We start from the raw sequence: 72,089 nt of genomic DNA, 5'->3' as shown, positions 1-72,089 counted from the left end.
TATGCATTTTACAAAGTCTCCCTTGATCATCTGGCTTATCCCAGTTTTCCCCCTCCCCTGCCAAGATAGGCTGTATAATCTCATAAACAAATATTCCATTTTTAAAGCAAATGGGATCAATTTGTACTTAAAACTTACTATCTTAGAGAACTTTCTATGTCTGTACATACAACCTCTTTCTTTTAAACTATTGCATGACATTCTTTAATATCCATAATAGGATGAATTGTGTCCCTGAAAATTGTTTAAGTTAAAATACTACACCCTAATACCTCAGGATGTGACTGTGTTTGGAGATAGGGCCTTTAAAGAGGTACTTAAGGTTAAATGAGGCTTATTAGGATGGGTCTTAATCCTATACGATCAGTGACCTTATTAGAGGAGATTAGGACATGGATAGAAACAGAGGAAAGACCATGTGGAGACACAGGAAGAAGACAGCCTTCTCCAAGCCAAGGAGAGAGACCTTAGAAGAAGTTAATCTTCATGCCTATAGTTCCAGCTACTTGGAAGGCTGAAGTGGAAGGATCACTAGAACCCAGCAAGTAGAAGCTGCGGTGGCCGTGAGCGTGCCACTGCACTCCAGCCTAGGCGACAGAGTGAGACTCGGACTCCAAAAAAAGAAAAAAGAAAGAAAGAACAGAAATTAATCCTGCTGATACCTTCAGCTTAGACTTCCAGTCTCCAGAACTATGAGAAAATAAATACCACTCTATGCTACTTTGTTATGGTTTCCCTAGCAAACTAATGTATATAATAAAGATACACCATAATTGATCTAACTATTGCCCTATCGATGGACATTGAGGTCGGGTTTTTTTTGCCCTTTTTTTCCCCTTTTCCCTTTTTTTTGTTTGGTCATTACAAATGCTGCAAGGAGATTTCTTGTGCATTATTATTTGTGTACATATGAAAGATTTTCTCTGTGTTCATGTGTGAGAATTTCTCTTTAGTACCAAGCAGTTAAATTGCTGGGTTAAAAGAGCATGTATCTTTACAAAAACTTTAAACTATTACTTAATGACCTGCAGCAAATGTCTATAATAATTTTATTCCTACTGTGAGAAAGTACTTACTTCTCCATATGCTCATTAATGTAAGATATTATCAATAATTTAAATTGCCAAATTTGGGGGCCAAAATTCTATCTATTCTATGTCTATCTATCTGTATCTATATCTTTTACTGAGTATATTTTCCCTAATGTTTGATGACTTGTTCTTTTACCTAGTGAGTTCAGTATTTTGTGTTGCTGTTGTCGTTTCTTTCTTTCTTTTTTTTGAGTTGGAATCTCACTCTGTCACCCAGGCTGGAGGGCAGTGGCATGTGCATGGCCACCCCAGTGTCGACTTGCTGGGCTCTGGTGGTCCTTCTGCCTCAACCTTCCAAGTAGCTGGAACTACAGGTGCATGCTACCATGCCCAGCTAACTTTTGATTTATCGCAGACAGGTCTTGCCAAGTTCTCCAGGCTGGTCTTGAACCTGTGGGCTCAGGCAATTCACTCGCCTCAGTCTCCCAAAGTGCTGGGATGACAGACTGAGCCACCAAGCCTGGCCAAGTTCTGTATTTTTTAAAGTTAAATTGTCTGCAAAATTAATCGGTGAAGAATGGGCTGTGCTGCTAAGTCCCGAACGCCACTAGTTAGACTCCCGGACATGAGGACAGATGATTCTGCAGTTCACTGCTTGGTCCAGGCAGAAGACAGGAAATGACCAGTTGGCTGGGTACTCTTGCTGTACTCTAATAATTCTGATGATGTGTGCCCAGGATCCCTCCCATTCTCCAGTCTATAACCTCTAAGTTCAAGGTGCATCGCAACACAACTTCCACTGCAGTACTCTCTTGCTTATGTTTTGTGCTGTGTTCCATCAATCCAGCACTTCGTCTCATCTTCTAGGGATTTTCCACAATTTTTGATCAATTGAAACCAAACTGTCGTATTTTCTGTCGTATTAATAATATATACTTAATGTTACTTTTAGGGAATTGCATGCAAATGGATAGGTTGCTCAATCTGCCAGTTTTCTCCAATCTCTTGTCTGTATAGTGCAGTCCTATCAGGAGTACATTTGAGACAGACAGACAGACAGATGGATATTGATTTCAAATCATCCCGGTCACATTCTACACAAGGAATATCTGCTCAAGAGCGAGAACAAGGTGGGAATGAAAACCAAGTGGCCCATGGAATGAAATTCTGGATGTGCTCATTGCAAATCTAGTGTTTTAAGATGTATATTTTTTGGTACAATATGGCCCTTGAACACAAGCCAACAGCTTCATCTGGTGCGTAACTGAAGAAACAACACTCTGTTCCAACAATGGAGGAAGAGTTATGCTGGAATTACAAAATTACCGCAGGTCACGCTTCAGTGTGGGGTGCCTTCCTACTGAATTTTCCATGGTAACTCTGACTGTAGGATATTTTACCTCTACATGTTGACTTCAAAACCCATTCCCTGCCCACAACATGAAAGGCATGACTCTATTGTATTAACATGATCATTTAAAAACTTTTTAAATAATAAGGTATGTTAGAAGACCATCTGGTTGAGATAATTGTATAAGAAAATCTTGTTTTGAGGGCAGGATATGTGGAAAATGAAATAGTAAATGATTCTGGATTATGGAAGGAGGTCAGAGAACAGAGGCAGATGGAAACTGTACTCATGAAAGAGGGAGGCAAAGTTCCTACTTAGCACCTAACGGAAGCCCCACCAAACATAAGCTGGGGTAACCCACAGCTCCGTAACTGACTTTGAAGCATGGTCTGGAAACAATATTACTTTTTAAAAAAATTTTACTTTTTGTAGACAGAGGGTCTCACTAGGTTGCCCAGGCTGGTCTGGAACTCCTGGCTTCAAGGGATCCTCTTGTCTCAGCCTTTCAAAGTGCTAGCATTTAAGGCGTAAGCCATTATGGCTGGTCCATATTACAATCTTTGGTATTTTATTTATTTAAAAATATATTCTAAACTCTAACAACAATCTTTATTCAGTCAAAGTATTGGCTATTTATCTGTGGTTTTGCTTCCAGTTTCCTGCCAACAATTTAATATTGATTTTTGCCATCTGTCAGTTAGCTGTGTTTCTCAGATTTGTTTCAATTACAAAATTACTAAAAAATATACTTATCAAAATCACTGGTTAAAATGTTAAACAGGGCAGAGCAAAGACAAGAACTGTGTGATGCTTTGCAACGGAGTACACCCCTCACCCCTGTAGTTTTTCATTCTTAGAATTTTTGGAGCTGAAAGCATTTTGGAGATGAAAGAATTTTTCAGAACATCTAATGCAACATTCATGTTGCTGAGAAACAGAGACTTGGAAATTGGGCTAATTGGTTCAAGATCATATAAATAGTTATTCACTTATTCGGACATTTATCCAAGAAGTGTGTGTGTGTATGTGTGTGTGTGTGTGTGTGTGTGTGTGTGTGTGTGTGTGTGTGTTGCTAACTTTATTATACGAGCTCTCTTTCAGTGGAAAAACCCAGATTCCCCCAACTCCAAGGCCAGGGCTCTTTTCCTCTGATTTCTTTGACAATGAATCATTAACCATCATGGTTGAATACAGATATTTACATATTCTCAAAGCCCCTATGTTATTTTCATCTTTCAACTATCTGTAAAGACATCATAAAATACTCTATAAAATACATATGATACTATAAAATACTTGGTTACTATTAAGATAAATTTGATTAGAGCATTCTTCTGCCCTAATAAGTAAATTATTTTATGAATTTAACTTGACATTGTTTGGACTTTAATGAATTTATTTGTTTACTCCAACCCCTGTCCTATTCCATCTGCCTTCTATTCACCTATTAGAAAACTGTATCCATTATAATAATCCCCAAATATACATTGTCAGCCCCTATATTTCCTCCTTGTATAAAGAGCCCTTATGTTCCCTGTCACATTATATAATAGTTACAACTCACCTCCTCCCACCCAGTCATGAGCTACTTCAGGGTAGGGACTATATTTTACTCAACTTGGCACCTTTATGACAAATGTGGACATGAAGCTTAATTATCTGAGGTTTCTGGACTCTTTATTTTTCCTTTTATAAAAATTGGACTAACATTAGCTTGTCTCTAATCTTCTGCCTCTTTTTTTTTCTTGGATTAAGTTTTCCAGGTTTTTGTTTTTGTTTTTGTTTTCCCAATTAGGAGAAAATAGAAAAATGGAAAGAGGGATATTGAGGCAACCCTATGGAATAAGAATGCGGGAAGAATCGATGTGTGAAGAAAAGTTTGTGAAACTGAGAATTGAGTTACTTCCGTCCTTTCCAGAAATGCCTTTTTCTTGAAAATCTCTTTCATATTTCAACTCTGCTGTCTATTTTCTTTTTGGTCTCTCCCTTCACGAGGGAGACTTTATTCTAAGCTGAACCCATGCCCACCGCCTGACCACCTCTAGACACTTCACTATGAGAGTGCACGTGTTCTAAGTATCAGTGCCCTCAGTATACTTAGTGGCTTTTGATAGTGTCAAAGTCATGTCAAACAAACAGAAAAGGTATACTCTCAAAGTAATCCTCTTCCTCCTTTGTTTTCTATTCTGTGAACTTGTTCTAAATACTTCCATATAACGTAGAAGCTGATGGTGCTGACCAAACATCATTGGTCCTTCTTCTAAATGCCCAGCTTCTCTTGCAGTGAGGTGGAGCTGTGAGTCTGTTCATTAGAATCTGTGAAGTGAAGGAAGTTATTTTAAGTCTTGGTACATAAAAGAATCCTATACATTTCTTAAACCCTCTCTTCTTCTATCACAGTGACTTTGAAGGTCCCTTGTTCTAGAGGGCATCACTTCAAAATAGAGGGGAAGCAACTGATCTACCTGACTTTGTCTGAAGCTGTTATTGACTTAAAGCCACTGAAATGTCAAGGTTTTGCCATTCATGTAGCAGAGCCAAGCCAGCCTGAGCTTAGTCTGACTTACACATTTAAAACTTGAAAATAGTCGATAAAAATTCATGGGTTGCAAATATGGAAGTAAAAATAAAAGATTAATTGGAAAGAACTCATTCAAAAATCTCTGCAATTTTTTTTTGAGTGAAGCTTTGTTGTTAAAATTTAAATGCTAAACAAATGCTATAGACATTCAAGATTATAATTAAAGTAATCGGAAGGAAATAAATTTCCCACACACAGATATAAATTTATCCAAGAACTAGGTTGTACCCCTTCCAGTATTCTTTCAAAACTCTTAATTATAGAGCTCAAGAAACAGGAGGTTAAACATCTGCTTCCTAAAATGAAGCCAAAAGCTTGAAACAAATGGGCTGATTCATACTAAAAGGAAAGAATGAGAGGCTAAAATTAAATATCTCCAAACAGCATCTCATATCTCTTCTAATGATCTATTCTTACAAATCTGGTACTTAATGGAGAGGGGCACAGTTAGGTGGTAGGGACACTTGCGAGGGGCCTTCATGATTTGCCTTTAGTCATTCCATTTTCTACTCCTTTCTCTCATCACAGACACAGTCTGATTGCTTCTACAACTTTTGTGGACAACCTATAGTAGTTTCAAACCTGTGCGCTTATCTGGCTCTTGTCCTTTAATAATTGCTCCAAAGGCAGCTTTTTCTCACTATGATTAAAGAGATGGGGAAGGCACCTTGTCCTTGGTCCTACTCTCCCTGACCTCCCTCCGTCTGATGTCTGGAATGTCAGTATTTATTACTTCGATAATAAGAGTTAAAGGCTTTACGACTTTTGAAAGCCATGCTGAAAATGCATATATCAATGCCCATAAGTTACACATCATAGGAGATTTCTACTCATTTTGAATGGTAGCTGAAATAGAAGACTAAACAGAAATGGAAAGCACAAGGGATGAAGTACAGAGAGGAGACAGAAAGAATAGAGAGTATGAAGATGATACCGTCAAACGCCTGCCTTTCACAGTCCTGCCCTGGGATTGGAAATGTAATGGAAATGTCCTGCCTGTCCCCAAAAGGGTCCAAAGCTGCTTCATCAATCTTTAGTCATACTTTCCTTTAGATATACCAATGGGTTTGATAATCAACATAGAATTTCAGAAATGCCCCACTTATGAAAGGGTTGCTGGTATTTAGTCAAGAACATAAATCTCCCTTTCTGGTCTTTTTCAGTTTGTGCAAGGATATACATTGACTGATACAGCTTTAATTTTAGCTCTAATATTTCATTTCATTTTTCTTTATTCTCTACATTTCAGGATAGCATATTAAAAAAGTAACTTTAAAATTTTCCATCCAAAAATACTACCAGGATTTAATCTGGCTTTTGTTTCTAGATCTTTCTTTATAGAACAACACAGTGGGTTTTAAATACTTTTTTAAAAATAGCCATATATTCTGTAGTTGCACTTTGCAAGACATTTGAAGCTTCTATATATTAAAACATAATATTTTTATGACTATGATAACTAAGAAATTGACTAAATCCTCTTCTTATAATAAATGAATATTAGAAAACAAATGTAAATAATGTTAAAACAGTATGCTAACTCATTAATAGAGATAATTGACCAAATATCTGCATCTGACTTTCAAGCAACCACTATTCCTCCCAGCTTCAAGAGGACAATATATTCATGTCGACCAAGCAAAGGAAAGCAACAAGCTATGTTCACACAATGTAGCACTTCAGGAAAAAAATAAAGGAGACACGTGAATGTTTTCCTGTTACCTTTTGCTTGGAAGCAAAAGGGCCAGAAAGTTTCCTTTGCTTACCTCCATTACCCAGGCCCAACCCCAAATGTCATACTTTACTGTTTCAATGAGAAGAAAGTCCATTTACCAGCAAGAAGGACCACGACAGGGAGAGTAGGTGGATGTTGCCACTGGCTGAAAGTTTTCGTTCTTTCCTTCCTCACCCCCAAATTCATATGTTGAAATCTAATCTCCCATGTGATAGTATTAAGATATGGCACCTTTGGGAGGTGATTGGGTCATGAGAGTGGAACACCATGAATGGGATTGGTGCCCTTATTGGAAGAGGCCAGAAGGCTTGTTAGCTCTTTTTATGCCATGAAAGGACAGAAGGAGAGTCTGCACATAGCAGAAAAAGAGTCCTGACTGTGTTGGCACCCTGCTCTTGGACCTCCAGGCTCTCGAACCATGAGAAATAAATGATCCTTGTTTAAGCCCCCAGTCTATGGCATGTTGATACAGCAATCTGAGCAGACTAAGACAGGCGCTTATCTCAAGTTCTTCTCAGATGGAGCAGGAGATTCTGTACTAGGTGCTGGGTGAGGGGACGGGTGAACCAAGAGACCCATGCCCGTGGCTGCAGCTCTGTGGGAGGAGGAATCTGAAGGTTTGCCCCCACATCCCAGTGACTCTTTCACTCTCTCCGGTGAAAGCCTCTCCCACTAAAAGAATAAAATGTCCTGGGATATGACCAAGCTTAGCTGTTCTTCTCCTGCTTAGGAAATGGTGGCAGGAGGGCTTCTTGTGTGTCCCTGGATATTCTCCACCTTTCCTTTTCTCATTTCCAAAGTTGGAAATTCTTTGTGGACACACCCAATTCAGGCAAAAAACTTTTAAAATATGATTAAATGGTTTACTGAGTGTCAAAACAAGGATTAGCGTCACTTAAAGTGTTTTTAGTGGACTGAGTACCAAGTGGTGGAATATCAAAACCAGAGGCAATATTGGTAATCTCACGAATCTTCAGAGAACCCAAGGAGGTGGTTAAACCAGTCATCTGAGCTGAGAACAATGTTTGTTTTTACTGCAGCAGAAATCCTCAGCAGAAAGGTAGAGGAAGCATCACAGAAACTTTTTTTAAAAATATAGTCCGTAAGGGAGCACGAGTTTAGAAAGAATGAGAAAGAAGTTTCCTGGAAACTGTAGAATTCAACAACATGGTGCTTTTCTTGTAGTCACACAATCACTGGTAAAACTACCTCTGAATAAAAGGTGGATATGTTGAACTTTACATCTGCATTTGTCAGGTAAACCAAAGGGGACCAGAAGGGATTGGATAGGAATTCCAGAACTAGGGCCAAATATGAATGAGACACAGATCTAGAGTATTAGAGCTACAAAGACATAGATTGCCTTGCTCAGCACCCATTTTACAGTTGAGAAGACTGAGATCCAGAGAGGTAAACTGGGTGGATCAGGTCTGAACATCGTAAGCTAGTGCCTTCTCACTATTCCTAGCAGAATACAGGTCACTGGAATTTGGGAGGACCAGAAACCAAGAGGAGACTGGAGGGATGAAAATCCATCAGGCCTCGTGGGAGTTCATCTACTTAGTTCTTTTACATAAAACATAGGATTTTGTGATCCATTCTTCACATAAAACTAAGCCCTCATCTGCCTTTTAAATTTGTGTATCAAATTTGCATATAGATTTTATTCTATCTACAGATTAGATTTAAAAAATTTTTATTTTAAAGATGTGGGGTACAATTCAGTGTTAGGTAAACAAATGGTTGTTGTACAGGTAACATTTGGGTCTCACTTTGGTTCCCACTTCACCTGGTTTGAGATCAGGTACAATTATTCCCTTCCCTGGCAGTTTCTCACTATTGCCAATCCCTTTCTTATAATATTATGATAATTGTTCAAGGTCTGTTTATGAGTAAGAACATGTGGTACTCAGTTCTTTGTTTCTGGGATAAATCACTGAGTATTATAGACTCTAAATCCATCCAGGTTGTTGCAAAGTTCATAATTTTGTCCTTCTTTATGACTGTTTAATATTCCATTCCACATTTTCTTTATGCAGTCTACTTTGATTTATTTATTCATATTTCCTTTTTTTTTTTTTTTTTAATTGGAGTCTCACTCTGTCGCCCAGACTGGAGTGCAATGGCCGCTCCCGGCCACCGTAGCCTCGACCTGCTGGGCTCTGGCAATCTTTCCACCTCAGCCTTCCAAGTGGCTGGAACTACAGGCGTGTGCTACCATGCCTGGCTAATTTTTTTTATTTATTGTAGAGACATGGTCTCGCCAAGTTGCCCGGCTGAGTCTCGAACCCATGGGCTCAGGCAATCTACTCACCTCGGCCTCCCAATGTGCTGGGATTATAGGCTGAGCCACCCAGCCCACCTCCAGTCTACTTTTAACAGGCAGCATGGTTGGTTCCATGTTTTTGCTATTGTGAATAAATAGTGCTGCAATAAACATGCATGTGTAGGAATCTTTTTGGTAGAATAATTTCAGTTCTTCTGGGTATAGTCCTAGAAGGGGAATTGCTGGGTCATATGGAAGGTCAATTTTTTTATCTTTTAGGAATTGCCACACTGTTTTCCACAGAGGTTGTACTAGTTTACACTCCTATCAGGAGTAGAAGCATTTCCTTTTCCCTGCATTCTCTCTAGCATCTGTTGTGCAGGGGTCTTGCCCCTGCTAGGTCTTGGGTTTCCTGAAGGAGGGACAAATAGGTGAAAGACGAAAATAATATACTGGACACTTGCTTGCTGAACAGATGACAATTTAATGTTAGTTTACACAGAGCTTTTATACCATTCGTAAAGGGGCAAGACAAAGAAAATTCCTTCACATACATATGCTTTAAAAGTTACCACCATCTAGTGGTCTAGAAGCGACAAACAAGCCAAGAACACTATAAACATTCAGACAATGAGTCTTATTCATAAAGCCAAAAATGATAGTTTTAGTCCAAAGTCCCGAATTACAGTCCTTGAAATGTCTCAAGATAGTTTCCAAGTGTACATTTCTCCATGTGTCAGGAGTTTTTCTTTCTGGGGCTTCTATGACCTTCAAAGCTTCCTAATCACCTTTCTTGTCCAGATGTCTTCGTTACTTTTCTCTTATCCTGCAGTGTCTATTTCTAAAGAGAACTCAAAAGAAGCTTTTAGTGATGTTTCCCAGGCTCCCAAGGTTGCTTTCTGTCTTTAGTTAATTTATCATAAAAGTATCCAATTAGTATATTATGAATTCAGTGAAAGCCCGCATATAAATGTTAACTTAGAATTTTAACTATTGAATTAAGTAAAAACCTTAACGATTAATCTTCATCCTAAATCTGTGAAAACAGTGTAATAAATCACCTACGTAACTCCTAGATAACTTATAATGAATTCATAATGAACTTACAATAAACTTGTGCTTCTAAAAAACCTTATGTCTAAACACTAAACTATATAATTCTAAATCAAATAAGGAGTGAATATACTTATATCATTTTTTACTCAAGCAATATTTAGTAACTTATAACCAAGTGAAAGAAAGCATTCTTGATGTGCTTCAGAGTTTAACCCTTGCATATGTTAGAAAAGGCCAAGCGGCTTAGTGGGAAAATGGAAAAATGAACCATGACATTCTCAGGTTAGCTGTAAGTACTTCACATAAACATGCAACTTTCTTCTTCCACGACTGCATAGAATTCTTCGGCCTTACCAAACAGCAAAGGTGGAAGACAGAAGGGCCTCAGCTTCCCGGGCTCACTTTGCGGCTGGGGGTCCTCAGCGCACCTGGACTTTGTCAATCAGGCGGGCCTCCAAGGCTGGCTCCCAACACTGTTGTTTTTTGAGTTGATGATGGCCATCCTGACAGGAGTTAGGTGGTATCTCAGTGTAGTTTTAATTGGCATTTTTTTGATGATTAGTGAGGCTGAGCATTTTTTCGTGTATATGTTGGCTGCTCATATGTCTTCTTTAGAAGTGTCTATTCATATATTTTGCTCATTTTTTAATAGGGCTGTTTGTTTTTTTCTTTTTGGCACACTTGAGTTCCTTGTAGATCCTAGAGGTTAGGCCTTTGTCAGATATACAGTTGGAAAATATTTTTTCCCATTCTGTGGACTGTCTCCCCACTCTCTTGATGGTTTCTTTTATTTGCAGAAGCTTTTCAGTTTGATGAGGTCCCACTTGTCTATCTTCTCTCTTATGGCATGGGCACTTAGAGTTTTGAGCAGGAATTGTTTGCCAGTTCTAACTTCCATAATGGTGTCTTCTGCATTTTCTAAAGTTCTTATTGTTGGAGGTTTTTCATTTAGGTCTTTATCCGTTTAGAGTTGATTTGTGTGTATGGCGATAGGTAGGGGTCTTGTTTTAATATTCTGCATGTGGCCAGTCAGTTTTCCAAGCACTAATTTACTGAATAGGTTCTCCTCTCCCCAGTGGTTGATGGTGTAGGCTTTGGTTGAGAAATTGTTTTGCTTCCAGAATCTCTATCCTGTTCCATCGGTCCATATACCTGTTCTTGTACCAATACCAGGCTGTTTTGATTATTGTAGCCAAGTTTAAAGTCTGGAAGTGTGATATGTCCCTCTCTGCTTCTTTTGCTGAGGATTATTTTGGCTCTTTATGGTCATTTATGTTTCCATATGAATTTCTGTATTGTTGTTTCCAGGTCTGAGAAGAATGTTGATGGTAATTTAATGGGTATTGCATTAAATCTGTAGATTGCCTTGGGTAAGATGAACATCTTAACAACATTAATTCATCCAATCCATGAGCATGGAATATTTTTCCATTTGTTTGTGTCATCTTTGATTTCTTTGAGCAATGTTTTATAGTTTTCGCTGTAAAGGTCTTTCATTTCTCTGATTAGGAAGATGCTGTAAAGGTATTTCTTTCTTTTTTGTGTGTGGCTACTATGAATGGGATTGTGCTTTTTATTTGCCTGTTTGTTGTTGGTATATAAGAATGTGTGACTGTCTTTTGCATGTTGATTTTATTCCCTGATCCCTTATCAGTGCAAGAAGTTTTTTGACAAATTCTCTTGGATTTTTGAGGTACTGAATCATATTGTCAGCAAAGAGGGATAGCTTGATTTCCTCTTTTCCTATTTGGATACCCTTGATTTCCTTCTCTTGTCTGTTTGTTCTATCTAGGTCTTCCCACACTATGTTAAACAGGAGGGATGAAAGTGGACAGCTTTGGCCAGGCGCAGTGACTCAAGTCTGTAACCCCAGTACTTTGGAAGGCCAAGGTGAGAGGATTTCCTGAGCCCACAGGTTCGAGAACAGTCTGGACAACTTGGCAAGAACTCATCTCTACAATAAATAAATAATTTTTTTAAAAAAAGAAAGTGGACAGCCTTGTCTTATTCCAGTTTTCAGGGGAAATGCTTCCAATTTTTGTCCATTTAGTAATATGTTGGCTATGGGTTTATCGTAAATGACTCCTATTTTGAGGTATGCTCCCTTCATGCCTAAGTGTTGAAGGATTTTTATCAAGAAGGGATGCTGGATTTTATCAAAGACTTTTTCTGTGTCTGATGATATTTAATCTAATGATTTCTATTTTTACATCTGGTGATATATTTAATTACATTTATGATTGTGCAGATGTTGAATCAGTCCTGCATCCCAGGGATGAAGCTTACTTGGTCATGATGAATGATTTTTTGAGATGTCTTGGTAGATCTGATTTTCTAGAATCTTGTTGAGTATTTTTGCATCTATGTTCATCAGGGATATTGGCCTGTAGCTCTCTTTCTTTCCTGGATCTTTACCTGATTTGGGTATCAGTGTGATGCTAGCTTCATTCAGTGATTTGGGGAGAGTTCCATCTTTCTCAACTGCTTGGAGTACTTTCAATACAATTGGTATTGGCGCCTTCTTGTATGTTTTGTAGAACTCTGCTGGAAAGCCATCTGTCCAGGGCTTTCTTTTTTTTTTTTTTTTTGTGGGTAGTTTTCTTATGATGGAGTTGATTTCCTGTGTTATTATTGGCCTATTTAATTTCTCAATTTCTTTTTGTTTCAAACTTAGGAGGCTATGTGATGTCAGAAAGTCCTCTATTTCATTTAGTCTTTCGAGTTTGTTTCCAAACAGGTGTGCGTAGTAATCTCTGATAATTTTTTGTATTTCTTCAGTGTCTGCTTTGATTCTATTTTTTGCATTTCTGATTGTGTTTATTTGGACTTTTTGCTGGTCAATATGGCTAGGGAGTCTGTCAATCTTGTTTATCCTTTCAAAGAATCAGCTTTTTGTTTGGTTGATTTTTTTTCCCTATGATATTTTTGTCTTCTATGTCCTATATTTAGGTTTTTACTTCAGTGATCTGGATTCTTCTGCTGAAGTTAGAGTTTTGGTGGTCTTGTCTTTCCAGCTCTCTTAGGTGATTTGCTAGGCTATTAACTTGTGATCTTTCCACTTTCTTGATGTATGTTCACAAATAAATGAATTTCCCTCTCAGTACTGTTTTCATGGTACACTAGTGGTTTTGGTAAGATGTATCTTTTTTTGTTTGTTTGTTTTTGTTTGGGTTTTTTTTTTTTTGAGCTTGAGATTCACTTTGTTGTCCAGGCTGGAGTGCCATGGCACGCTCATGGCCACCCTGGCATCAACCTGCTGGGCTCAGGCAATCTTTCCACTTCAGCTTCCAAGTAGCCAGAACTACAGGCACGTGCTACCACGCCAGGCTAGTTTTTGATACATTATGGAACCAAGGTCTCACCAAGTTGCCCAGGCTTGTCTCGAACTCACGGGCTCAGGCAATCCACTTGCCTCAGCCTCCCAAAGTGCTGAGATTACAGACTGAGCCACTGAGCCCGGCCTAAGATGTATCTTTATTTACATTTGTTTTCAGAAATCTTTTAATTTCTGCTTTTTCCACGTTGACCCAAGAGTTGTTCATCGTCATGCGGTTTAGTGTCCATGTCTTTGTGGGTTTTGGGGTAGCTTTGTTGGTGTTGATATTTATTTTTATTCCACTCTAGTCTGAGAAAGTGCATGGTGGTATTTTGATCTTATTGAATTTGTTTATGCTTGATTTATGTCTGAGGTTGTGGTTGATCTTGGAGTATTTTCCATGTGGTGATGTGTAGAATGTATATTCCAAGGTTGTTGGGTGGAGTGTTCTGTAGGTATCTATTAAGTTCAATTGGTCAAGCATCAAGTTTATATTCCTGATCTTCTTGTTGATTTTTTTGCCTCAGTGATCTAAGAGTCTTAGTGGGGTATTTAAGTAACCAGCTATGATAGTGTTAGAATCAATATCTTTTTATAGTTTACCTAGAAGCAGGTTTTTAAAGGTTGGTGCTCCTATGTTGGGTGCATATATGTTTAGGATGGATATTTCTTGTTGATGGATTGAACGTTTTATCATTATGTAGTGACCTTCCATATCTTTTTAGGTTTTTGATAACTTAAAGAATATTTTGTCTGATATTAAGGATCACAACTCCTACTTTCTGTTGTGTTCTGTAGCCTGAAAATTTGCTTTTCATTCTCTTACTTTGAATCTGTGAGTGTTCATTCTGGTGAGGTGAATCTTCTTGAGACAGCATTTTGTTGCATCATGTTGTTTTATCAAGTTTGCCATTCTATGTCTTTTCAGTGGTGCATTTAGTTCATTCATGTTCAGGCTAATTATTGAGATGTAAGAGTTTATCCCTGTCATGAGGTTCTTATAGGGTTTGTTTTTGTTGTTTGTTTGTTTATCTGTTTGTTAGTTTTCTTTTGATTTGGGGGTAGATACATGTGTGTACTTTCAATCTTTTTCTTGCATTCTTGGGAAGAGGGTGGTCATCCTTTTTTTTCTTTCTTCTGTGTTTAACACTTTCTTAAGCATTTCTTGTAGAACTTGTCTGGAGGTGGCATAAACTCTTAGGGACTGAATGTCTGGGAAGGATTTTAATTCTTCATCGCTGATGACATTTGGTTTAGCTGGGTAGAAAATTCTCAGTTGAAATTGTTTATCTTGAGAATTTTGAAGATTGAACCGCAGTCTCTTCTAGTCTATAGTGTGTCTGTAGATATGTCTGTTGCTACTCTAATTGGTCTTCTCTGGTAATTAGTCTGGCCTTTCTTTTTTGCTGCCCTTAGGATTTTTTCTTTTATACCTACATTGTATAAGCAGACAACTATGTGTCTAGGAGTTGGTCTTATATGATTTCTTGCTGGGGTTTTCTGAATCTCATGTTTTTGAAAGGTCACATCTCTGATGAGGTGAGGAAAGTTTTCTTGGATAGTTTCATAAAATCTTTGTCCCAGGGTGGTCTCTCTTTCTCTATATGCCTCAAGAATGCCAATTAATTGTAGGCTTGGCTTCTTGATATAATCGCACTTCTCTTTGTTCCAACTGTTAACACTTCTTTTCTTTTTTTTGAGTTGGAGTCTCACTCTGTCACCCAGACTGGAGTTGCAGTGGCACACTCTGGCTACTACAGCCTCAACCTGCTGGGCTCCAGCAACCCTTCTTCCTCAGCCTTTCAAGTAGCTGGAACTACAGGCGTGTGCTACCACGCCCGATTAATTTTAATTTAATTTTATTTTATTGTAGAGATGAGATCTCGCCAAGTTGCCCAGGCGGGTCTTGAACCCACAGTCTCAGGCAATCCACTCATCTCAGCCTCCCAAAGCGCTGGGATTACAGGTTGAGTCACCGAGCCCGGCAACACTTCTTTTCTATGTTTTTAATAGTTTGGGTTAGTTCCATATTTTGGTCCTCAAGCTCTGAGATTCTTTCTTCTGCTTGATTAATTCTGCTTTCCATGCTTCTCAGTTTGTTATTTATTTTGTTTATTGTATTCTTTAGTGCCATCATTTCAGTGATCAACTCCTTCATTCCTTCCTCTTATCTCTCCTAATTTCTATTCATTCTCTATATCAATATCTTGATCTCCAGGTTTGTGGTTTGAGACCAGTTCTTCATTGTTTGAGTTCTGAAGTCTGTATTCTCGGGTGCTATCTTCCCAGAGATCTGTATGGGATCTGTGTTCTTCTTTGATTCCTCTTTATTTGTGCTGCTTTTCCTTCCCCTTTCCCCCCTTCTTTAATTCCATTGCTCAGTGATGAGGGGGTAGCTTTCACTTCTGCTTGCCTCAATTTCCTGTTCTCCCTTATGGAGAGATCCTCTGGATTTATCAGTTTTGAAGCTGGACTGGGGATGGAGGACTGTGCTTTTTTCAGTTTTGAGATTTGATTAAGGTGTGATGGAGGAGCTGTGGTTCAAAAGCTACCTGCAAATTACAGTATCCACTGACAGGTGTGTGAGCCCCCTGGAACCCACTTCCCACTTTCAATCTGTCCCCTGAAAGCAAAATGAGATCAGTAAAAGGAAAAATAACAGAAAAAGAAAGAAGGGAGATTAAAGGTAGATGAGGACAGAGCAGAAGGAGAAGGAAAACAGTCAGACACACCAACAAATGGATAAACGAAGAAACAAACAAAACAAGAAAAACCAAAAACATATGAACAAACATGCAAACGATATTTTTAAAAACCTGATGATGAACTCTCCCTCAAAAATACCCATACGCAAACAGATAAACTAAAAAACACCAAAAACAAAAACAAGCATTAAAACTTAATCAAAAACAGAGCTGGGGGGGCGGGAAACAAGCTCCCTGTGTGGCCATTTTTGGAACTTCAGGTTGCTTTCCCAAGCACTGCCAGGCTTCTGGCCACCACTGTGGTAGGGAGCGGGCTCTGGTCTCCAGCCCCTCCCTTCTGTTCTGGGCATAGGCCAATAGGGTTGCTCCTAGCGTGGGTCAGATGCCCCATGGACTACTGTGGGAGGAGAGTGAATCAGATCCCAACTCACCCAACTCGTCTGCTGATGCTGCCGCCAAATCCCCCACTCAGATCAAATGAGTGGTGCCTGGTCCAGCCTGGGGGTGGAGTGTCGATTTTTCTGTGTCCTCTCCTGAAGTTTTCTTTCTGGATCAGTAGAGGTCGATCCCAGAGGGGTATGGAGCTCTCCTCTGGGTTCCGGGTTGGAGGCTGAACAGAGTTGGGCGGGCCAATGCAGATCTCTGCCTGGTCCCAGGACAGATAAAATGGTGGCAATTAGGGTCTCCTCACTAATGGTGGGGCTCAGCTCCAGGTTTCCTCACCATGTCCTCTCCGCAAATCCCTGTGCAGGGCCCAGGCCCGCTGACGCGAGTGGTGGTACGGGCCAGGTGCCAGGCGCTGAGAAGCAGCCGACTCCACTGCTGCTCCCAAAGAGACTCCCAAGAATGGCTGATGATCCTGCACACCGGAGGCTTCAATCTCAGGGCAGGGGTGGGTTGCAGCCACCTCCAGAGGGGAGCCCCAGGCGTTTGATCCCGAGTTTCCCCGCAGGCGGACTTTAACTCACTCAACTGCGTTCACCCACTCACGCAGACTGTCTTTATGGACACTCGCCCTTGCAGAAACTTTCACGCTCCGACCCAGTTCCGCTCACACTTTGCTTCCTCTCCCTAGATGTTTTAATGATACAGTTTGACATGATTGTGTAACTTTACATGTGTAGTTTCACATGATGGATAGATCTGTTCTGTGTTCTTTATGTAACGGTCAGGTGTGGCCACAAAAGCAGATACAGGACAGGCTCAGTATATAGTTTGTTCTACTCACAGGTCCTGGAGACAGGAGGCAGGCCACACAGGGACACACGGAGAAACCTCAGGGTGGTTGGGAGACTGGAAAGGGGACAGGGTCGCAGGGGCCAAGCAAAGGCTAAAGCCTTCATTGAGGTTTCCGAGGCAAAGACGAGGCAAGGCAGGAGCAAGAAGGAACAATTTAGGATCGGCTACTTCCGTGATTCTAAACTATAGGACGGTTTCCTAATTGCCAGGTGACTGCCCTAGGATGATTATGGCAGAGGAATGCTGCCTTCTGCATATGGGCCAGAAGGAGGAAGGCTCTCTCTCTTGGCTGGGTCTTTGCTATCTGTAAAAATGGGCTAGCTCTGGGAAGGGCACATTCTCTCCTCCACCAGAACGAAACTTCCCCCCCCTTTTTTTGGAGCCAGAGTCTCACTGTAACCTACTGACACTGCAGTCTTTACCTTCTGGGCTCAAAGGATCCTCTACCCTCAGCCTCCCTAGTAACTGGGACTATAGGAATGCACCACCATGCCCAGTTAATTCTTTCTTTCCTCCCTCCCTCCCTCCCTTTCTTTCTTTCTTCCTTTCTTCCTTCCATAGAGATGAGGCCTTGTTGTGTTGCTTAGGTTGGTCTCCAGCTCCTGGGCTTAAGCAATCCTCTTGCTTTGGTCTCCCTAGTTGCTGGGATTATAGGCATGAGCCACCACACCTGGCCCAGAGAGGTTTTTGAGATGTCAACACCTTCTAACATACAGAACATTACGCACATACATAAACATTACAAAGTCAAACAATACAGAAGCATAAGAAAGAAACATTAACAATCTGATCTAGGTTGCGCACAGTGGTTTAAGCCTGTAATCCCAGCACTTTGGGAGGCCAAGGTAAGGGGATTGCCTGAGCCCAAGGGTTCAAGAACAACCTGAGCAACTTGGCGAGACCTCATCTTCACAATAAATAGAAAAAAATTTAGCTGGGCGTATTAGTGCGCGCCTGTAGTTCCGGCTACTTGGAAAGCTGAGCTGAAAGATCGCCTAAGCCTAGTGGATTGACACTAGAGTGGCCGTGAGAGTGCCAATGCACTCCAGCCTGGGCAATGGAGTGAGACTGAAACTCAGAAAAAAAAATCTGATCTACATACTCCCCCAAACCTTGTGCAGTTTCATCTCATCTAAAGTAAAGAAAGCCTTGGGTGTGTGTTCTTCTACAACACTCTCTGTGCAAACATGCACGCAAAAGTGTCACACTCATATGTAGGCTTTTTTAATAAAATGGATTCATACTTTGTCCATCTTTCTGCTACTTATTTTATGTCATCAATAGTTCTTGACACTAATCCATGTAGATAACATTCTTTACTTTTAATAGATGCTTAATATTTTATAGAATGAGTGTCCTAATTTATGCAACCATTCTCTGTTTACAGACATAAGTTTTTCTCAGTTTTTAAAAATAACTACACATATGCTTTCATAAACATCCTTGTACATAAATCTTCACCTTCCTGTGCTTCCATCTCCCAGTGGGATACTGAGTCAACAAGTATATTGTAAATGCTAATAGATATAGGGGACAGTGACAGATTTCTTTTCCAAATGTTTTAGTAATTGAAACTGAAATCAGTAACCTGTGAAAATGCAAATTTTACTCATTTGTGTTTTTATTTTTTTTCAGATAAGGCCTTACTCTGTCACCAAATGGCAAGATCATAGCTCACTGTAGCCTTGAACTGCTGGGTTCAAGGGATCCTCTTGCCTAAGCCTCCCTAGTAGCTGGAACTACAGGCACATGATACCATGCCTGGCTAAGTTTTTTTATTTTATTTTAATTTTTTGTAGAAACAGGGTTTTGTTATGTTGTCTAAGCTGATTTTGAACTCCTGGCCTCAAGTGATCCTCCCACCTCAGTCTCCCAAGTGGTTGGGATTACAGGCATGACCTACCAAGCTCAACTTTGAAAGAGCCCATTTTAATAGTATTACCATACCCTTATCAGTACTGGATGTTATAATGTTTTAATTGTATAAGTCTGATGGGCAACAATGTTTTATTTTTCTAATTTGTATTCCTCCATCTACTAATAACTCTGAGCATCTCAGACCAAAAAAAAAATCTCCTTTATTATATTTTATAAGAACTATAAGAGCTCTGTTTTTCTCTTGGTCTCTTATGAAGGTTTGCTCACCCCAAGGAAGCTGGATAAACTACTGCACTCCACACTTAAGAGCAGATGTGTACTTTTCCTGACATATCTACATTATACATCTCCCATCACCCTGGAATAAGATGAAATACAACTCTGGCTATTTCCAAATTCTTTTGATTCAAGCTGTGTATAGGATATTTCAAAAATTCTGTTTGTTATTTTCTCATCTTGGAAGATAATGAAAAGAGAACAGCTGTCAGCTTCTTCCCTCTGAATGCAGTTGTAATTTATTTTCTTTGAGGAATTAACATTGCACTGAATACATTTTGCTATTAACTGTAATTTGGTTTACAGTGTACCATCATTTTGTGCTGTCTTTGAGAACTGATGACACCAGCTGTCTGTGGGTTTTTTAGTATTGTTAAACCTGGCCTCACTAAGCAGGATAACTTAGGGGACAATAAAATTAAGCCCTAGTTACTCTGAGTGAGTCTAAAGGGTAAATAAAGTTTCTCTGAGTCTAAGGGTAAATAAACATTATTTCTGATACAGTGGCCTTAGGGGAGATATTGACAAAGTGAGAGTGGCCCTCTTTTAATAGCCAGGAACAGTGCCCAAAATAAGTATGGGGCGATGATGCTGAGGTGGTTGCATTAGCCAGGGTTCTCCAGAGAAACAGGATCCAATAGGATCTCTCTCTCTCTCTCTCTATCTCTATCTCTATTATCTATCTATATCTATCTCTCTATCTCTCTATCTTCTTCTTCTTCATCTATGTAATCTATCATCTTCTATCTATTTCTATCCTCTATGTATCTATCTATCTAGTCTATCTTCTAGCTATCTATCTATCATCATCTATTATCTGCCTATTGTGAGAGTTGTTTTAAGAAAACTTCTCAAATGATTGGGGCGCTGGCCAGCCTGAAATCTGTAGGGCAGGCTAGCAACCTGGAAATTAAAGCAAAGTCAGGCAGAATTTCTATGTTGCAGCTTAGAGGGAGAATTCCTTCTTCTTTGGGAAACCTCAGTTTTTGCTCTTTTAAGGCTTTCAACTAAGTGGATAAGAACCACTTACATTTTAAAGAGTAATCTGCTTTACTGAAAGTCAACTGGTGACCATTGTTAATCATGTTTTAAGAAAATACCTTTATAGCAACATCTAGACCAAACAACTGGGCACCATATTCTTACCAAGTAGACACATAATCAAAAAACAACAAGTGTTGGTGTGGCTGCAGGGAAAAGGGAACATTTCTTTTTTTTTTTTTTTTTTTGAGTTGGAGTCTCACTCGGTCGCCCAGACTATAGTGCAGTGGCCGCTCCCGGCCACCGCAGCCTCGCCTGTTGGGCTCCGGCGATCCTTCCGCCTCAGCCTTCCAAGTAACCGGAATTACAGGCATGTGCTACCACGCCCGGTTGATTTTTTGATTTATTGTGGAGATGAGGTCTCGCCGCCCAGGCGGGTCTCGAACCCACGGGCTCAGGCAATCCACTCACCTCAGCCTCCCAAAGGCGCGGGATTACAGGCTGAGCCACTGAGCCCGGAGGGGAACATTTCTATACTCTCGGTAGGAACGTAAGCTAATTCAGCCTTTGTGGTAAGCAGAGTGGTGTTTTCTCAAAGAAATATTGAGCTTCCATATGATCCAGCAATTCCACTTCTAGGCATATACCCAGAAGAACATAAATTGCTCTACTAAAAAGATGCCAGCACATGTGTGTTCATTGCAGCTCTATTCACAATAGAAAAACATGGAACCCACCCAGATGCCCATCCAAAGTAGACTGGATAAAGAAAATGTAGTATATATAAGCAATGAGATATTACTCAGCTATAAACAAGAATGAAATCATGTATTGGGGGGCAATATGGATGCAGCTGGAGAGCATCATACCAACTGAATGATCACAGAAACAAACAGAATACCATATGTTCTCATTTATAAGGGTTCTGATCATTGGACACATGAACACAAAGGTGGGAACAACAGATGCTGGACACTGCTAAAGAAGTAAGGGAGGAGGAGGGACTGGGGCACACAGCAATACATTGGGTATCAGGTCCACTATCAGTCCAAACCTCACCTGCGTGCAATTTACATGTGTGGTAGAACCCCACATGTATCCCGCAACTTTAAAGAATAAAAATTTAAAAACACACAAAAGATGAACCATTACTGTGGCATATATATTATTCACTTCAGATGAGTTCAAATGGTACAACCACTGTGGGTTTCTCTATTGAACAAGCAACTTAAGGTAGAGTCTTGCTATAGTCAAACTTTACTCCAAGAACGATCCCTAATGTCCCATTCATTTCCTGCACATCCACCCCCATGAAGAAAAAACACTGCGACCATGAGCATACCCTGCTTTAGGAAAGGAGTAGGAAAATATGTGAAGAATGCCTGAGTCCCTTGTTCTCCAACCTTTCTTCTGTTCCTTCTTTGTCCACTTAACCCAGTAAGTTGACCTCCTTCTTTTAAGTGTCTGCTGTCAAGAGAGTTCAGTTGAAATAATATAAGCCTTTTCCTTTTGGCACAATTCTTCTAGCTAATGGAAAAAGGCATTCTGGGACATGTGGACAAGTAAAATCTGTACCTGATTGTTCCTTAGCATTGAAATTGGTCAAGCACACTGATGAATCATTAAATGTCCAGCTCTATTTTTCTTGTGTAATAAAAAATAATTTATCGAGGTAAAATTCACACAATATCAAATTAATCATTTTAAAACAAACAACTCATTGACATTTAGTCCCTTCACAGTGTTGTGCAAACACCATCTATATCTTCTTCCAAAACATTTTCATCACTCCACAGTAAAACCCTTACCCACTAGGAATTTCTTCCCACTCCCCCTTACCTCTATCCACTGGACAACACCAATCTGTGTTCTGTCTCTATGGATTTATCTATTCTGGAACTTCTTCTTTTGTATTTTTATTATAAAGATGTGGGATACAATTCAAGCTTAGGTATACAAACACTGATCATGCAGGCACTCTTGTTGATGAGGTGTGCCCCTCCCTCCCCTAGCAGTTTCCCTCAACTGCCATTGCCACTCCCCCTCCCCTGACAGTTTCCCACTACTGCCAATCACTTTCTTTTAGTATTATAATTGTGCAAGGTCCGCTTATGAGTGAGAACATATGGTGCTCTGCTCTTTGTTTCTGTGATAGATCACTGAGTATGATCATAGAAATGGAATCAAACAATATGTGGTCTTTTGTGTCTGGCTTCTTTCTCTTAGTATAATGTTTTGGAGGTTCATTCATGTTGTAGCATATATCAGTCTTGCCTTTCTTCTTAAGATTGAGCAATATTCAATTTTATGTATATGCCATCATTTGTGTGTTGATTATCTGCTGTTGAACATTTGGGCTATTTCAACATTTTGGCTCTTATGAATAGTGCTACTAGGAACAGACATGTATGTGTTCTTGTTTGAGAATATACTCCCAATTCTGTTGGATATATACCAAGGGTGGAATTGTAGGGTCACATGGTCAGTCTATAATTCACTTTTGAGGAATTGTCAAACTGTTTGCACAGAAGCCAATTCATTTTACATTCCCATTCCCATCAGTAATGTATGACGATTCCAATTTTCCCACATCCTTGCCACTTTTTTTTAAATTGTTATAGACATCCTAGTGTGTGTGAAATGGTAGCTCATTGTGGTTTTGACTTGTATTCCCTTAATGACGAATGCTGCTGTGCATTTTTTCATGTGCACATGTATAATTTTAATATTGTAATTTTAATAATTTAGTCCTAAGTTCTTAGGACCATGGCAGAGTTTCTCATCTAGTGTGGCATAGCAGAGGTCACAGATATGGCATATTATTTATTAGGTAACTGGGGGAAGCTTAGATGGCCAGAATTCCTGGGATTGGTCATCTCAGGCCATGAGCAGACTCAACCACATTGTCCAGTGGCCATATGAGTTTATCAATTTCTATGTGTGCCAGCATATGAACAAAATTGGGAGTACTTGTTTTTAAGGGTGTAGAAAATCATTGTTCTTTTTAATCTATTTCAGGATTACAGGTGTGAGTCACTGTGTCTAGCCAATGCAAAATATTTTAATAGCTTAGCTTAATGTGATGCCTTATGTATCAGGTACTTAATTAACAGTGATGTCAATTAGACCAGTTATGGTTGGCACTCAGAGATAGAGATGCCCATAGGAGTGGGCTAGTTGATCAGACAGTATCTGATAACCAGGGAATCCAAGAAAGTATCATAAGATAGGCAACTGATATCAGAGAGGACCAGTAAAAAAAGAAAAAGTTCCATTTCTTTTTTTTGAGTTGGAGTCTCACTCGGTCGCCCAGACTAGAGTGCAGTGGCCGCTCCTGGCCACCGCAGACTCGACCCGCTGGGCTCCGGCGATCCTTCTGCCTCAGCCTTCCAAGTAGATGGAACTACAGGCGTGCGTTACCACGCCCGGCTAATTTTTTGTTTTATTGTAGAGATGAGGTCTCGCCAAATTGCCCAGGCGGGTCTTGAACCCGCGGATTCAGGCAATCCACTCACCTCAGCCTCCCAAAGTACTGGGATTACAGGCTGAGCCACCGAGCCCGGTTTAAAAAGTACCATTTCTTTAAAAAGATCAGGAGGCCAGTAAGAAGTTCAAAACAAAAAACTTGGAACATCAGTGAACAAAACCAAGAAGAGTCCAATGTAGTAGGAGGAAGGCATTTGTTAAAGTTTGGGTAGAAGGTAGAAGTCTTACTGAAACTAAGCGAAGTTAGTGACCCCAATCACTGGTTGTAAAGTGACCATAAAATATGCTGAAATACTGGGTTGAAGCTGAGCCAGTAAGGTACTGGATTTCAATGTAATTAGAATCAAAACTCCAATGGCAATGAACTTGCAACATATATACCCTATTGAGAGGTGTGTAAAATAGCATTTTAAAGTCCCTCTCAAGCTCAGGCAGAGATGGAATGTTATCATATTTAACTTCTGAGCAATACACAAGAGGTGTGATAATGGATGCTCCTGGTGGTGGAGGGATCATTAAGGAAGGTTGCTCCAAGTTAGGGTCTCCAGCTTAATCCACTCCTGGAGGGCAGAAAGAAATGGCAATATCATCTAAAACAAGATTCAGACTCTCAGTGTCAACCCATCCTGTTAGGTTCTTTTGGTTCTTAAACCGAGTCTTTTTTTTAACCAGGATATCTCTATGCTTAGAGAAAATAGAAAACCTCTTCTTCCAAATCTAACCATTTTATGTTACTTAGATTAAAATGAGCATCAAAGATAATCTTTGGTTAATGCAGTCTAGAACGTAAAGATCAGTAAAGAATCCCAGCATTTAGGGAGGCCAAGACAAGAGGATTGCTTGAGTCCAGCAGTTCAAGACCAGCCTGGGCAACATAGCCAGACCTTGTCTCTACAAAAAAACAAACACAAAAAACAGATAATTGAATGGATTGTTAACATGGATTTAATATACCCATTGAGCGGCCTTTTTAACATTGCCTTGCTCTGTCATGTTTCCCTAGTAGTTCACTTTTATTTATCCTCTAATTTACTAGCCAAAGATAGAACTGGTTTCTCAGAGGTAGCTGTTGATAATTGTTTTACATTCCCACTCCCCAGCTTGTTTTGTACTAATTAGTTTTTCTATTTCAAATATTTGCCTCTACCCAGAAGTCCCAAGTTAACCCAAGTCAGCCCTTCATGAACTTTGTGACACAGACTCCACCACTATGGCAGCCCATCACCTGACACTAGTACCCGTGTGCACCTGCCCTTCATGATGACATGGAGCAGACTACTACCCAATCATCTTAACACCACCCCTCATCAAAGGGAAGGATTAAAAGGCTTCAAACTCAAGCAGCCAGGTGGCATTGCTTCACTAAACTCTGGTGTGGCTATATGCTCATTGAGCTATGGCTGCTGCCATGTTTCCTAAGCTTTGGTCCCCTCTCCTGCCTTGGAGAGGTGAGTCTTCTCTCTCTTTCTCTCTCTCTTTCTCTCTCGCTCTCTCTCTCTCTCTCTCGCTCTCTTTCTCTCTCTGTCTCTCTCTTTCTCTCTCATTTACTTTCTAAAAAACTGTATTTTCTAATCTAGCTTCTGTACAATTCTTTGCATCTTTCACACGGTACTGGATAGCACCAGACACCCACACCCACCTGGCGGGTCTGACCTAATAATAATAATAATAATAATAAGCCAGGTGTAGTAGCACGCTCCTGTAGTCCCAGCTACTCAGGGTGACTGAGATGGAAGTATCACCTGAGCCTGGAAGGTTGGGGTTTTGATGAGCTATTATTGTGCCGCTGCACTCCAGCCTGGTTGATAGAGTGAGATCCTGACTTAAAAAAAAAAAAGCTGAAGTGTCTCAAACAAACAATAAGAAACTTGATGGGTAAACTGGTGCAATCTGAATTTCATATGCAGACAGCAACCATCACTTGTAGCCCTTTGTTCCCAATTTAGCATGGAGTCCCCCAAAATTCAGAGCCCAGAGATTTCTAGTTCTGAGACCTCTTCCTTTTGTATCACTGGGAGCCCAGTATGCATGATTCTTTTGGGAAAAAAGTCAGTAATAATTACAGCCAGGAAGGGGAATCTATTGTATTAAGTATGCTTAAGACAACTATTTTCTAATTATCTACAAGGGTCTCAAAATTATGAGACCTCAATTTGAGAAATGCTTACAGGTAGTTTAAAACTATAACCAATCAGCTTTGGACTTCACTTCTGACAGATTGCAACACACAAAAACCTGCCAAGAAACTGAACATGTTGTCATGACATACTGGACCCAAGTGCCTTTCATGTCCCAATAATGCTGTTTTACAGAAAAAATTAAGTTATGTCGTTTTGTTTCTTAGTGGTGCTATGTATGAATAGAACGTGAAACCTAGCTTGGAGAATATATGCACATAAACATAAAATCCTCTTACAAAACTTATGCTGGAATATTATTATATAATTTGATGAGTTCTAGTCCTAAAATTATTCAAATTTCATAAGAACCAATTACCAAAGGAAAACCAAGAAAAAAAAATGGTAGTAAAATAATGAGATAGTAACAAGGACTTTATTTACAGCATACTTTTGTGCAATTGTAAGAATATTTATTTTAAAAGTAAATATTTTACCAAAATAATCAAAAAAATGTTTGCAAGTCATAAGGAACATTTTATTTTATTTAGTCTGGATCTCACTCTGTTGCCAAGGGTAAAGTGCAGTAGTACAATCCTGAGTATCATGGCTCACGGCAGCCTCAACCTCCTGGTTTCAGGTGATCCTTCAGCCTCGTTATCCCAGGTAGCAGGGACTACAGGTGCACAACGCCATACCCAGCTAATTTTAAAAAACTTTTTGTAGAGACAAGTTTTCACTATGTTGCTTAGGCTGGCCTCTAACTCCTGGGCTCAAGCAATCCATCCACTGTGGCTTCCCAAATTGCAGGTATTAAATCAGGCATGGCCTGATCATCTGTGCCTGATCATCACTGTGCCTGGCCAGGATCATCTATGATAAACACTTTGTACCCATCATAGAACGAAGGAATTGAGGATATAGTAAAATCAAGTCAAAGGTCCAATTATCAATGTGACATCTACAAAATTCACATATTCTCATTAACTGAAGTATATGAAAACATCAGTACCAGCTGACCTTGAGTTTAGAAATAACCAGTGATAGACTTTTTTAAAAATGAGGCTATCAGGAAAATTATTTGCAAGAATAAAGATAAAAAGAAAAATATATCAAGGCCTCCTATGAAAAAGATGCTCTGTATGAATCACTGTTTTGATTTGAAAAGTGAAGTGGCTTAATAGTAAATTATTCACTCCTTTGTCAAATAATTTTGAGTACGTCCAATGGGCCAGGCACTTTTAGAAACTCAGGATACATCGGTGAGCAAAACAAATTGTTCCTGCTCTCATGAATCCTTATGTTCTAGTGGGGATGGATTGCAGAGACAATAAACAGCAATAAGTTCTTTTATATAGGATGTTTGAAGGTGATACGCACTTCGCAAGAAGAGAAGAAAGAATTGATTGGAAGAGATTGAAAGCAGGAGGAAGGTGGGGCAGGTTGCATTTTATTCCATTTTAAAAATTTATCTTAGAGATGGGTGTCTGTCTCTGATGCCCAGGCTGGAATCGACCTCCTGGGCTCAGGATCAGCTGGGATTACATGTGCGCACCATCACGCCAGGCTTAGCTTGCATTTTAAATGCAATAGTAGGGGGAAACATCACAGAGATGACACTGCAGCTAAGACTTGAAGGTGAGGGTTAGCCTTGTAGTTACCTGGGGAGAAAGAGTATTCCCAGTGAAGGAAGCAGCAAGCACAGAAAGCTGCTTATACAAAAACACTTGCTTGACACACTGTCCCACAAACCCAATCCAAAACTGCAAGGGCCTCACTGTAATTTATTTGTGGGTATTTGGCCATAACCAAATAGGATTAGAAATGCTACCTAGGAACTACTGGCACTCGCCAATCAAAATTCACCAGATTGCCGGGCACAGTGGCTCAAGCCTGTAATCCCAGCACTTTGAGAGGCTGAGGGTAGGAGATTGCTGAAGCCCAGGGGTTTGAGACCAGTCTGGGAAACTTGATGAGATCTTGTCTCTATAATAATAAAAAAATAAGTCGGGCAAGGTAGTTCCAGCGACTTGGAAGGCTGAGGCGGAAGGATCTTCTGAGTCCAGCAGGACAAGGCTGTGGTGGCCATGAGCGTACCTCTGCACCCCAGCCTGGGCAACAGAGTGAGATTTCAATTAAAAAAAAAAAAAATCACCAGCTCTCGTAGATTGCGAAGGCCAATAGGCTTTCTTTCAAAACAATTAATATAACCTTCTCTTTCTCCAGTAGAACCTTATCTTTTGCTTTGTTCTCTGGACATACTGAAGGCCATCCTAGTCTATATGTATGTTTTCAATCCTACTTCTTATATATTATGCCCAAATACAACCTTTTTACTTAGAGATTCATCTCTATTTTTTATGTTAACATTAATATAAAGTCCAGTTGGGTTTGAGTGTCACTAAGCCTTGTCTGTCAAAATTCTTCTCAGTTTTATTTTTACTGTTTGATGTGAGGTATAGAAGTAGTCAGCTTTTCCAGCCTCGCAAGTGCCTACATTTTAGACTATCATAGTTCCTCAGTATCTGTGGGGGATTAGGTCCAGGACTTCTCATGGACCAAAACCCTCAGTTGCTCAAGGCCTTGATATAAAATGGTATATCAGTTGCATATAACCTATGCATATCTTCCTGCATATGGAGGGCTGACCATTTCACGTTATTTCTGCTTGAAACCCATCCAGTTAATCTGTTTCTTCTACTATTATGCTAATTCCAGGCTGTAACAACCAACAATCACTACTAACATTCTTATTTTCAACCTATGTTCTTTAGTGGACTCGCAGACTGCTTACTAGGTTATTACAGGCAACATTTAAATATTCTGTCCCTGCACAGAATGGATCTCCAGTTTGCGGTCCTCTTCACCTCTTGATTCCCAAACTCTAAGACAAACTTTTAGGTCTCTGTTAAAGCAGTATTCCATTTCAAGGTGCCAGTTTCTGCACCGATCACAGAAAGATGGCTGCCACAACACATAACCCCTAAATCCTGGCTCCTTAACAGAAGGCTATCTCTTATTCACTGAAATCCATGAAGGGAATAAGAAAAGGAGTTAGGATTCAGATTTAGGCTAGAGTTAGGGTTTGCTTCCAAAAGAAGTAGGGAAGATTTTTGAATCCCACTCACTATGTTGGACTTCTTAAAAGAGGCTGCTTAACCTAAGTTTATAATTTCTTTCTTGTGATTTATATTTAATCCAAAAGCTTCAAGACTCGTAGAAGTTGAATAAAATACCAGATCTCATAAGGATCGCCTATGAATACAAGCTTTAGCAATACCAGCTTCCTCTTATTCTTCTTAATTATTAGGATGATGAGATTGCCCACAAATATTGAAAGGAATCACTGATTTGTGAAGCAAACACTCAACACAATATAGCAACATTAATTCATCCGTGCTGATATGAAACAAGACAGAAGCTGCATTCATTAGCGGTCATCATGGCTTAGTGGACAAGTGGCTGGGCTCTGGAGTCAGATAGAGCTGCATTAGAATCTTATCCATTTACTGGTTCTTTGTCCTTGCTGCATTTCCTAGCCTCTGTTTATTCATCGCCGATCAGTGGACCAAAGGGAGGGCAGAATAATACATTTCAGGGTTTTATCCTAGCGTTTAAGAAAATAATCATGGATGGTGCTTTTAGGAAACCACGATCAGGGCAACCCCGTCGGGGCCCCTCCCACTGTGGGAGCTTCTCTGTCTTCTCAATAAATCCTGCTTTCTCACTTTCCAGCTGTCTGTGTCCCTCATTCTTCATGGGCATGAGACAAGAACCTCGACCCTGAAGAGCTGCGACCTGAAGACCTGCAGAAAAGACATGCCCCTGAGAAAAACCCTCTAGAAAAAAAAAAAAGAAAGAAAGAAACCATGATCTAGATGACAGGCGTACTCATTGCTACTGAGGGATCATTCATTCTAGACTTTGTCAGCAGATGTATGTATACACAATCATATGGAGACAAGTTTGTGTGTGTGCGTGCGCGTGTGTGTGTGTTCACTAGCATGTATCTTACACATCATTCAATATTTCCACTGATGTGCATACCTGAATTCATTATAGCAAGATTTCTGTTTTGATTACCAGGCTTTTTTTGCATTGCGTTAGAATACATATTCAGAGAGTGAGTTCAATTAGCAAGGAATTGGGAGGTATCTGGTACCTAGTGAGTATCAGATAAATTTGTTGCTCTTATTCTTTATCATAAATATGGGTGGTAGAGACGAACTCTTTCTTTTTCCTCTTAGGCATTGTGTATGCTTATAATTGAAAAAGTGTGACTAATTGGAAGAAGAGTTACAAAGTCTTTGTCATAGAATGGGATCTGCGATATCCTTTTGTATCCTGCAGTAGAAGTGATTGCATATGTAAAGATAAAGGAGTATAGATGTTGTCCTTTCATTGTGAAATAAGATGGTATTTGTCTGGAGCATGACATGACATCCAACTGACTGAAGTGCCTGTCATTTCTGGAAGAAGCATGAACCTATCAACAGACACATCTCCTCTGGGATTTTTCCTCGTTGGGGTATTATCACACCTTTACTAAATTTCTCTGGTAAGAATTTAGCCACTGCCAGGTAAAATATTATTTTATTATATTATTTATTGGAGTAACATATGTTATTACATTAAAAGAAATTAGGGTAAAGAGATCATTGCTTTCACACTGTCAGAAGTTATTTTTTCAAACCCATGTTATTGATAAGCCTGACAACCAGCTCGCAGATATTAATTCAATTTTATAATCTACTCATAAATCAATTTGATGGATTTTTACCTTACAATGAGCAGATATTGAGCATATAATGAGCAGTAAAGTTAATCACTAACACTGAGGTCTTGAAAAATTAATTTGGAATGAGTTGACAGCTATTATGTAGACCATTATTAGTTTGTTAGACACAAAACTTGCTGCTATTTCTACAATGCTATTTGTATTGTATTGTATTTTTTAAATTTTTGAGCAAGGCTCACTCTGTCACCCAGGCTGGAGTGCAGTGGCACTCATAGATCACTGCAGCCTTGACTTTCTGTGCTCAGGTGATTCTTTTGCCTCAGTTTCCCAAGAAGCTGGGACTACAAGCGTGTGCCACCATGCTTGGCTAATTTTGGGGTTTCTTTTTTTTTTGTAGACACGAGGGCTTGCTATGTTGCCTAGGTTGGTCTCGAATTCCTGGGACCAAGCAATCTTCCTGCCTCGGCCTCCCAAATTGCTGGGATTACAGATGTGACTACTGCACCTAGCTTATATTTTTTAATGTTACTGATCCGTACGATAAACTTGATAGCCAGGGATATTATCATCAATTTTTATACATAATTAAGTTGTATTTCTATATTTCAACAAAATAATACTTATCATCAAGAGTTGATATTTGAATCTTAACTGTATTGGGTGCAATTTACCAAAAGTTGTCTTGCGGCCAGCAAGAGTTAATGGAGTTGCTCTAATGTCCAATTTATCATAGGTGATTTTTGTATTACCTCTGTGTAACATGGTATTAAGTAATTTTAGAGTGTAAAAGTTATTTAAATGCTCTAATATTATTCTATAATTTCATAAATGAGGAAATTCCAGTTGAGAAAGATGAAGTAATTAGCTCAGAATCACAATTAGTAGAAGAACTAGATCCAGAACTTAAGCATGGGACTCATTCCAAGTACTCCATGCATAGTGGACCCTGTTTTAAAATGTAAGGAATGAGTGAATGAACTGTGCAGAATCAGATTTATCTACCAGGTACTCTGCGAGAATTCAGCATTAATGATACTAAGAGGCAAGAATTCAGCATTAATGATACTATGAGGCAAGAATTCAGCATTAATGATACTAAGAGGCTTCAGATAATAATTTTCAGGAGAATGAGAATAGTATATTGATTTGCATTTGACAACACTGACTTTGCTTTCTGTAAGACTGGTTAAATTTATAGTCATTGCAACCTTAACCATAGTATTAAAAATGTGTTTACAGGCAGGGATTTTATTTTTCAAATCTTTTCACTTTGGAACCATGTTATTAAGCTACCATACATTATCATAAGCTCTAAAAAAACTCTATCATAAGCTCATAAAGCTAAATTTTCATCTCAATCCTTTCTTGTTTTTGTTTTGCTGATTGGTTGTTAGGTTGTTTTGGCTGTGGTTTATTTATTCTCTCATTTGTAGTCTAACATCAGTGCTACCTAGGATATGGTGAGTTTACTGATTATGTTAATTAAATCCACATATTTCTAAAAATCACTGATCTTCCACTTTGATCTTGAACTGCTCATTATACTCTAGAGTCCAGAAAAATGTTCCTTTTTAGACAGAAAGTACATCCAGTTAGCATTGAGAATTAGCATGAGTTTGGCATTCCCTTTAGACATTTTATGGTCAACTGTCCAAAAGCACAATGAACATAACCAGAATTCAAGAGGGATTTTTATAGAGCAGAAATAATGAGCCTGATTCTCTGACTCACAGGTCATAGATGAATCCCGCTGTCAGGTCAGCTTGAGAGAAAGAAAGATAAGAAAGAACTTTCTCTTGCCTTGTGGTTGGTACAGGTAGCCTCCTTGTTTCTAACTCCCCAGTGCCCACTGCATATCTGAAAGCTGAACTGTACTCTTAAGTTCCTTTGCCTTGACTTTTCAAATGAATCACTGTTCAGAGAAGCTTTTGCAGCACTGATAGCTACAAGGCTCACAGGAGCCAGTGGCTCAGACCAACTACCAGGCAAGGCCAGGCTGCATTTCTTTTTCCCTCCTTTGGATAGGAGGGGCTTCTCTGAGCTCATGACACTGCCGCAGTCTTTGTGATGGTCATTTCAGACAAAAGAGCAAATGATTTTTTTTCACTGCCAATTAGAGTTCATCGCATTTAGAGGTTTTTTGTTTTGTTTTGTTTTGTTTTGTTTTGTTTTGTTGAGTTGGAGTCTCATTCTGTTGCCCAGGCTAGAGTGCAGTGACACACTCACGGGCACCACAGCCTCAACTTGCTGGGCTCAGGTGACCTTTCCGCCTCAGCCTTCCAAGTAGCTGGAACTACAGGTGCACGCCAGGCTAATTTTTCTTGACTTATTGTAGAGAAGAGGTCTTGCCAAGTTGCCCAGGCTGGTCTCGAATCTGTGGGCTCAGGCAAATCTCTCACCTCGGCCTCCTAAAGGCCTGGGATTATAGGCATGAGCCACCATGCTTGGCCTGGAATTGAGTTTTAAAATCATAGTTTGATGACTATGAGGAAGCTGAGGACCAAAAGACCAGGCTTTTCCCAAGGTCTATTATCAGCTAATGACAGGATTTGCATTTATTCTTTTTTCTACTGCTCCCTGTTTTATTCCTTTTCCTCTGCAGTATGTAGTACTGCCAGGACCAGAGTGAGGCAAGCCAGGCATCCAGGACCCAGAATTTAAGGAGGCACTCATTCTCAGATGTTGACCCCATGCTTGCATGACCCTGAGGGTGAGAACTTCCTTAAGAACAGGGTGCCAAGGATGCAAAATTTGTCTCATTCTACTCCATTCTCCTCCTTAATGAAGTTGGTTTATCATTTCGTGTATAAAGCTCTTCTTCTGAGAACTCCATTGCTGCATTGTATTTATTATTATGCGGAAGACATGTGAGGATGATCTCTTTCTTTTATTTGTAATCTTTTCCCTCTTGCCATTTTTAATATTTTCAATTTTATTTCTGAATTTAAAACCCACCATGCTACTTCTAGCTATGGCTCTATCTTCATGAATTTTACTTAGTCATCAGTATTTAGTATATAGCTTAAGAAAGTTTTATTATTTCTCTTAATGATTGTTTCTGCTCTGATGTTTTGTTACCTCTGAATTTTCTACTATTCAAAGGTTGTATACGCAGGATCTAATGTACCATTTTTCATCTCATCAATCTGTCACAATTCTGGACTAGCTGAAAGGAAAAAGAAAAAAATTACATTTACTAACAAAAGATTTTTTTCAGTTTGGAGAGTCAATAACCTCAAGAAAGGTGGGGGAAGTACTCTGGACAATCTCAATAGTGAGGTTATATTCCATCCCACTTCTGCTATATGTTCTGTGTGACCTCTTATTCCAATATTAAGCCTTATTCTTACATGGGTTTCTATAGTACCTACCTTCCTGCCCGGGGGGGTCTTCTTGTGCCAGGAACAAGTCCCTTCCATGCTGGTTTGAGGCTACATTGGAGTCATCTCCACTGTTCTCCTGGCAGCTGTCATTGATCAAATGCATTGACTCATAGAACAAATAAAGCCTGCAAGTGATTTCTTTCCTGATATCCCTCAGGTCTGCCTTTGCCTGTTATGCTCACCCTCTGAGTTGGAGGGCGTGAATGGATTATTCTGGGTCTCTCAATTTAATTCTTGGTCACAGTGCTCTTTTCTGAGGAGGTTGCAGGATATGCTCAATGTTTCTTACCAAACTGATCCCACCTGCACCATTTCTAGCTGAATTCTTTTCATTTTTTTGACATGTAAATAACACTCTTCCCTAGTTTGCATAACAGACAAGGCAATTTTTACAGACATCTCCTTGTTCATGGGTGCAGTCTTAGGTGTCCAATGCAATGCTTCCTCCCTTTGCATATTAATGCTTGATGGAATCTCTTCCATCCTACAACATGGAGTCTTCTAATTTCTCTTGGCCACATAAACTGACTGAATGAATGATGGATAGATGTTAATCATGTGAAGAACATGGGAAGACTTCTTAGGCAAAAGTAATAGTATTTATAAAGGATCTGAGTACAGAAGGAACTATTTGTAGGAAACTGGAAGAAAGCCAGTGTGTCTAGAGCATGGTGGATGAGGAGGTGAGGGTGTAATGATTAATTTTATGTGACTGGGCCAGAGTGTGCAGCTATGTGGTAAAACAGTATTCTGGATGTTTCTATGAGGGCATAGATGAGATGGATGAGATTAACACTTAAATTGGTAGATCTCAAGTAAAGCAGGCTATCCTCCAAAGGTAGTTAAACCTTATCCAGTCAGTTGAAGACCTGAATGGAGCAAAAAAGATGGGCCTCTCTCTGAGCAAGAGAGAATTCTCCAGCAGAATGTCTTCCGAACTGCAACATTGACTACTTCCTGGGTCTCCAGCCTGCTGGTTCACCTTGCAGATTTTGCACTTACAGGTATCCATAATTGTGTGAACTAACTCCTTAAATCTTTCTCTTTATACGTAAACACTTCCTATTGATTCTTTTGTGTGGAGAAAAAGACATGACTGATACGGAGAGGAAATATGGGTGCTCAGGATGGGTAATTTATATATTTTATTCAAAGGGTAAGGATAATGATATGAACTGATTCGCATTTTAAAAGATCAGCTGGCTGCACTAGAAAGTTCAGTTCAAGATATATTTTGACAATGAATTGAATGTGCAACATAAGAGAGACGGTTTCTGGCTTATGCAGCCAAGTGGATAATATTTTCATTTACACATATGTGGATTCTAGGTGGGGAAGAAAGTGTTGACAAACTTGGCCTGAAATTTTGAGGTATGGCCCTGCACACGGGGGAAATAGAGACCTAAAGTAGACTACTGTTCAGTGTGGTAAGATCTGGGTTAGAGACAGGAGTGGCATTATGGAAGTATGTACCAGGGACTCCTAATCTAGCCTCCAGTGGGGGATCAAAGGTTTCAACTTCTGTGCTGAGTTGTGAATGATTAAGATAAATTATTATTAATTAATTATTATTATTAACTGATCTGCTGGGTTCTGGCGATCCTTCCATCTGAGTCTTCCACGTAGCAGGAATTACAGGCACGCAGTACCACACCCCAATAATTTTTTGATTTATTGTAGAGACGAGGGCTCACCATGTTGCCCAGGTTGGTCTTGAACCTGCGGGCTCAGGCAGTCCTCTCGCCTCACCCTTCCAAAGTGCTGGGATTACAGGCTTGAGCCACTGCGCCTGGCCAAGAGAAATTATTATAAAGACATGCCAGGCAGAAGGGACAGTGTGGGCAAAGCTCTGGAGATCTGTAGACAAATGGCTAGTTTGTGCAATCTTTATTTCCAAAATTGGTAAATGCATTCCAACACTCTGATATAGATTTCCTCCCTCCCTCTCTCTTTCTTTCTCTCTCTTTTTTTTTTTCTTTTGAGACAGGGTATTGTGCTGTTGCCCAGGCTGGAGTGTAGTAGCACAATCAGTGACTCGAGGTTCACTGCAGTCTCGAACTCCTGGGCTCAAGTCATCCTCCCACTTCAGTAGTTGGGATCACAGGTGCATACCATCACACCTGGCCAATTAAAAAAAAAAATTTTTTTTTTTGGAGAGATAGTGTCTCTCTATGTTGCTCAGGCTAGTCTCAAACTCCTGGCTTCAAGCAATCCTCCCACCTCGGCCTTACAAAGTACTAGGATTACAGGTGTGAGCCACAGTGCCAGGCCTTGCTGTGGGGTTTCAAAAGAGAATTGTCTACTCATGCATTCAGTCATTCAAGAAACATTTATTAGATGGCCACAATGTACAAGACAAAAAGCATTAAAAGATTAATAAAGCATGTCCTCTGTCCCTCAAAAACTCACACTTCAGCAATTATTATTTATAAAGAGACAGGTCCTAGGATGAAGATTAGGACAAAATGTCACAGGAATATGAAGGATGGAGTGATTACATGTGATTAAGCTGGTCATAAAGGCTTCACAGGGCAAGTGCTTTTGAAATTATGAAACAGAACAGGAAAAGGCCATTTGTTTAACTAGAGAAATATTGGCAAGATGTTTAAATGTGTCCGTACTTATTTTAGTTTGCCCTATTTGTGGGAGTACTTCAAATGCTAAGATGCTTATAAATTAGATGTTAATTAATTAAGTGAAAATGATGCAGGAAGACATGCAGATTTACTTTAAAATAGCATGGTAGAATTGAGTTCCTTACCAAAGTCAAGTTATGCAAATAATACTAGCTGCATTTATAATTGTAAGAGAATTTATCATTGTAAGAAGGGAATGTTATTTAGATATGTTAAGTATATTCTAACAGATAGTGAATATTTCTAATGCCAACTAATTTTCTATTTAAGATTATATGTGTTTAACATTATGCATTTCTAGTTCTTTTGAAACAATTTTCTCTCCAATATTAATGTTTTTCTTCTCTTATGCTCAGTTTCTCAAATTTGATGGACGCCAACAAATATTAAAGACACTATTCAGTTAATTTTTACAAATGTGTATATTTATGTAACTACAACAATTAGATCAAAATATAAGACACATAAGAAACTTAGCAGGTGCTCATGCCCCTTCCCAATTCATACCCAAGCCTGTAGAGGTCACTACTGTCCTGATTTCGATCACACTGTTCATTAGTGTTGTCTATTTTTGAGCTTTATATAAATGGAATCATACAGAGCATCCTCTTTTGGGTCTGATTGTTTTCCCTCAGTATTATGTCTCTAAGATTGAACCATGCTGCATATAGCTTGTTTCTTTTCATTGATGCATTATTAGATTCTATTGGTAAATGTACTTATTTATTTCTTGGTGGACAGATTCCCAGTTTGGGGCTATTGTGAATAAATCTAATATATGAATTTGATAGACATATGCACTTATGTATCTGGGGAAGATAGGAGTGAAATTGCTGGGTCACAGGATTGGTGTGGACGGAGACTTCTAGATACTCCTAAATAGCTTTCCAAATTGCAAAATGTAAACTCATACCAGCAGTATATGAGAGACTTGGTATTATCCTTCTTTTTAATTTTAGCCATTCTGGAAAGTATAGATTACATTGTGGCTTTAATTTGCATTTCCCTGATGACTAATTATGTTGAGAACTTTTCTTATGCTTTGTAGTTATTTGAATGTCCTCTGGTGAGTACTTAGTGCCTGTTTAAATCTTTGCCTATTTTTGAAAGTTGGGTCATCCTTATCTTATTAAATTGTAAGATTTCTATTCCAAACATGAGTTTTTTGGACATATATAAGCATTGTGAATATCTTCTCCTTTCTACTCTTTGAATGGTGTCTTTGTGTTGTTGTTGTTGATATAAAGTTCTTAACTTTAACAAAGTTAAAATTTATCAGTCATTTCTTTAATGTTTACTGCATTCCGTATGCTTTTAAATGATTTTTCCATCCATTCAAGGGAAAAATGATGATGAAATGGGAAAAAAATGCTATAACTTTTCCCATAAAACCCTCAACTTCCCACAAATATTTATTTTTATTCCCAGTTTGAGAGTGATTATTCTAGTAAATTGTTACAGAACTCCCTGTAAAAAGATAGATAATTCCTCCTAATATACAACAACAAAATACCAACATGAGAGGACTAAGTTGTAAGCCCAAAGGGCAGGGAGTTTTAACTTTAGAGGAACAGTTGCTCAGAAATATTATAAATTAAATAAATATAGTATATAAAAGTATATATTAAATATAATATTTATATTTTACTGTTTAAAATATTCAATAATATGAAGACATTTTGAACAAAAGAGTGTGAGATGATAAATGAATTCACTTAAAAGCTTTAGAGCAAAATTCTGCTCCTCCCTAAACCTCTATGTCCAGCTAGGACCACTGATCTCTCCCCTTGACCCACTTTTCATCCACTTCCCAACAAACATACACACACACACACACACACACACACACACACACACACACACACACACACACAGGAGACTAGTCCCAAGAGAAGAGCATACACAATTGAAATATTTCGGTTAGAGCAACTGCAACTTGTTCTAATTAGACCACAAACATAACAGATAGTTACTAATGACTGAACTATTGTTGAATTTGTCTTTGATGGTTAATTACATGCTCATTTTTTAAAATAAAAAAATACAAGGAGAGTATTTGCAACAAAAGAATATGCTCATATTTTTTGTATTTTTATTAACCAGATTATCATATAATTACATGAGTGTGTATGTATACAAATTTCAAATAATCAGGCATATTAAAACACAATTATTGCCCATAACTTTTCTAATTTTTATTCTCTAAAAATGTATGATCGTCAGGGTCTTAAGTAGCAGCAAGCCATTATTTAGTCACACCCCAAATCAAATTAGTCTTTCTCCGTGGATTCTCTGTATAAATTGGAGCTTACTCTGATATTATGTACAAAATGTTTCTCTCGCCAATGAATTTTTAACTAGAAATAGAGACACACTAAGAGTTTATATGTCTCACTAGGGTGAAAAAAAAAAATCAGTGAAATAGTTGACAGTATTTAAAAACTTGGCAGAGGCCCTTTCTTTAATGCCCAGACTAAGATAATTCTCAGGATTAAGAACCTGTATTTTTGGAGTGTCGTCTTTATTTTTCTTTATTTGTTCATGCACTTTCTAATGCCTTGCTTATGAACATTTTTGTTCATGTGTGAACAATAAATGCAGCAAAGGATTACATGTACTTTGGTAGAAGTGGCTAGAGAGGGCAGTGGAATGTAACCGAAGAAGAGGGATTCCAGAAGCTTTCCAGGGTTACTTCTGGAAGAAGCAGATCTAGTACTTCTCCTCCATGTCTACTCTTCTTCCATATTCTTTCACTGTTCTGTTCACTGTTGTTCTATTTTCCAAAAATATTTTCTAAGATATCTTACCCAACCAGTCTACACTAGTTATTCTCACAGTTGTGAGGCTGTGGAAGTGGAAGACAGTGTTCTGGAAGATTCCTTTAGTCTCTGTCTGCAGAATCTGTCTGCCTCTGGGCTCAATGTCAACAGATCGCTGATGAAAAAACAAAGTACATAAGAGACTGCTGACGATGGAGGCTTACAAGATCTCAGATTAGAAAGATATCTTATACCCGTAGGAAAGCTCTGGAAGCCTGACTTAAGTGGCAAAGGTGCAGAAAATTCAATCATCTTTGGTTTAGCTTTAGAATCCTAATAAAGGTTGGATTTGCAGTTATTGTTTTGTGTTGAACTGTTCCCTCTTGTTCTTAAGTACATTTCATTCTGTTCTACTTGGAGTGGAGCTAAAGTTCAGACAGCAAGGAGCATTATAAGGTCATATTTCTAACAATTAGACCTCCCCAGGGGCTTTAGTACATTGATTAAAATGGACGTGAAATAGAGTACAGGTGAGTTGCTCTTCCTCAGCTGACAAGGATGACAAGGAGTGTGTGTGTGTGTGTGTGTGTGTGTGTGTGAGACTGGTTTCCAAGGAGGTCTAGGTCTCCACTAGTTTGTTTGTTTTCTCCTAGACTTCTCCTAAAACTTTACAACTAATACTTGACTAGTATTCGCACCAAAGCAATTCCAAGAACTAATTTATATATATTTACAAAAGAAAAATGAAGAAATAGGGAGAGAGAATCTGAGCCAAAGAAATTATGAATTATTCATTTGACAAAAAAAAAAACCCACTTAATTCTTTCTAACATAATGTGCTAGACTTGTCAATCCTGTCAAGTTATTTTGTTTTTTAATTATTTCCCAAAAGGTTATACTTACTTCTTTTTTCACATTGTAGCAGACATATTTCTTACTTTAGGGTTATTTCTCAGTAATTTTAAATTTGGAAGACCTTTTTATTAAATGAGAAGGAATTTGGGACTTTTTAAAGGTTTGAGTATCTCAATTAGTGGGAAAGAAAAGGGGAGAGAGAGAGAAATTGTGTGTGTGTGTGTGTGTGTGTGTGTGTGTGTATTATCTTGAGAGATGCAGAGATATGGTACAGGGGGAAAAAGAGACATTTTTCAAAAAATTATAGTGATGACAGTCCTTTCTCTAGCACATATTGAAAAGTACAAATCTTCTAATGTTCTAGTATTGCTTAGATTTGTTAATAAGCTGTTAGAAATACTGATACCTGAAATTCCTGATAATTTCCCTGTGCGAAGCTCATGTGGAAACTTTATAGTCTTGCTAAAATTTGTTCAAAAGTTGCCTTTTTAAAAAAAAATTAGAGATGAGTGTCTCACTGTGCTGTCCAGGCTGGAGTAAATGTGTTTTTACCAACTAAGTCTATTGCCCTAACTTCTGATGTCTTTTAAGAGCCCCAAATTAGAATTCCAATTCTGAACACATGGTTAGCTGCAGATATCTTATTATTATCATTATTATTGTTTACAGGATCTTGCTCTGCCGTCCAGGCTGGAGTGCAGTGGCATAGTCGTAGCTCTTTGCAGCCTCGAATTCCTGGGCTCAAGTCATCAGGAGCCACCTCGGCCTCCTGAGCAGCTGGAACTACAGGTGCAGGCCACCGTGCCTGGCTAACTAAAAAAGAAATTTTTTTTAGAAACAAGGTCTCACTATGTTGCCCATGCTGGTCTTGAGCTCCTGGGTTCAAGCGAACCTCCTTTTTCAGCCTCTCAAAGTGCTGGGATTATAGGTGTGAACCACCACACCTGGCCCACCAGCAGATTATCTTGATGCTTCAACAGATAATTACAGTAAAGATTCGGATGCCAGTGTGGTTAGAGAAGATAAGACTCACTTTTAACTGGGCTTATTCTTTGTTTGGTTTGCAACTCCTGACATTTCTTCTGATTCATTAGGTCTCCAAGGGTGTTATAGAAGACATGAGGAAAGACGTCTTTATCTGTATGTTGGTGAAGTAGAACGTCACCTAATTCATGAATTTAAAGCTGAAGAAGTTGTCATCTTTTAAAAATAAGTTTGTTGTTGTTGTTGTTTTGAGTCAGAGTCTCACTCGGTCACCCAGGCTGGAGTGCAGTGGCATGATCACAGCTCACCAATGCCTCAACCTTCTGGGCTCAGGGATCCTTCTGCTTCAGCCTCCCTAGTGGCTAGGACTACAAGCAGATGCCATCATTCTCGGGTAATTAAAAAAATTTTTTTTGTAGAGATGAAGTCTCGCTATGTTGCCCAGGTTGGTCTCAAACTCCTGAGCTCAAGCAGCCTCTCCAAGTGCTGTGATTACAGGTGTGAGTCACTGCACCTGGCTCAAAATATTATGTCTTATTTTGAACTTTTTTCTTTGTCAGAGTTGATCATCTTTCCTTGTGGTTATAGTATTTTCTTGAAAGCCTGAGTATGTAAATTGTCCTTTTTCTCTATTAGCTTGTTTCCACAGTTGCCTGCTCTTTAGAGTTTGATGCCACTGTTTCACGATACTGAGTTTTCCAAAATGTTTGGTGATTTTTAGTTGTTTTTTTCATATTTACATTTGCTTCAAGGTGACAAGGGTGAGTGCACGTGGTTGAAAAAGACTTGTTCCTTGGTTAATAGCTATTGGTGTTGACTGGTACATGTGGGATTCATCAAACTCTTCTCTGTACTTTCAAAATTTGATAATATTTGTTCTAATATTATTATTGTCTTTTATGACCATCTGTCTTGGTGTAGGTATTCTTTATGCCATCTGTCTCTGTGCAAGTGGAACTTGCCATTCTCAATAAGAGAAAAATATTCTACTTGTGGATGAAGAGGCTTTAGTGATTTGTACTTAAGTGAACGTGGGAAATGCAGTGAGAATAAATGAATGAAGTCTAATGGCTAGCACAAACCAGGGCTCCTTCTTCTGCATCAAAATACTACCATGACTTTTTTTTCGCTACGTCTTTCTAGCGAAATGTTTCCTTGCTTTACCCTTTTCCAGTGACCTCTACATTTTCCCTTAAAAATGTCACAAGCCTCATTATTGAGAGACCCTAGAATAATCGCTTTAAAACATATGCCATGGTCTGGTTTAAATTACTCTTTTGAATGAGCAAATGGGATGTGGTAGAATAATACCCAAGGTAATATTGATGGTCCTGTTCTTACATTAGGATTGTTTCCTGCACTATTTCTTTGACATATACTGCAAAATTATCTGGGGTGCTTTTTAAAATGACACCCAGAGGTCACTCAGAGGAGTTACACTTGAATCAGGCAGTGAAGAGAGGAGGAGCTTGGGGACAATGTCTACTGTTGCATCTTTCCATTTACAATAACTATAAACCAAGTTTTACTGTTAATGATTTCCAATTTTGAATTGCGTGTCTAGACTTAGAGCAGTGATCGTGAACTTTATTTCTCTGCATCAGATTTCTGGGGGGTGTTCCCTGTTCAAATGCAGATCTATGGGGATACATCCACAGTGACTCTGATTCAACCCAATTGGGGACTGGGGCTGGACCAGGGATTTCCTTTGATAAAAGAATACTCCAAATAGTTCTTTGGAAACTGTATTTGGGGGATCATGGATCTAGTGATTTCTTTCTTGTCTCTGTCAGTCAAACATCAGTTTGGTTGTCACTTCAAATAGGGGAGCATACATCCTTTTATTTAACATCGGCACTTCAAAAGGGACTTTATAAAATGTCAGATCGTGTAGAAACCTCAAAACCAAGGTAAAGAGTTTGGATATTAGTTAGTGAAAGGCATGGTTTAACAGGAACCAAGTTCTACTTCGTTTATAGGCAAGTGAGTAATGTGATCTGATTCAGGCCTCTTCTAAAGAATTCTACCTAATTTTCTTCTCATAATTTTGTGTTCTTTTTCTTTGAAAAGCCCTCCAAACTATACATGTTTTTGATCTCCAAAATGCTGGATCTGCCCTGGTGATCTGCTATATAAAGGACCTAGCAAAATGTCTGGGATGCTGGAGAGCCTCAGTAAATACAGGTTTCCTCTCTTTGTCCTTTTTTTTTTTTTTTTTTTGAGTTGGAGTCTCACTCTGTCGCCCTGTCGCCCAGGCTGGAGTGCAGTGGCATGCTCACGGCCACCGCAGCTTCTACTTTCTGGGTTCTGGTGATCCTTCTGCTTCAGCCTTCCAAGTAGCTGGAACTACAGGTGCGTGCTACCAAGCCTGGCTAATTTTTTTTGACTTATTGTAGAGATGAGGTCTCGCCAAGTTGCCCAGGCAGGTCTCTAACCCACGGGCTCAGGCAATTCACTCACCTCAGCCTCCCAAAACGTGGGATTACAGGCTGAGCCACCAAGCCCGGCATTGTCTTGTCTTTCTTAAAAGATCCAATTATATCTCCAGCTCAGTGACTGCCACCAAAGGATGGTAAAAACTTATGAAAAAATGGTGGAAATCAGGTACGGGAGGAAAGAGAACCAACTCATTGCTTTTTCATTCTCACACCACTAGAAGTACTAAATAATGAACTTCTAGGGTATTTTAACTCTTGTACACTCAAAAAGTCTTTATTTGATAAACAGCAGAGCCTCCTTGACATGTGCAACTGTGGTATTTAATAAACGGAATAAGAAGTAGTAGATATGAATTTTATGTGGGAATATATTGTTTCTAATTTTGGCAACACCCTGGAAGGAAACAAGAATACTTGAATTAATGCTGTCTGTTTTGGTGACTGTGAGGCTCGTAGGCTGCTGACTTTTTGAGGAAGCCTTCACATACTTTCAAGAAAATACCCAGCCGGGCTTGGTGGCTCAGCCTGTAATCCCACGCCTTTGGGAGGCTGAGGTGAGTGGATTGCCTGAGCCTGTGGGTTCGAGACCCACCTGGGCAATTTGGCGAGACCTCATCTCTACATAAATCAAAAAATTAGCCGGGCGTGGTAGCGCACGCCTGTAGTTCCAGCTACTTGGAAGGCTGAGGCGGAAGGATTGCCGGACCCCAGCAGGTTGAGGCTGTGGTGGCCAGGAGCATGCCACTGCCCTCCAGCCTGGGCGACAGAGTGAGACTCCAACTCAAAAAAAAGAAAATACCTGAAAGAAGTATGAGAACTTCTATTGCTTTATAACTCTGCATCTCATATATTATATTCAAAAATACACACGTTGTTAACATTTTGCAAACATCATTCCTGGCTCCCAATTATTACTCTGAGTAACAACTTTAAAAGTTACCCTCTCTTCACAATCTACTTACAGAAATGCTTGACCATCATCTTAGCAGAAATACAAAATTTGGTGTTAATGTGTTTTATTAAAAAGGTTTTTTTTGTTTGTTTGATTTTTGTTGTTGTTGTTTTACCTTGTCTTCTGGGATCCCCGCGTACTCCTACCTTTCTGACACTGTCTTTTCTTCCCCCTCCTTTATTTTATTTTAAAGATGTGGGGTACAATTCAGGATTAGGTATATAATTGGTCTATGTGCAGGTGGTGTTTGGGCCTCTCACTGGTCCTCGCTTCCCCTGGTTTAGGATTAGGTACATTTAGTGATGTTATGTGCCCCTCGCTCCCTCCCCTGGCAATGTCCCACTACTGCCAATCCCTTTCTTGTAGTATTGTGATAAATGTTCAGTTCCTGTTTATGAGTGAGAACATGTGGCATTCAGTTCTTTGTTTCTGTGAAAGATCACCGAGTGTGATAGACTCTAAATCTACCCAAGTTGCTGCAAAGTCCATAATTCTGTCCTTCTTTAAGACTGCATGAATATGCAGTGTATATGCACCACATTTTTTTTTTTATTCAGTCCACTTTCACTGGGCAGCAGGGTTGGTTCCATGTTTTTGCTATTGTGAACAGTGCTACAATAAATATAAGTGCGCAGGTGTCTTCTTTGTAGAATGATTTAATTTTCTCCAAGTATATTCCCATAAGGGGGATTGCTGGGTCGTATGAACGATCAATGTCCAGTTTTTTTTAAAATTCTCACACTGTTTTCTATAGAAGTTGAACTAGTTTACACTCCCACCAACAATGTAGAAGAGTTCCCTTTTCTCCACGTCCTCTCCAGCATCTGGTGTTTTTTGTTTTATTAGCAATGACCATTCTTACTGGAGTTAGGTGGTATCCCAGTGTGGTTTTGATTTGGTGTGTCTCTGGTGATTAGTGAGGCTGAGTATTTTTTCATGTATCTGTTGGCTGTTTGTATGTCTTCTTTTGAGAAGTTTTTATTCATGTCTTTTGCTCATTTTTTAAATTGTTTTTTTCCTTTCAGTTCGTTTGAGTTTCTTGTAGATCCTAGATGTCAGGCATTTGTCAGATACACAGTTAGCAAATACTTTTTCTCATTCTGTGGGTTGTCTCTCCACTCTCTTGATGGTTTCTTTGACTTTGCAAAAACTTTTAAGTCTGATGAGGTCCCACTTGTCTATCTTATCTTTTTTTTTTTTTTTTTTTTGAGTTGGAGTCTCACTCTGTCGCCCAGACTGGAGTGCAGTGGCCGCTCCTGGCCACCGCAGCCTCGACCTGCTGGGCTCTGGCGATCCTTCCGCCTCAGTCTTCCGAGTAGCTGGAATTACAGGCGCACGCTACCACGCCCGGCTAATTTTTTTGATTTATTGTAGAGATGAGGTCTCGCTGCCCAGGCAGGTCTCGAACCCGCGGGCTCAGGCAATCCACTCACCTCAGCCTCCCAAAGGCACGCGGGATAACAGGCTGAGACACCGAGCCCGGCTTATCTTATCTTTTATAGCACATGCTTTTGGAGTTATGGTCAAGAATTGATTGCCTATTCCAATGTACAGAAGGATATCTCCTGCATTTTCTTCTAAGATTCTTATTAGTTTGAGGTTTTATATTTAAGTCTTTGATCCACTTAGAATTTATTTTTGTGTATGATGATAGGTAGGGATCCTGTTTCATTCTTCTGTATGTTGGTCAGCCAGTTTTCCCAGCACTGACCACGCCTTTTCAGTCTTCTTTAGGGACTCTTGCTATTCTTTCTCCCTTTGAACTCTGATGTTTTCCAGGTTTATGCCCAATGTTTCTTTCCTTTTTATGTTTTCCCAAGAAAAGTTCACCCATTTATTTGGCTTTATCTGCCTCCACATCTCTACCTTGAGACCCAAGCTCTTTCTTGATGTCCTAAGCCTTACAGCTGAGTGTTTCTGGAAGTCTAGGATTCAGATTGAAGAGTCTATGAATCATGGTCAGAAGTCATTTGTTTCAAGAGCTTGGAGGAGTGCTATGCTCTAGTGAGGGACTTCTGATGGAGCTACTGTACAGAAATGAAGCCTGCAGAACTAAAAAGAGTCACAAACAAATTGTCTGTTGGTGAAACAATATCATTGTGGATGATACTTAATAATTTGTTTCTGTAATGGAAAATTAAAATGAATGGATTATTTCTATTTTCATGAATTCAGTTGACTACCCCCATTAATCTGAATTAGAGTGTTTTTTTTAACTTCTAGTCTTTTCCTTCAAAATAAATTTCTTACAATTATTTTTTAAAACTTATACTCAGAATGTTGTACCTAAAAGAAAAATAACTTCTGTGAAAAATAACTAAGCTAAGAACATTGTGTTCCATCATTAAAATGATATACAGGCTTTCAATTGAATGATAACTCTTCCATTCCAATAGCAATATAAGGATACTAAAAAACAGATTATTTTCTGGTTAATTCAAGTCACTGGAGAAAGTCTAATAAATATAATAATAATATTTTATTTGGTGACCAGCTAAATTGATTTTCATCCATTTTAACTGTTGGTTCTAACATCCTCATATATGTTTGGATATTGGCAATCCTACTAACACATGGAAAAAGCCCATTTCAGGTGGATTGTGATTGGTTATAAAGGATCTTATTTCCTATATCCCTATAAGGTTTGCTACCATCACATTCTTACATTTCTAATCTTTTCTAATTCCTTCCATGATCACTATCCCCAATCTCCATGAGGCAAGGAAAAAAGAAACCCCCACAATTCACGTCTTCCCTAAGAGATGCCATTCTCTGGCATAGTCAGCCACCTAACCTTGTTATGCTATCTGTTTTCCCGTGACTCTTCCTTCAATTTAACAGCAGTTTGGAACCAACAGAACATCATAATGCTTCAGAGCATAAACTCTGCAATCTAAATATCTGAATTCAAACTTGACTCCCACTTATTAGTTGAGTGACCTTGGACAAGTTATTTAACAATCTAAGCCATTGTGCCCTCATCTCAAAATGGGAATGATCATATGTTATGAGAAGTCAATGAAATAATATGTGCAAAGTATCAAGCACAAAGCCTGATACATCTAAGTCTGAAATAAATGGTAGTTATTATGATTATTGCTATTATTTTGCTACAAGGGAACCAGTGGTCATGATCACTGGTAATGGCAGCAACAACTATACCAAGTACCCCAAGTACCCTCTCTCCAACTTGCAACTTTGAAGGTGGTCCATATAATTCAACTACCACTTGAAAGTCCCGCCCTTTCCAAAGTGAGCCTAGTTCTGTATACATCAAATGAATTCATTCATTCCACAGATGTTATGGAGTGACTATTATGGTCTGTATTGAAATAAGAATGCAGAAATACTCAAGGAAGTGGTTCTGACCCTTGATGGAGGAATTTTGTTTCCAACCATGATGGAGTAACTAGCCCTAAGACCAAACAACTAAAAACCTAGTCAAAATACACACACCAAATGTCTTCAGACATTGGACAATAGGCAGTACAGGACTGTGATATCTGAGAAGAGAGAAAAAAAATGACTACAGCGGTTGCCCAGTTTTCTGCCTAAAAGTTTTTTCTGGATTGTGATGCAGAGAAGAAGTACCCAAGTAGAGAATGTCAGTAATGTTAAGCTGAAGAAACAGAGGTCAGAGAAAGCTGAGGCAACTGGAATTTGCAGGCAGAGTACTAGGAATGTGTGTATCGCAGAGATCAAAAGCTTCAGGAATTTATAAATGGATCCTCTTGAATCTTTAGCTGAGTACTAAGCTACACATGCATAGAGTGATAAATTATAAGACTGAGCAAAAAGCAACTATCAGGGAAAGAACAAGTAGAGAGTTAAAAACTGAACTAACACCAAAGCTTACACAGGGCTGAGTTCCAATCAGTCAGAATGGAGAAACCTCATTGAGTGGTAATTAAAAGAGCATTCAAAAGAGACCCCAGAAAGGTCCCATCTTATGAGTAGGAATAAACTAGCCCTAAACCCTAGGGTCACCCTAAGAAAGTTTAAAAAATAAGCTTTAAAAGGATCAAGTTGGTCCACAGAAAATTATCTGACAATAGAATTCTCAGTACTCTAAACGAATAATTCACTGTGTCCAATATCCAATAATTATTTGACGAAGCTAAGAAATATGAACCATATCCAGTAGAAAAAAAATCCAGTCAATGGAATTAAATATGTCTCTTTGTTATCTAGAGCACATTCAGTTTTGGGAAACCATATTTTGGTGGTTTTCTTAATAACGTTTGTGTGTAGGACTTCTTCCCCCAAAATCTTACAGTTACTTTTCATAAAGAGAAGTGGACACACTCTGGGAACTGTTCCTGTCTCTCTAGACTATGGTCAGGAAACACTTGCAGGTACTGTACTTTGTCAGTGTCCTTACTTCCCCATCTATATAGGCGCCTCCTGTGGGAGGTTTGTTTGTTTGTTTGTTTACATGAAGTAATAGAAGTACAAAATACTTATTTTTTCAAAATTTAATGTGTTTTATGAAATCGGTTGCCAAGTCCCCTCCTATCCCCCATCCAAATTCTTCGAATTTTACATATTTGTTTACCGGAATTTTTTTTGTCTTGTATCCCAAGAACTCAGAAGTTAGCATAGATACATTATAATGTTAAATGAAATAGTAAGTCACAGTAGGTGGTAGCTTCCTCATTTTCTTTGTTAGTGAGTTTTTAAAAGATATATGTAGACAGTCATGAATGTGCTGAGTATTTGAATCCTGCTTCAGTTCATTTTGGATGTTGTCTACATGACAACCAACAAACATCTGACAGGGAATAAAGTCATATCTAGCATCATTAGTGCTAGTGTGTCCCTCCCACTTCAGTGCTGGCCCCTTGGGGCCAATGCTGTATCACAGTCCAGTGCTGCCATATCAGCAGCAATCATCAACCCACCAATGGGATCCATTTAGTGGTGAACAGATTGACTGTTTAAGTGGGAAGAATGGCTGACCTGACCACACCACAGTATTGCCACTTGGCTTCCTGTAGAGATGGCCTCAGTTTCCACCATTCCCCTCAAGTGTTTGCTTCTGGCCAGGTTGAGAGGGAAACTTGAGACTCTTGGTTGGAGGTCATTGGGATCTCATGCTGCTTGGCCATATAGATAGATCATGTAGTTATATGAAGTTGAGAGGTAGATCAAGGGGCTGTTACTACTGTTTGGAAATACTTGCCTCTCATAGATCTAACCTTGATGTTTTTCTGACATCCTAGTCATAGCAGACCCTGCACGAAATAAATATCAGAGTTAATACTGTGAGGAGACAAAATAATGAAAGTAGTTTAACCAAAGATAATGAAATATCACATCTGCATTTTACCAGTGATTTGAGTGCATTCTTAGAAAACCGAATATAACAAAAACTCAGGACATTTTTGGAAACTGCATGCCCTTTAGCAATTTTATGTGAATTTTTATATAAGCACTGTTTTATGAGTTATATAAAATGTGATAAAGATAGAAAAAAAGAAATAGATCCAGAAATGACAGAGATATTGGAATTTGTAAACAAAGATCTTTAAAAGCTCTATTAAACATTTTATGCTAAAAATTAAAGGAAAACATAACCACAATAAGAAGATATAGAACCTATTCTTTTAAAAAAAACAGTGAAACTTGTAGAGCTGAAAAACACATGTCTTAAACAACAAGTTTCTTGGGTTATCCTAACAGCATATTAGATGCTATAGAAGAAAATATCAAACTTGAAGACAGTGCAATAAAAGTCGAAGCACAGAGATAAGAAGGCTGAAAAAAATAAGGAGAGCATCAGTGATTTAGGGACAATATCAGGTAGTCTAACAAGTCTATTTAGATCACAGAAAGGAAGAAGTATCTAGGCCTAAGATATTCAGTAGACTCCAGTCAGATAAACACTAAGAAAGCCCTTCCATGGTGTATGAAAACCAATTTTTTGAAATCCAGTAAAAAGGGAAACTCTTGAACTCTGACAGAGGAAAAAGGACACACTCTATGCAGGATGAAAGTTTGCAATTTTTTTTTTTTTGACTCTTCTTTAGAAACACCGAAAGGCAGGCAATGGAACAACATATTTTTAATTGTAAAAAAAAAATCCAGTCTAAAATTCTACACACAGAAAAAAAAACCTTTGAAAAATGAAGACAAAATAAATAAAATTTCCAGATAAACAAACAAAAAGTTCTACTTACTGTCTCTAGAGCTGCACTATAAGAAATGTTAAAGGAATGTCTTCAAACTGAAGGAAAACAATGCCAGAAAAGATCTTGAACTCGCTTAAAAGAATTAGTGTGCCAGAAATGGAATTATGTAGGTTAATATTAAAGACTTTTTTCCTTTTTAAAAAGATAAAATTTAAAAGATAAAAATTATTTTAAGAATACAATTGTCAAATAAAAAATAATAACAATGTGGTTTATAGCATATGTAAGACAAAAAAGTATGACAATAATTGTGTGACGGGCAGGAGAAAGAAAACGGAATTATAGTCTTGTAAGGTTCTTATATTACATATGAAATAGTGTACTGTTATTTGAAGATGATCTGTGGCAGGTTAAAGATGCCTATTATAAACCCTGGAGCAGCCTCTAAAAATAATATTAAGAAGTACAGCTAAGTCAAAAGAGATAAAAACTGAGTACTAGAAAGTATTTATTCCCCCCAAAATTAGAAAAGAAACCAAAAAAGGGTTGAATAGAAAAGAAATATTTAGTTGGTAACCTCAGACCCATAAAAACATAATGATTACATTAAATGTAAATAGACTCAGTTAAAAGGCAGAGATTGTCAGACTAAGTCTGTGCTGTGTTCAAGAAATTTATGTTAAATATAAAAACACTGAAAGATTATGAGTAGCTACCTGCAAAAAGAAATAGTATGCAGATACTAAAGTGCTATACTAATGTTAAACAAAGTAGACTTCAGCACAAAGAATACTACCAGCATTAAAGAGTGGATATTTCAACACGTTAGAGTTTCACTTCATAAGAAAGACATAACGATTATAAATCTAATGGCAGGGCTTCTAAATTACATGAACTCTAATTATACATAAGAATCACACGTGGAGCTTTTAAAAAATTATTCAGACCCAGTTCATTCCTCAAATCTGCTGTTCTCAGAGACTCCCTGAGTTTGGGACCTGAACACATGTTGTTTTTGAGCTCCATCGTGTCTGATGTGTGGCATAGCTAGGATCATGGGTCCCCTCTACTCCAGGCTCTGTGTTCAGCATTTTACAGATATTCACCAGTTCTCACACTCACCCTGAGAAGTGTGTCCATGAGGAAACAGACTTAGAGAGGCTAAAGAATCTGTCCAAGGTCACAAAGCCAGGATTCAATGGCAAGTCTATCTGACTCCTGAAACCTGGGCTATCTATGCAACATCACACTGCTTCTCAAAGACAGTCTTTCTGACCATATAAGGGTAGGTAACTACATAGCCCAGTAGCCCTATGCCTCAGAAAAACATGGGGCACAATTTAGATGGAATTGCCTTGTAAGTTCTCATGAATCCCCCCAAAATGAAATACATTTTAAAATGCCATTAGCATTTATATAAAGCACATGCTGATAGAAATGAACTAAAGTATCTATACTTTAATGGACAGAGTAAGGAACTCCATTGTGGCCCATAAACTAAAAATGAAATTGAAGTGAGTTTCAAAATTGTTTTAAATGGACACAAAAACACCATCCCCAAATTGAGTTGATTTTGCCAATAGTTCTGAAAGGTAATGGATACACAAAAGTTTCTGAGCCATGTTCCTAAATTTTAGGACTGTCTTTCCAGGAATAGTCAAGCGGCAAAGGAATCTACTCAGCTTTCCTAACCAAACATACATGTGAGGGATGAACCAAATTGTCTCTTGGTACATCTCACATAGCCTTGAGAGGCACTGAGGTAAGACTCAGACTCTGAAGGCCTGATGGCTACGCTCTAGTAGAAATTAAGTTTTTTCTTTAGGGTACAATCATTTTACATAGTTTCAACTTGCACAGGTTCTATCAGGTAAAGAAGATAATTTGAAAGAGGCAAGCAACTAAAAAGATAAAAGACAACCAACTGCAGTTGCATTACAGAACAAAAACAAATTAGGACTGAAATCTCACTCGGAATCACATACTGAAGGATAATTTTGAGTGAAGAAGAAAAGGTGGTGTTGCAGAAAGTGATTCATTAGCTCTCAGCATCTGGAGACTGCTCTCCAGAGCTACTTTCTCTTCCCGACTCTATGTAATTAAATAGGAGGAGAGTGCCCACGCAAGCAAAGCCTGCAAAATGTTTTATGACTTGGGCCGTTTGCCAAAGTCAAATGGTACTTGGGAGTGGTTGAAAGCCACATATGAGAACCTCTCAGGCCAACCCAACCAGAAAAGGCTTCAGAGCATCAGCTACTAAGTACTGAGAGTAAGATCCAAAAGGTTGCAAAGATGTGCAGGTTTATTTTGTAAAGCCTTCCCAGAAAAGCCATCACACTGACCAGATCAAAGCCTCCCATCTGGAAGAGACTGCCAATAGCAGTTTTCAAAGAATAATGTCTACCAATGGAATATATTAAGAAAAGGAATAGAAAACTAAATTAAATTAAATTGAACATAATTAAGTTGAAAACAAGTTTATACACTTAGAAATAAAGTGATCTTATATATTACACATTCAGGAGATAAAATATGAACAACAGTGGATGAAAAGCAATTTTTTTTGCCATCAGAATAAATAAAATGTCTAAAAAGTAAAAAAAAAAATCCACTAATAACTTAGTAACTTTTATTATTCTAGGATCTTGCCATAAAACCAATTAAAATTATATCTGTTTGGTTGGTCTAGTCTAAGTGCTCCCTTAAGAAATTTTCTCCCAAAAGTTAGATATCTGAAGTAATGTACACAGCGACTATTAAAAATTATTGAAAAGTTATTAATTAAAAGAGTCATTGATCACAAGAGACATCGAGATGCAATAGGGTTAAGAGACTGCTTCTCATCTGGAAGGGGAATATTAAACAGAAAGCCAGGAAATAACTGCCTGGAAGGCTGTCAGATTAGGGCTACAGACTTAAGGGATCACTGTATTTTTCCTCCCATAGAGTATTTCTTTGAAATAATAAAGTTGAACTGAGCAAATATTTTAGAAGACACTGAAGAAAATGGGTCTAATGTGAAGAGAGTGGGAAACTAAAGTGCTACTCTGGACCTGGGGAGCAGCTGTCCCTCCAATGGCTAATGTCACTGAGTGCCTGGGAGAGGCCAGGCTGCTACCTGATGATAGGGATACAGTGATTGGAACATCTGGTTGTGAGAGCACACTAGAGAGATGACCTTTGTAAAAAAAAGAATCCTTAACAATGTTTTACAGGGGGAAATAAGAAATACAAACTTTGAGAACTAAACAGGAATAAGCTGTCCTACCTGTCTATTTATAGGGGAAGACAGGAAGTCCAGTGATTTGTGAGAGCCACCAGCTAGCAGTGCTGTTTGCTCAAGAACATCCCCCTTAACCTAAGCCACATGTTCTTTCTCCTGCAGAACAAGATAGTGCCAAAGAAGTCCTTGTAATTGGTAGCTTGAAATGTGAAATAAGATGTTTTGGTTGGCCTTGGTAACTCATGTCTGTAATCCCAGTACTTTGGGAGGCCTAGGCAGGATGATTGTTTGAGTCCAGGAGTTAGAGATCAACCATCTTAGGCAACATAGTGAAACCGCATCTCTACAAAAAAAGAAAAAAGTTAGCCCAGCATGGTGGCACATGTCTGTAATCCTAGTTATTAAAGAGGCTAAGGCAGAAGGATTGCCTGAGCCCAGAAGGTCAAGGCTGTGGTGAGCCGTGATTGTGCCACTGCATTTTAACCTGCACGACAGAGTGGATATTGACACAAAAAAATTGTTTTCATGTCATATATCTTGGGGAAGGATGTCAATTCTATAATTTTAGTTCAGTAGGCTATATTACAATTGAGGCTCCCACATCGTTGCACAGGGCCTGGACATCCCTGCCTTGAATATCTCCTCCTTTTTTTTCTGCCTTGAGAACTTCTCTTTATTCAAAACCCCGCTCAAGAGCCCTCCTCTCTGATGCCTCCTCAGTCTCTCCATTCGGAATTCATATCCTCCCGCATTTTCTAAATACCTTAAACATAGAGCTATTTTGTATACTTTATGCCTGCATGTTGTGTTTATTTAAGTCTTGTTCTCCTACTAGACAATGAGTTCCTCAAGGACAAATGTGGCATCATTTACTTTTATATGTCTACTACATTCCATGATTAGGACTATCAGGCAGGCTGGAGCAGAAACATGTTGGCCAGATTGTGCTGAGTGCTAAGCTTTAACTGCCACTCTTTCTCTCCTCATCCCCTCTCTTCTCCCTATCCCACTCCTTCTTCCTAATCTTAATAAGGCCAACTTCATGATTCTTGGTAACAGAGGAGTTGTTTAGTTAATTTCTGTTAAATTGAACAGAACCTATCCAGGACTATGCCCTGACCTCCTATTCTTTCTCCAGACCTCCACAGCTGCAGGCACAACTTTGGTCCTACAGGTTTAGTCCTGCCACGACATTCTTAGGTCTCCATTGAATGTGAGATCCTACTTCAAACTTCCATACGTCTCCAAATTGCTCTTGGGGGAAAGGAGTTCCTATCCTACATCTAAATTGATGTATTAGTGGCTTGTCATCTGCTAAGATCTAGCACTTCGCATTCCTTCAGGGGTTTCGCCTGTCTGTGTCCCCACCAGTGCTTTTTCAGAACTGTGATGCTAGTGCTTACATGATCACTTGTGCCACTGCTATTTGAGACTCTTGACCCACAGGCTGGAGCCCCTGGACAATCAGGCAACCTGGAGCAGAAACACGCTGGCCAGATTGTGCTGAGTGTTAACGTTTATACAGCTACTCTTTCTCTCCTCACTCCATCTCTTCTCCCTACCCCATCCGGTCTTCCTAAGCTTAATAAGGCCAACTCTACAGAGAAATTAATCTGAAAGTATCAGAATTCAAACATTCCTGGCAGCAGTCATTCAAACAATGTCCAATGAGTGGTTGTTCTGTGCTGGGTATTGTGGGAATATAACCATGAATAAAGTAGTTGGGGTTTCTGACTTCATTGATTTTCAGGACTACTGCCTAGTTACCCAATGGGGGTGAGGAAATGAATTCTTATTTCTTTCCTCCCATTAAGAACTCAGATTTTTGAAAAGGTGGACCATACTCATTTCTCCCTTTTCTTTACTTTCCAGTCACCATTTTTTTTAGACTGGAAAATATAGTTTATTTCAAAAGCAAGTTAGAGAAAGAGAGAAGAAAGGAGATAGAAAGAGAGAGAGAGCGAGAGAGAGAGAGAGAGAGAGAGAGAGAGATTCACCTTCTCAAACTAGGGGAGGTGGCCAAAGCCAGGAAACATGGCAACGGCCATAGCTCAAAGACCACATGGCCACACCTGGCAATGGTCTTTTTTTTTTTTTGAGTTGGAGTCTCATTGTCACCCAGGCTAGAGTGCAGTGGCACACTCACAGGGACCACAGCCTCGACCAGCTGGCTCAGGCGATCCTTCGGCCTCAGCCTTCCAAGTAGCTGGAACCACAGGCATGTGCCACCATACCTGGCTAATTTTTTGATTTATTTAGAGACGAGATCTTGCCAAGTTGCCCAGGTTGATCTAGAATCCCTGGGCTCAGGCAATCCTCTCGCCTCGGTCTCGCAAATACTGGGATTACAGGCATGAGCTGCTGTGCCTGTCTGATTCCAGTCATCTTCTAATCCACCATAAACCTGCCCTTCCACTGACATTTTTCTTTCCAGTCATCAGTGTTGATTTCTTTCCAGTCATCAGTGTTGGTCTACTGCTCAATCCAGTAGACCTCCTTTAGATCTTTTTTTTTTTAACTTGAGCCCTCTGCAGCATTTAGTAGTATTGAACACTTCTTTAAATACTGTCATAGGCATTTAGGCAAGACCCTCTCTTGGTTGTTTTTCCTATCCCTCCAGCAACCCCCTTCTTAATGCCTTAAAGGTTCTGTGACTTGGGGTTAGTAGCTCTATTTTCTTTTTGCACTGTACATTCTCCCTTGACAGCTCTCATTTCCCTGATTCCAGGACTGTTGAATTACAACTCCAGGGAACACCATTCCTACATTGTTACAGTGCTTGTCTTGACTTCCCCTAACACTCTGTGGTCTCCCTAGCTCAGTTTGGGACTTTTGCCCTGCTTCCTCCTAGAATGTACTATCTGTACACTATCCCGCATTCCTGGTTCACCACTACATTGTCTGGGAAGCACTTCTCTTTTGACTGCTATGACAGGACATTCTCTTGTTTTTTTTCCCACCTCCCCAGCAATAAGCAGCTTTACAATCTCCTTCACGGATCTTTCTATCTTGACACAATATGAAAGGTCTTCCCTTTTATTCAATACTCTTGTGAAACTGACTGGGGGCTGGACTTGGTGGCTCAACCTGTAATCCCACGCCTTGGGAGGCTTCGGGTTTGAGACCCGCCTGGGCAACTTGGTGAGACCTTATCTCTACAATAAATCAAAAAATTAGCCGGGCGTGGTAGCGAGCGACTGTAGTTCCAGTTACTTGGAAGGCTGAGGTGGAAGTGTTAAACCCAAATTTCAAAATCTGAGAGACCACCAAAGAGCCAGCTCTGATGCAAACACACAAGGGTCTTTATTCAGGCTCAAGTCTGGGCTCACGAACGAAGCCGGCTGTGGCTTCAGGGACGAGAGCCCCAATCCAGCATGGCAAGCAGTCTTTATACACCATTACAGAGGGAGGGGAAAGAACTCTAAACTTGGTTTTACATGATTGGGTAATCTCTCCTAATGGGTATGGGAACACTTGGTATTGGTAGGTGCCTTTCGTGGGCTTCAACCTGACTGCCCGTGATTGACAGAAACCCACCCAACGGGCAGAGTGGAATGTCAGATAAGTAGGTTCATACAGTCACTGCATATAAATTAACCTGAGCAAGCAGGCAGATTACTAGAGTCTCCAAGTCTGCAGCAAAGGAATGTCTGAAAGGGGCTTATCGCTTTAACATTTACATCCCGTTGTAAAAGCAGAAGTCAGCATGGCAATTGGGACTAACAATGCTTAACCCAAGAGTTCTAATTACAAACACTACTTAAGACATTATATAATTACACAATCAGTCGCTACCCGGCACCCGACATATGCCTAATTCTACGGGGTCTGAGGTAGGATTTAAAGTAATAAGATTTCATAAAGTACAATGAACATGAGGTAGGGATATATAAAATATAGTGAACTAAACACTACTTTTACAGTAAGTATGGCTTTTTAAGTTTCTTGGTTTCTTGGGTCTCTCAGAAGGATCGCCGGAGCCCAGGAGGTCGAGGCTGCGGTGGCCGGGAGCAGCCACTGCACTCCAGTCTGGGCAACAGAGTGAGACTCCAATTCAAAAAAAAAAAAAAAAAAAGAAAAGAAAGAAACTGACTGGGAAACAAATACTCTTCTCTTGAGTTCGTCTTATAAACTCTAGTGTTGTTTGTTTGTTTGCTTGGGGTCTCATTCTGTCATCCAGGCTGGAGTGTAGTGGTATGATCACAGCTCACTGCAGTCTCGGCCTCCGGAGCTCAAGCAATCCTTCCACCTCAGCCTCCCAAGTAGCAGAGACTACAGGCATTGGCAACCACACCTGGCTAATTTGATTTTTTGTAGAAATGAAGTCTCACTATGTTGCCTAGGCTGGTCTTGAACTACTGGGCTCAAGGGCTCCTCCCTCCTCAGCCTCCTAAAGTGCTGGGATTACAGGCAGGAGTCACCACACCTGGCTGAACTCTGGTTTTAAAAAGTAAAATTCATGAGTATTTTTAGATTCTGTGTTTGCTTTGTAGCAGGCAACACCCATAAGGTCTTAAACTATGCAAAGCCTAAAAATATCCTTAATGAGGAAAAGTGGCGGAACTATGACCTTAAGGTGTTTTGAACATTTTTATCCCAATGGATGATTCCTCCAAAATGGCTAAAACTGTCGCTCTCTTGCAATTCCTTTTAGGGTAGAATTTAATTGCTTACTTCCTAAATGAATGGTGTGTAGAAGTGATTGTCAGGTGTGACAGACTTCACCATGGCAACTCTTCCTAGGAGAAATTGACGACTGAGCAAATAAAGGGTTTGTGTTAAGAGCATCACCACCCCCAGGCTGATCTTTTGGGTGCTGTAAATTACTCAGGATTTTGAGGAGGGATAAGAAATCAAATATTTTATTAGTTCAGAAAGGCTCACCGACAAAATAGGTACTTATCGCTTCCATTTGCTCTTTGGTTGCCTCACAGTTTAGAACTATCATTTTTTTTTTCCTGCCTGCGGCATTAGTGTCAATAGCTCTGACCAGACACCTCCTTTGTCAGCATAAAATGTGGCAGACCACTGAAAAGGTCACGCCCTCTCATCAAAGTTCCCCCCCACAAAGGACTGGCTCTATAATTTGAGAGGCTTGAGAGACCCAGGGCAAAATAAAAATGTGGATCCATTTGCATAAAAATGTTAAGAATTTCAAGATAGTGATAGCAGCATAGTAAACCAAGCACAAGGCCCTTTGGAGTGATACACAGGTTCTAGCCTATGAAGTTAGCTCCACCCCTGCCCCCAACTCCCTTGTTTCCCTGCCCTTTCTTTCCCTCTTTAGGGCTAGAGTTTTCTTCTTCCTTTTTTTTCTTTTTTTTTGAGCTGGAGTCTCACTCTGTCACCCAAGACTGGAATGCAGTGGCCACTCTCGGCCACCGCAGCCTCAACCTGCTGCGCTCTGGCAATTCTTCCACCTCAGCCTTCTGAGTAGCTGGAACTACAGGCGCATGTTACCACGCCTGGCTAATTTTTTTTTTTTTTTTTTTTTATTGTAGAGATGAGGTCTCACCAAGTTTCCCAGGTGGGTCTCGAACCTCCGGGCTCAGGCAATCCACTCACCTCAGCCTCCCAAGGAGTGGGATTACAGGCTGAGCCACCAAGCCCGGCAAGAGTTTTCTTCTTTTCTGTTCATTTGGAAGAGTTTTAAAATGGTTAGCGCCTTCCCATGTAGTAAGTCTTGCCTGAGCTCTGATGTGCTGTACTCGGTTAGAGAAAAGGAAAACTTTGCTTCACTTGAAGATTTCGTGATGAAAGGAAATCACATTTCTGAGTATCGATTGTACAGAATTATTGGCCTAAAAGAGTTAGAACACATTTTAATGAAAGTAGCTCTCCCTGGTAGGGATTAGACTGAATAGACTTTTGGTAATATTTCAGTTTTTTAGATTTTTAGGTCCTCCGAAACTCATATATTTATACTAAATCTAGGCACTAATTGTTTTAATGATAGGATAAATTAATATTATTATGAATATCTATTGCTCATAGAAATTCATTGTCTTTTATTTCAAATAACATTTACATATATGAAAAAAATTAATTCAGTTGTGGGGGGGGTCACACCTGTAATCCTAGCACTTTGAGAGGCCAAGGTGAGAGGATTGCTTGAGCCCAGGAGTTTGAGACCAGCCTAGGCAACATAGTAAGAACTTGTCTTCACAAAAATAAAAAATCAATCAGGTTTCCTGGCCTGTACCTATAGTTCCAGCTACTCTGGAAGCTGAACCTAGAAATTCGAGGCTGCAGTGAGCCATGATCATGCCACTGACCTCTGGCCTAGGTGACAGAGTGAGACCCAACTCAAAAAAAAAAGTTAATATTCTTTTAAAAAATATGAGAACCAGTCCCATCATAATACTGTGGTATGATTACAAGAAAAGCAGTCATGACTGAGGAATTTATTTCTCTAATGGAGTATAACTCAGTAGTTCTCTAAATGTGCTTGGCAGATTGCTAATTTTGCATGAAGAAAGGATTCCATACTCAAATGAGACTCGGAAATGATGTTTTAGAGCTCCACATAATAGTTTCCTAACTGTCCTGCAGTTAAAAAAAGGAAAAAGAAGACACAAAGAAAATGTATAACCCATTTATCTTGTATGAGACAGTTTTACCCAAATGTATTTAATCACAGAAGTTTTTATTTGCAATAACTATTAAAATCCTCCCAAACTGTTATCAAGTGAGCATACTTCAGGGAGTGCTGATTTAATGATTCTGTGGAAATCATAAGAATGGAATTAATATTGTTGAGCACCTTCTAGATTTTCTGTTCTAATTGATATAACTTAACTAATTAACAGAACAACCAGACCTTGAGGTGGTTATGAGAATCTTTAATTTATATATGAGGTCAATAAGCTAAGTAGCACTATGGACACACAGTTTTAAGTGGGGCTGGGATTTTGAGCCAGTGTCTGATTCCACAGCCCAATGCAGCACTGTGCATGTACTGACAACAAAAACAAAACCACATAAAGTATTTATAACACCTTGCGAATGCATGCTCTCAGTGCTGAAGGTTGAGTCTTTTGTAAGATACAAAGAATTTTCCTGGTGGATTTTTCACAAGTAAAACAATGCATCTGCCTTCTCATGTGGCCTGCCATATGCTATGAGGCCCAAAAGACAAATTTTTCTCCTCCCTACATAACTAGGCTGAACAATTTTACCAAGTATCCAAATGCAGGATGCAGAATTCCTTTGTGAGGAATCAGAGCTGATGACTGAATACTGTTAAAGTGAAACAAACATCAAGCATGTTGTAAACCTTACTAGGTTCAGTCTAGAGATAAATGTGTTAAGAACCTAACCTTTGAGAGAAATTTGCAAACTTTGATTAATCAGCTTATAGAGCTGTTGGACCCAAATCAAAGTGAACTTTCAAGTTTGTATTTACTTCTGAACAGATTTCAATTTACATTTGATTCTTAAAAAAAAACCTGAAATTTGCTCTTGAACATCTATTTCACTCCATCTGAAATAACTCACCGTTTTACATCTGCTGTATTTTCTGGATTTTCAGGAAGCATTTAATCTTTAATTGGTAAATCATTACACCTAGTAACAGTAAAAGAAGTATCTCATAAATAAAACCAATCTGGAGTTGAGGCTGCATGCAGTAGAGATTACTGAAAGCAGACATAAGAATTAGGAACACATGGTAAAATGGAGTAGACTAAGAAGACTGCTTGAACCAGAGATTATAGCAAGAGAAGATCTGAAATCACAGAATTAGCCCAATCTGGTTCAACTTTGTGTAATTAAATGGCAAATTTTTTTCAGTTACCTTGGACCCCCAGGTTGCAAATTATGCAACCTGAGCATGCCCAGATGAACCAAGTGTGCAACCACGGAAGGAACCTAAGTGTCCATGAACCAAAGTATGAAGACCAAATTAAGAAGCAGACACCTCATTATGTGATTCATGATCCAATTAGATTGAACCCTGGCATCACCTTACTGCAAGATACAATGAGCTCATGCCTCTTTATCCTCTCTCTGCCTCTAAACCCCACTCAGTCCCCAGTTTGCAGAGGCAGATTTGAGGGTTTGCTCCTGTCTCCTTGCTAGATAACTTGCAATAAGTCATTTCTTTTCTCAAAAGTCAGTGCCATGGTATCGGCTTCTATGCATATTTGGGTAGCAAGATCATGGACTGCTTGATAACAGACCAACTCAGAGAAAGCTCGATTCAGGATGGCAGCACTAAAGGGGTCAATAGGAATTAATTAAAGACATCTGGCTAGAGTGCAGTCTGCATGAAAACATGGACATCCAGCTATTAATAGTAAGCAGTAGACTCAAGATTACAAGAGTAACTACTTCTAAGCAGTGGGAGGGTTCGGTCAATATCAGAGAGCAGTGTCACCCTTCCCCAAGGGTGGCAGTGGGGTAAAAGTAGCAATCACCCATATCAGACTGTTCCCAGAGCCACTACACAATGAGGGAACTACACGAGAGGCAATAGCAAGGGGTTGAGATTAGGAGATGAGGTGAGAGCCAGGGAAACTCATTCTGGAACACACAGAAGAACCCCTGGAAACTCTCAGGAATAGCTGGGAGGATTCTTGAGGGTGGCTAATTTCTAGCAGTCAGTCAATTTGAGACAACACAGAACTGTATCTTACAGTGGCAGGCTGATGAGGTCCATCAGAAAATGCAACACTATAAAACAATATAGTGTTTGGATGCACTAGTTGTATCGGCTATTGCTTGTGTTTATCCAGTATCCCATTTCTCCTGTAATAAAAGTCCTCTCCATTTGATGATGGGAGTAGGCATATGACCCAAGTGTGACCAATCACAGTGTGTGGACTCCACAGGGTGCTGTGATTAGTATGCATTAGCAGGTAACCAAGAGCAAGCCAATGGGAATACAGACAGGGATACACTGAGAAGTGCATTGTTAAGGGATTTTGTCATTGTGCGAACATCATAGACTGAAATGCCATTATTTGACCCATGATTGTATATCCTTGAACTTATTTGAGTCTGATTCAAATAAATAACAGCAAAACATTTATAATATAACTGGAGAAATTAAGATACTGCTTGGATATTTAATGGAATTAGGAAATTGCACTGAATTGTGTTGGATGTGCTGATAGTATTGTCCTTATCCTTTATATGACCGTACTGGAGTGTTTATGAATGAAATGATTAGAAATCTGATATTTGAATCAATATAATAAAACTCATTTTAGTGGTTGAGGGTAGATGAAATAAAACTGTCCATGTTACAACAGGAGGATGGGTGTGTGGGGAGATTGTTGTACCATTTGCTATACAAATGAAGCTGATCAAATTTGATCGCTTTGCATAAAATATATATTTGCTTATGCAAATAAATGTATATATGTATGCATAGAACGAAACACCGAACGTCATACACACATACACAATGCATATATATATATATATATTGCATTCAATGTAGTTCACATATATAAATATAAATCTTACATTTAAGTCTTCCAGTCCATCTGGACTTTATTTTAGAACATGGCAGGAAGTATGTAACTTTTTCTTCCGCAAAATTATCCCAGTACCATTTGCTGAATAATTCACAATGTTCCCACCAATTTGATATGTCATGTTAATCAAATCCCAAATACTCAGGTCTGTATAATCTATTCCATTAGTTTGATCTGTATAGTTTAATGCATGTGTCACACTGGGTAAATTATTATGGTACACAATGTGAGGCAAAATCTGAAAGTTTGTTTCCTCCTATAGAAGTTATTCTCATTTTTTAATATTAGCATGCCTTCCTGCTCCTTTTGTCTTTCAGATAAAATTTAGAAATGTCTTGTTAAGTCTTTAAAAAAAATTCCATTGAGTTTTAGATTATAGTTGTATTACCTTTATATATTATTTCAGGAAATTTTAAGAAACCCGAATATTTGAATCAGTTTTCTGAAAATTACATAGTTTATATGTATTCTAATAGACCTCGATAGTCGAATACAAAATTCATAGCACTTTTAGTTTTTGTTTTTTTTTTTTTTTTTAGAAAAACTGACATGTCCTTTTAAAGTTCTGGATTCTTCATTTTATGCTTCTACTAGATTTTTTTTTTTAAAGCAAGGTGCTTCTTTATTTCCAGTACATGGTCAATGCAGAATCAGGTAAGATTTGCTCTGCCAAAATAACTTTATTTGAATAGTCTTTATTTCTAATGTATGACTTCTTGACAAATTTCATCAAAGACAGGTCCTACATTTTTCATGAGGAGCATTGCTGTGTTCCAAGAGAAGGCAGAATGTATTTGTTTGGAAATTGGGCTCCCCCTGCTGGTAAAACAAGCATCTTTAGTGCATCCTATTCTTAGAGCCCTTTAAAATCCAGTTCTGTTTTATAGCATCTTGGCCTTAAAGGATTACAGTATTTCCTAATTCCTATGCTATATTGTCAGCATGGATAAGATCTATTAATGTGAAATTTAGAATACCATATAATTAATTCTAAAATGTTCAAGCCAGGAACAAGAAAGAGGAGAGATAGCCATAGTTTGAAGGCAGCAAGTGGTGTGCTTGTAAATGTTTTACAACCAGCTCTCTGAAAAGCATTTGTTTGTAGCATTAGGTAATTTTTCTGCCTTAAATACTCGTATGGCTCATTTCAAGCTACCAGTGTGAAGTCACTGAATGTGGAGTTGGGAGAGACTCATAATCTGGCTCCCACAAGTAGGCTTCAATATACCTCCGACTGAAGGCAATGGGAAGACTTGAGCTGGACTTTTAAGTTTTATTTCTTATTTGTTAATTTGTTTGTTTGTTTACTGAAACAGAGTGTCCCTCTCTTTCCCAGGCTGGAGTACCATGACACAATCATATCTCACTGCAGCCTGGAACTCCTGGGCTCTCGCGATCCTCCCTCCACAGCCTCTTAAGTAGCTGGGGTTATAGGCATGCACCACCACTCCCAGGTAATTTTTTTCTTTTTTAGAGATGGAGTCTTGCTATGTTGCCCAGGCTGGTCTCAAACTCTTGGCCTGCAGTGATCCTCCCACATTGGCCTCTCAACTTGCTGGAATTATAGGCATGATCCACCACAGATCTCTTTGTTATTAACAGGGATGCCCCGGGTAAATGAGGATAAGCAGCCCCCTAGATTGCTGAGATTACCAACCCATACTTCAGCAGTCATAACACTGAAGGTTGCCAATGTGTTTTTATTTCTGTCTTTGCTTCTGAACTGGCTCTACTTCAGAAAATAAAGATGTATCCTAGCCGGGCTCGGTGGCTCAGCCTGTAATCCCGTGCCTTTGGGAGGCTGAGGTGAGTGGATTGCCTGAGCCCGTGGGTTCGAGACCCGCCTGGGCAGGTGAGACCTCATCTCTACAATAAATCAAAAAATTAGCTGGGCGTGGCAGCGCATGCCTATAATTCTGGCTACTTGGAAGGCACTCCAGTCTGGGCGACAGAGTGAGACTCCAACTCAAAAAAAAAAAAAAAAAAAAAGATGTATCTTATGTTTTAGCCAATGTTCTAAAATTTTTAGTGGCTGAATTTTCAGATTGTCTCCTCAACAAGTAGTAACGACTCTTGACATTTGTCAAATGGATCCAGCTCTGCAATTCCAATACTAACCAATCACCAATGCTGCCAACTAAACCTCCTATTTTATATCTCCCCAAACCCTTGTCCTGCCATCCAATGCCCACAGTCTTCAAACCCAGTTCTCCCAACCCTACTGAAGCCTCTACCCTCTGATCAACTAATACTCACTGTGATCTAACAATCCACAATGCAAATGACACAGAATATGAAGAAGTCTGTAACAGTAGATGCCTTTTTTATTTGAAGACTACAAGCAGCAGAAAAAGCAGCCAGCATCCTCACAGAAAAATTTAAATGACTTTTAAAAATACACATTTGTAAATGATTTTGTTAAAACCTTCCCATAGTAAGTTTCTAATATTAAAAAAAAACCCAAAACACCCAAATTTGTCCTGTTCTAGTTTTCAGGGGAAATACTTCCAATTTCTGTCCCTTGAGCAATATGTTGGCTGTGGGTTTATCGTAGATGGCTCTTACTATTTTGAAGTATGTTCCCTCTAGGTTTTTTTATCAAGTTGGGATGCTGGATTTCATCAAAGGTTCAAGGGTTTTTATCAAAACAGGATGCTGGAAGTTGTCAAAGGCCTTTTCTGTGTCTAATGATATAATCTTATGTTTATTGTTTTTACATCTATTGATGTGTTGAATCACATTTATGATCTTGTGGATGTTGAACCAGCCCCAAATCCTAGGGATGAAGCCTACCTGATCATGGTGGATAATTTTTGAGATGTGTTGTTGGATCTGATTTGCTAGAATCTTGTGGAGAATTTTTGCATCTATGTTCATTATGGATATTGGACTGTAGTTCTCTTGCTTTGCCTCCTGTTCAGTGCAGTGTTGGAAGTCCTAGACAGAGCAATCAGACAAGAGAAGAAAATCAGGGTTATTCAAATAGGAAAAGAGGAAGTTAAGTTATCCCTCTTTGCTGATGATATGATCCTATGCCTTGCAAACCCAAGATAATCTGTCAAAAATCTTTTTGCGCTGATAAAAGACTTTGGCAGATTCTCAAGGTACACAACCAATGTGCAAAAGAGATCGCATTTTTATACACCAGCAACAAACAAGCAGATAATCAAATAAAAAGCACAATCCCATTCAAAAAAATAAAATACCTTGGCATCTTCCTAACCAGATAAGTGAAAACCTTTACAATGAAAACTACAAAACACTGCTAAAAGAAATCAAAGAAGACACAAACAAATGGAAAAATATTTCATGTTCATGGATTGGAAGAATCAACGTTGTTAAAATGTCCATCTTACCCAAGCCATCTACAGATTCAATGCAATACCCATTAAATTATCAACATGGCTCTTCTCAGACCCGGAAACAACAATACAGAAATTCATATGGAAACATAAATAACCACGAATAGCCAAAACAATCCTTAGCAAAAGAAACAAAGGGGAAGGTATCACACTTCCAGACTTCAAATGTTATTATAAGGCAACAATAGTCAGAATAGCCTGGTATCGGTACAAGGACAGGTATATAGACCAATAGAACAGGATAGAGATTCCAGAAGCAAAACCTCAATTTCTCAACTCATCTTTGACAAAGCTTCCAGCAGCAACCACTGGGGAGAGGAGACCCTATTCAGTAAATGGTGCTGGGTAAACTGGCTGACCACATGCAGATTGAAACAGGACTCCTACCTATCACCATACACAAAAATCAACTCTAAATGGATCAAAGACCTAAATGTAATTCCTCAAACTATAAGAAGCTTAGAAAATCCAGGAGATGCCCTTACAGAAATTGGAATAGGCAACCAATTCCTGATCAAAATCCCAAAAGACCCAGGCATAAGAGATAAGATAGATAAAGGTAAAAACTTCAGCAAAGCAAAAGAAACCATCAAGAAAGCAGAGAGACAGCCCACAGAATGGGAAAAGATATTTGCTGATTCTTTATCTGACAAAGACCTAACATCCAGGATCTACAAGGAACTCAAATGTGCCAAAAGGAAAAAAACAAAAGATTTGAATAGATACTTCTCAAAAGAAGACATATGAGCAGCCAATAGATAAATGAAAAAAATGCTTAGCCTCAGTAATCACCAAAGAAATGCAAATCAAAACAACACTGAGATACCACCTAACTCTAGTCAGGATGGTCATCATTAATAACTCAAAAAACAACAGATGCTGGAGAGGATGTGGAGAAAAGGGAGCACTTCTACACTGTTGGTAGGAGTATAAACTAATAAAACCTCAGTGGAAAATACTGTGGTAATTTCTAAAAGAACCAAAAATTGACCTTCTATACAATCCAGCCATTCCTCTTCTGGGAATATACCCAGAAGAACTTAAATCATTCTACAAAAAAAGATACCTGCAAATGCATGTTTATTGCAGCTTTATTCACAATAGCAAAAGCTTGGACCCAAACGTGTTACACATCAAAAGTGGACAGGATAAAAAAAAATGTGGTACAAATACATGATGGAATATTACGCAGCCATAAAGAAGGACAGCATTATGGATTTCGCAGCAACTTGGATGGTTTTAGAGTCTATCATAGTGATCTATCACAGAAACAAAGAACTGAGTACCACATGTTCTCACTTATAAGTAGGCCCTGAACATTTATCATACTATTATATGAAAGGGATTGTCAGTAGTGGGTCACTGCCAGGGGGCCGGGGCACATAACATTAATGAAGTTACCTGAAACCAGGTGAAGTGAGGACCAATGAGAGGCCCAAACTTCACCTTTATGTTGACCACTTATATACCAACCCTGAATTGTACCCCACATCTTTAAAATAAAGAAAATAAGAAAACCAAACTTAAGTTTGAAAGTTTCAGTAGTTGAGAACAAAAGTGGCACACAAAAACTCCATTGCAAAAAATATATATATATTTTTGGTGTAAACCTCTCCACTACCGTAAAGTCTTTAGTCTTTAGTTTTTAGCCCAGCCCAGCCTACAGATTCTACCAAATTTCTGCTCTACAAATTTTGGACTTGCCAGACTCTGTAATTATGTGAGACAATTCCTTAAAATAAATAAATAAATGTATCTCTCTTTCTCTTTCTCTCCCTTGCACACACACATAATCTCTTTGATTCTATTTCCCTGGACACCTTTGACTATTAATACAGCCTCACTGTTAACATCAAAACTTCAAGCTTTAAAAAAGTGAATATAAGTCTACCTTTAAAATGAAAAGGTGAGTGTGTTGACTGGAGTGTGCATTCCGCAGTAGAGCTAGGTGTTGACCTTGCAAGGTTTCTAAAGGAAATATTCCCTGCACATAACTCAGGCTTAACTTCATGTGGGATTTTCCAGGGAATGTTTCACATCACTCTTTACCCATAGCATGGCTGTATTCCAGGGCCTCTGTCAAAATATTATCTATGCTTCTCTAGGCTGATGAAGGGATAGATATTTCAGAACTTCTCATCAAGTCATGTTTTCTTGACTCTCCAAAAATGTATTATCTTACTAATACATTTTCAGCACTGGAGCCATGTCAAAATGGGTTAAGAGATAGGTTTAAGAATACCTTCTTCTCACATTCATTAAGAAGACTATTTCCAAAAAACTGAAAATTGGCATTGTCAAGGATGTGAAGAAATTGGAACTTTTGTGCACTGTTGAAGGGAATGTAAAATGGTGCACCCAATATGAAAAACAGTATGGTGGTTCCTCAAAGATTTAAAAATAGAATCACCATAAGACCTAGAAGTTCCAGTTCTGGGTGTATATCTAAAAGAATTGAAAGTAGAAACTTGATCAGCTACATGCACCCCAATGCTTGTAGCAGCATTATTCGCGATCACCAAAAAGGGGAATAACCTGTTGGGAGCCAGCCTTGGAGGCCCACCTGATTGACAGGGTCCTGGTGGGCCAAAGACCCCAGGTTGCAGGGCGAGCCTGGGAAGCTGAGGCCCTTCTGTCTTCCACCTTTGCTGTTTGGTACCGCCGAAGAATTCTGTGCAGTCGTGGAAGAAGAAAATGGCATGTTTATGGGATGTACTCACAGCTAACCTGGAAATGTCATGGTTCATTTTTCCATTTCCCACTATGCCATTTGGTTTTTTCTAACATATGCAAGGGTTAAGCTCTGAAGCACATCAAGAATGCTTTCTTTCACTTGGTTATAAGTTACTAGATATTGCTTGAGTAATAAATGATATAAGTATATTCACTCATTTGATTTAGGATTATGCCGTTTAGTATCTAGACATAAGGTTTTTTAGAAGCACAAGTTTATAGTAAGTTCATTATGAATTCATTATAAGTTCTAACACTTATCTAGGAGTTATGTAGGTGATTTATAACGCTGTTTTCACTGACTTAGGATAAAGATTAATCGTTAAGGTTTTTACTTAATTCAATAGTTAAAACTCTAAGTTAACATTTATAGAGTAGATTTTCACTGAACTCATAATATACTAGTCAGACACTTTTATGATAAATTAACTAAAGACAGAAAGCAACCTTAGGGGCCTGGGAAACATTACTAAAAGTTTATTTTGAGTTTTCTTTAGAAATAAACACTGCAGGATAAGAGAAAACTAATGAAGACACTTGGACAAGAAAGGCGATTACGAAGCTTTGAAGGTCATAGAAGCCCCAGATGGGAAAACTACTGCTACATGAAGAACTTTGCACCTAGAAACTTTCTTGAGACATTTCAAGGACTGTAATTCGGGACTTTGAACTAAAACTATCATTTTTGGCTTTATGATAAAGACTCATTAACTAAAAGTAGATAGTGTTCTTGGCTTGTTTGTCACTTCTAGACCGCTAGATGGTGGTAACTTTTAAAGCATATGTACGTGAAGGAATTTTCTTTGTCTTGCCCCTTTACAAATGGCATAAAAGCTCTGTGTTAACTAACATTAAATTGTCAACTGTTCAGGAAGCAGGTGTACGAGTATAATGTTTTTGTCTTTCACCTATCTGTCTTTCCTTCAGGAAACCTCATGACTCGGCAGGGGCTGGACCCCCGCAATAACCCAAGTATCCATCAACAGATGAATGGAATAGTATTCAGCCATAAGAAGGAAGGAATTCTGACATGTGATGCAAGATGGATGAGCACTGAAGACATTATGTTAAGTGAAATAAATTGACACAAAAGGACAAATACTGTATGATTCCACTTATACGGGGTGTCTAAAGTAGATAAATTCACAGAGACAAAAATAGGAGCCTGAGGGATGGAGTGATGAGGAATTACTATTTAATGGATATTTTTATGCTTGGGATAATGAAAAACTTCTGAAGATGGATGGTGGTGATGGTTGCACAACAATATGAATGTACTTAATGTCAATGAATTGTATGCTTAAAAGTGGTTTAAATGGTAAATTTTATGTTATGTATATTTTACCACAATAAAAAAGAGTACCATCTTCTCTGAATCTTGCACATGATCTAGAAAGCATTTACATTGGGATAGACAATGAAAGAAAAAAATTAGAGTTCATAATTCTATTCTAAGGCTGAGGACTAGTCAAAATTTTCCTTCAATTTTGCTAAGAACTTGCACATAATCAAATTTGCTTTGATACTTATTAAGTTGATGAGAATGATGGGACAGTACAGTCAAAGAAGGTGGAAATTAAATGGTTTTTAATTTTTTTTAAATAGAGAGGGTCTTGAACTCCTGGGTGCAAGTGATTCTCCTGCCTCAGCCTCCCAAAGTGCTGAGACTACAGGTGTGAGCCACCACACTAGCCAGAAATGAAATGTTTTTTAAAAGTATTTCTTCTTTCTTTTTGTAGTGTTAGGCAACTTTGTATTGCCTTTGGTTCTGAATACATGCAGTTTTGAGAGAAGCAAAGCCATCTACTTCCAAAGGTTGAGGAAATTATGGCAGTTCAGTAGTTCAAGTGTGCAGTGTGATTAAGGGAGGGACCTGGGTTCAACTATGGTTCCTGCATGGACTAGTTTTTTGGCCAGAGTTAAGTTGCTTAATCTCTCTGTGTCCCAGCTTCCTAGCCTATATGGCTTTTCACTTCAGTTTATAAACTAGGATTGGCTCTAAACCACAAACAGACAGACACTCACAGTATTACAAAGTATTACTCATTCTTCTACATTTTAGATGTTTTCCTCTTTTTGCATCAGATTCTGATTATTTGTACTGGTAACTGCAAAAGCTCTAGACAGTTACTCAAAGAGAATGCTCCCCTCCTTTTCTGCTTATAACCTCTTTTTGAGAAGCAGATGTCAACTTTGAGTGAGAAAGGCTACCGCTTTCTCCAATATTTATCCTTTTGTGTATTAATTGTGATGACAAAGCCATTTCTTAACAGCATAAATGACCACTCTCTCTAAGTAAGCTTTATTTCTCTTACAAAACATCTAACAGTTCAAAATCAAGGAGAGTAATATTGTTTTCTGACTGTGATTTGTCTCAGGAACCATGGGGGTTGTT

This window comes from Carlito syrichta, unplaced genomic scaffold, assembly GCF_000164805.1.
Source record: "Carlito syrichta isolate Samal-C Ts95f unplaced genomic scaffold, Tarsius_syrichta-2.0.1 Scaffold309425, whole genome shotgun sequence".
Classification (NCBI taxonomy): Eukaryota; Metazoa; Chordata; class Mammalia; order Primates; family Tarsiidae; genus Carlito; species Carlito syrichta.
The sequence above is the reverse complement of the archived record's forward strand: the minus strand, read 5'-3'. Positions refer to the sequence as shown.